The sequence below is a fragment of the Tribolium madens genome, unplaced genomic scaffold, assembly GCF_015345945.1.
Source record: "Tribolium madens isolate multiple individuals breed KSU strain unplaced genomic scaffold, Tmad_KSU_1.1 Scaffold_11;HRSCAF=98;Tcas5.2_LG3b, whole genome shotgun sequence".
Classification (NCBI taxonomy): Eukaryota; Metazoa; Arthropoda; class Insecta; order Coleoptera; family Tenebrionidae; genus Tribolium; species Tribolium madens.
In genome coordinates, this window is record NW_025400975.1 from 20,862 (window position 1) to 91,528 (window position 70,667).

The window sequence follows — 70,667 nt, forward strand, 5'->3', positions numbered from 1 at the left end:
ATCCAAGTTATCATCTTGTGTCACTCTGACATCAGTGCAGAGAACGATTATTAGTGCCATTCAGTTCTCGCGGAATGATAGAGAAATTAGAGAAGTCTTTTTGGTGTAAACCCAATACAAAATGTATGAAATAATGAAACATTAAAGGTAGGCAAACAGTTTTTTTTATAAATCATAAATTGCTTGTCAAAGCACCATCAGAGCAACATAAGATAACTTGGATTGCAAATGCAAATTGTAATTAAAATTAGATCAAAACGTAAATGAAATTTGTTTTTTGGGTTGCATCGCCAGATCGTCAGGCTCATTATCTTATCTGAATCGCCCTGTATAAATGTCCTACACAACTTTTTTTAATCCTACCATTTAAGGTCACTAATAGACTTTTTCAACTCGCTAGAACACCCTGTATAAGGTTATTCATAAATATAAAGCAATATTTGAAACTGAAAAATAACCTATAAAATGTTGTTAATTTATTTATTAATAATAACGCGTGTCCGATCTCTATTGATAAGAATTTTACAGCCCTCGGAATGTGGGTATAGAAATTTATTTTTTTGTAATATCTTTGTCACCATTTGACCAAATACAATATTATAAAATTTGGAATAGCTACTTGCGAGAACATACCCTTTAGGCTAGTAATTGCAAAAACCGGATACATCAACTCAATTTCCGGTTTTAGCAGTTGCAGGTCACATGTTTGCAGAATAAGCCCTAATGTTCTATATTTACTTTTTTAATTTCACCATTTAAAAATCACTAATCGACTTTACCAACTCGCTGGGACATTCAGTATGTTGAAGAATATAAAAAAGAATATAAAAAAAATCTAATCTTTAATTTAATTTGTACAAAAACACAAGTCATTAAACCACAAAAACAAAATAACTCAAAAATAATTTTGAATAGTTACTTAATGTAATATTGGATGTAGGTTATTAAAAAAGTAGCAAATTCTTGAATTTTTTGTTACGTCATTGTGGACGTTACGCACGATTACGAATATAAAGTTATAGATTTATAACGAAGTAGCACCGTTACACGTGAATAAATATTAAGAATTTATAAAAATAGACGTCATATTGTTAATTAGTTGAAAAATTTATTAGCCATTATTTCTATAAAGCATGAAGATCGTTCGTGATCAATTGTCCACTCACTCAAGGTCCGCAACTTTCGTCATACTTTCTTTCGCAGTGTCGCATGTTTGTTGCACCTTCCTATTGGATAAATGAATAAAGATTTACACAGTTAATAGCCGGTGACGTAAATCAGTCATCATAAGTCCATGAGGAACAAAAATATGTCTCGAATTATTTATTGACATATTAAAGTTTTACAAATTTGGATGTGCTTTAACATTCTAAGAGTTTGTTATCGTGAAGGATCGACCGTATCAGTAGAGGACATACGAATATATGAACGTCTAAAATATTTTAGGTCGAGGTTTATTGTAGGTTTTGTTGTTGCTTTTTTATTTATTTAAGTGTTTGCCGATCTTTTATGTACTACATCAGATAAGATCAATGGTCAATGATCAATAAGAAGAACTCCGTGCAGGGTACAAGTATCTATCGCAAAATTTGAAATGAATACTTAATAAAACACTTATATTTCATTTATCCCCCATCAACTAAATTTAACAGTACATAACAGCTTTTATATTTTTTAAATATGGTTGTATTCACAAACTATAGCTTTATTCTTTTTTTCTAAAGTTAAAAGCTATCACAACACTTTATAATTTATATCGTGATAAACTAGGTAAGTACTAGTAACTCATTTTAACATTTACTGTTGAAAAATGGAGTTTTAGGTATAAAATTTTTAAAATTATTGTTTTATTCAACAATAACAGATCTTTTTTCTCCTTACTTATTCTTATTATTTATTTCCGCAAGAAGTTTTTACTTTTCTTGAACAAATGTAATATCACAACAGAACAATTTACGAGTTCGTGAATACAATAAATGGTTGATAACGCTAATAATTGAGACATTGTTAATGATAAAAGACTTAGATTTTTTTTGATTTACCTCTACTCGTATTTGGGTGGAGATTCATGTGCATAGGAAACTTAAATTATTTAATACTTATAAAACAAGAGTTTTGTTCAAGTAAAAACATAATTCTTGTTATTTTCCCATTGTTTTCTGAAAACATCATTTTCATTTCTTAATTATGCAACTAAATAATTAAAAATAAAATAATTGAAAAAGTAGCTTGAATTTGTCGGCGTAACGGCTCTAAATGTTAATGGTTAATTAATTGCATTTATATTAATGTTAGTTAACTTTAAAATCAACTTTTTTAGAAATACCTCTTTTGGACTTTGTTTAATTTAACTACGAGCCCTTTAAATGTTTTTTTGTTCAAATTTGGAATCCCTAGTCTAAAGTTTCATTTATAAAATATTGTTCTATTGACACATATCACCACAATCTAACAGCGTTAATGCAAGACGTTAATTTTGGTAATTTTATTTTCTTATTGATATTCTTATTTGCCGAGTAAAAGACACATAAAATAAGACAATGCGGCAAGTAACTACAGGATGCGCCAGAACTCGCGCCTCAGACAAAAATGCTAGAAACAATGTTAAAAAAAATATATCTAAAAAAATTTCTAAGTTATAAGAGTTTAAATTTTGCACTTTATTTATTTTTGTTAGAAAAAGCTATTAAAGGGGAAACAAGAAAGCTGTATCCAAAATTGTAACTCTGTTTAATGTTATTTGTAACTTTTATTGTCAAAATTTTTGTATCTCTACTAAATAATTATAAAAAAACATGTATAAGATCATCAGTATCATAAAATAGATATAAAAAAATGTCAAATGTCAAAAAATAAATGTCAAAATTTTTTGACAGATAGAATTTTTTTAAACATTTTTTTCATGTCCCTGGTATCTTACTTTACTTGAAAATTTTCTCTAATAACATTAATTAAATGAATTTGCCTAAATCTAAAGGAGTTGTTCAAAGTGACTACCATGCAAAACTAAAAAAACTAGAGCCAAAATAGATAGGGTATTTTTTTACCCTAAACCCCATCAGTTTTGGACGGCCCTGATTAGAAATTTCGACATTTGATGTTTGCATTTGTTTAGGTGTATAAAGATTATCATCTGTACCAAATTTTGTAATTTTATCTTAAATGGTTTCTGAAATATTAGCAAAAACCTATTAGCCCCCTGTGAAAGGGTGTAGCTCCCATACCAAGCATTTTTCGATACATGTTTATAGAAAACTTTTGTCTTAGAATTGAATATCCTATCACATCTTTAAGTTTGTAACAATAAAAACGGAACATCCCTGTATGTATGTCCCTAAAAAACAATTGGATGTTTGAAGTCGTATTTACACAACTCAATTTTTACAAATTTACACAGGGAAGTGGCCATTATGAATTGACCGCGACTTTAGATGTATTTGTTATGTTTGCAAATAACAATAGTCACATTTAGCATTTTAATAAGTAATGAACAAATTTGTTTTATCTATTTTGTCTATTTATGCTGGATATACTCGTAGTATGTTGTATAGAAAAATCGTTTTGCTAAGACCTACTAAAAATTTTATGACACATTATAAAAGATTAACCAACAAAGGCTTGAATTTGTAACCTTCCATTAATGGCACGTTCTTTTTCAAGTGTTGCTGCACTCAACAGGACTAAACAAAGCCGTATTTAAAACCAAAGTTGTGGTAGAGTTTTACCAAGCTATTATAAAAAAAATAGCCTTATTATAGCTAAATCAAGGAAGCTTCTGACAGCAGTGATTAATGACTCATTAATCACTGCCGTGATTAATGGGTATCATTAATCACTGCTGTGATTAATGGGTATTTTTAAGATCGAGCAAACAGACGTATAAGGGGTACATTATACAATAGTCGTGGATAAAAACTATTAAAATATTTTAAGTATTTTTGACAAAAAGAAAATTAATAATCCGGTCCTATTAAAAATTGACCTGTTTTTCTGATTTTTCGGTCCGGATGTCAAAATATATGTCAAAATTGTTTGACATTTGACATTTTTTTATATCTATTTAATGATACTGATGATCTTGTATATGTTGTTTACAATTATTTAGTAAAGGGACAAAAATTTTGCCAATAAAAGCCACAAATAACATTGAACAGAGTTACAATTTAGTATACAGCTTTCTTGTTTCCTCTTTTAATAGCCTATAGCAAAAAAATTTGGAAAATTCTTTTTCCAACAGAAATAAATATAGTCAAAGTGCAAACTTTAAACCCTCATAACTTCGAAATTTTTATAGATAAAATTTTTTTAACATTTTTTCCATGTTCCTGGTATCTTACCTTATATGGCATTTTTCTCTGGGCGCGAATTCTGGCGCACCTGTATAATTGGTTAAAAAGTGTGACCACGATCGTAAAATAGACATAATTTGTAAGGTTATTGTGGGCTTTTCAAAATTGTTAAAAAAAAGTGCAGGAAACAAGTTAATAAGCGCCACATTTAAAGTACAATATGTTTAATAAACGTGGCAGGCAAGTGCTGTTTCATTTATTTAGTCCTCGAGGAGTTTTTTGTTTTGGTTTTACACTTGATGATGGGAAACATATTTTAACGTTTAAACAAATCTGCATCTTTTAGAATAACGTTCATGCTATCCAGTCAAACCTTAGCATCTATTAATTTTCACCTTACCGTCTTTTTATTAAATGATTGCTGTTATTGATCTTTATACAAAGTGCTACCTCGGCAAGACCTTTCAAAAAGACGTGTAAAAGAAGTGTTATTGAAGAAATGAAACCACAAATAAATAATGTTATAGTAAGTAACTTATCATCATTGTTTTAGGTAAGTTATTTTTCAGTTATCCAATTCTAACTAATAATGTAGCGATCAAGGTTGGTGTAAAATTTACAATAGAAGAATTTGTAAAGACAATCTTCCAAGATTTAAGAAAATGGCGTTTTTTACTTGGTCAGAACCCACTTCGTGTGCAGCAAGATTTTTTGAATAATAAAGAAAACAACAGTCACAATAAATACAATTTCAGAATCTATTTTTGTGGTAAGCGTGCACTTCGTAAACAGAGTAAATAAATGAATTTTTAAAAACTTTATATATTTGTATACTTATTTATTTATAGGACTGTAAAGACAAAATATACCAAATATATTTACTTTTTTGATTGCCAAAAACATTGAACGACAATCGAAACCAAAATATATTTTTTAATATTTAATTTAGGTAAAAATTCAAGATAAACAAAACGGAAAAAACAAGTTATTAACTAACACAACATACAGTATAAATCAAAGAAAACCATCTTAAAACACCGAAAAACTATGCACTAACGTCAAATTTTTTTAGAAACGTTGGAAATAGAGAAAAATTTGCTTTTGAAATTTGTGGTTAGCTGTCAACATGCTGCCAAGAGATGGGCAAAAAGTATCGATATTTTTCAAACATCGAATATTGGTCAAATACATCGATGTAAAAACATCGATTTAAAAATGTCTAAGTATTTTTTTTAAATATCGATGTTTTTACTTCGATACATCGAAATTGGTTTAGTTAATTATTTTAAATTATCTTTAATTTTTTTTTTAATTTTATAATTTCATTCATAAAATTTAAATTCGATGTATGGAGAATTCGATGTTTTTTTAACAAAATTAACGATGATGAAGTGATGTAGGTGGTTAACTTTTGTGTTTGTAGTTTGTATTTGTTTATGTTTTATGCAAGAATTGTAAAAAATATGTTTGTATTTGTATTTTTTTATGTTTCAAAAATTTATTATTAAAAAAATTAGTAAATGATTTTTTTTTCAATAAAAAACATCGATTTTTTTAAGTATCGATGTTTTGGGGCGATATAGGTATATTACATCGATGATTTCTTATTCGATCATCGATATCACAGAACATCGATATATATTTTTCGATGTTCCCATCTCTCATACTGTCAAACAGTGAATTAAAATTATCGCGTGAAGGCGTCACGGGTATAGTTGCCCTGCCTAACCACTCGCGATTAAGGAAAAACAATTCAATTCAACGATTTGTACGCATAAACACTAACATCTCATTTTAGAATGATTTAAGAAGTAATATACAATAATTCAACTTGCTTAGAAAAATAGTTTAATTTTTATAGAAGAATTTTTTGACATCTAGCTGCGATGCGACATACGTCTTTAACTTGTACCAACGCTTATTTGATTTTCCGGAAAACTTTGAGATAGCAATTTTAAATTTTGTATAATGGATTGAAAAATATTCCTGCCAAATTACAATCATTTATTTTAAAAAACAAAAGAATAACGAATTTCTTATCATCTTATCATTTTTAGCAGTTACTGAGAGAGTAAGTGATTGATTACGACGACGTGATATTAAAAAACGTAATAACATAGTGAAATCCAGTTCTACATAAATAGTTTTTGAGGGAGATGACAAGACGTTGTTTTAGGAAAAGCCAACATAAATCTACAACCACCAAGATATTTTTAGCAGGTGTTTGTTACTTTTTCTTAGTTTTGGGGGTGGTTAAATTTTTTTTAATATTAAAAATCAATTTTCAACTAACAGATTTACATAAATTGTCGTTTTTTCTTGATTTCGTCAAGATTTGATTTCATCAACGCCAATATAAATCTACGAATAAATATTTATTAAATTGCAAAAGAGTACTATTAATTTGTTGTATTTATTTATCGTCATATGGTATAATTAAATTTATAAATCTAAATAGCAAAGTAAAGTTTAGTGGTGACCAATAGGTATTTGTGTCGGATTACATGAATTTTCGATGACAATGGAACAACACCTACGGCCTTCGTTACATAAAAACAGTTTACAATTAAATTATCAGGAGCCAACGGACCATGAAAAATTTTAGCTCAAAAATGACAACACATTTCCAGAGAGGAAATGTAATCAACATGGCTAGAAAAAAATATGAGGAAAAGAAACGGTGACGATAAATAAAAAAGTTAATTCGTCTTTAGTCAACATTTTTTTTTTAAATTAACTTAATAAAGCACTGGTCACAGTTACATATCCCACCTGTTATTGGTTTATGCTGATAATTAGTTTCATTTATCAAAAGGAAATTTTTGGAGAAATAGAAAGATAAACAATCTTTGATCTAGGATTTCCATCAAGAGTAGGGATAAGTAAGTTATAAGCACGCTTTAGTTATATCTTTAAAGTCGGCTTGCAAAGGTATGTGTCGGGTCAGTAGTGTGTGCATTGCAAGCAAGATCATTAATTTGTTGTATAACTCAATATATACAGGTATGTTTATAAACACTCACATGTGGCATTTTTTTTTGCTTTCGTTTTTTGATTTAATTTAATTTTTTTTATTTTTTAATAATTATGTATTATTTATTCAATTAATTGTATTAACACTGATACAAAAATTAAATTCAGTCTAAATATATTTCAATTTATGGACTAAACAAAAAATTCATAAACAATTATAATTGAACATAAAATTTAATTGAAATTTTTTAACTGTTTTATGTAATACAATATCAAATGTAAGTTGTTCGTATTGAGATTAAAGCAAAGTGGAAAGTTTTTTCTTAGTTTGTTAATTTATGTAAACAATAAATTAAAATTTTTATATTTTACAATTTCAAGTTTAATCGTTTTTTTCGTCAACCTTCGCACCGTTTTTCTTAGCATCCAAAAACAATCTCGCAGTTCGATTATCGTGCAGTGTGTGGTGTTAAGACGGTGCTGTTAGTGTAAACATTAAAATTGTTCTTTCGGTCGGGCTTTTTCGAAAAATTCTGATAAATGAATGTAAGTAATCTCAGTTTTTTATCCTTTAAACTATTTAAGTCCCAGACAATTCAATAAACGTAAGTTTTTATTCTCTTCGTATTTAAAAATATTTGCTTATCTAAATCTTATTTATTAATTATTATAACTAATTAACGTCTTTGTGACAATGACAATTTCTTGTTTCTACTACTGACGTCAAAGTACTGTACTTGCATTTGGTGTTGCATTCTGTATAAGCCAATAATTGTTAATTTATTAATTAATGAAATAATTAATTGATTTATAACTATTTAGATTGGAAATAGCATTTATTTAATTAATTAATTTTGTCGGCGAAAAAATTTCCATTTTCTTTTTTGTTTTTTAGACGTTCTTTTGGTCCTCCTAATAATAATACTGCACTCTTGTGCATCTTATTATATTGTTCAAGTTAATAAATTAATTAACTTCCTGCAATTTGAACTGCAATTTTATTATTTAAATCGGGAGTGTTTTTAGACCGTTGACTTCTCAAATGCACAAATTAGATTAAGTTTCCCAACTAATAATAAAATTGGGACAAAATAAAAAACTATGAGAAGAAACGTAGACAACAACGGGCTAAATATATCTTATCTGCTGGTTCAAAATTTTATTTGTTTTTCCGTGTTTTGAAATTACTTTGAAATATCATTTGTTGGTATTTACTATTTAGTAATAGTTTTTTCGACTTTTCTAATTGTTCCGTGTTTTGAAATTGGTTAGAAATAGTTATCTATTCTACGCATTATCTCACCGAGTAGATTTTTAAACTACGAGTGTAAAGAGTGGTTTATCATCCACGATTTACACTCAAACGAAATGAATACAACATTTTATTCTTCGAATTAGACTCAATGAGGCTTAAACTTGCTTTAAATCTGTTAAAAATAATCTGACGTTTCATATTGAGAAATGCCAAACAGTTGTCAAAACTTCCTTACACGGGAAAAACCGTAAATTTTGACAGTATCGAAGAATAAAGTAGTTTTTTAGTAATAATAGTTTTTTTGTAATTTATTTTAAAAATAGAGAAATATATCTCAAAATGGTTAAAACAGTAGTGTTTGAATAACCATGAGGATGATCTTGAAATCTTTGAAGGTAATTTGCAAACGTAGTTAGTATTTATTATCAACTGATAAAGATATATTCTAGTAATGTGACACTGACATTTTCACCATATTTTAAAAAAGGAATTTATTGATTACATAATATTTAATACTATTTTACATAATACTATAACTTTTCAATGTTGATATACAGGTGTCGAAAAAAACGTTAAAATATTTCTTGGAAAGATTCCTTATCTCGAAATAAGAAAAAAAGTTTATATAGACCTATGTCCAGAAATACTTTCTGAGAGAGTTAGAGCTAAAATTCGTAATTATTGATAGGAATAAATTTATTGATTACAAAACTCATTGATTACAAAATAAATAGAGGATTATTCATAAATATGAAGCAATATTTGAACCTCAAAAGTAACTTATAAAATTATGTAAATTTAAATAATAACTCGTGTTTGATTTCTATTGATAAGAATTTTACAGCCCTCTGAATGTGGCTATAGAAATTTACTTTTTTTTTGTAATAACTTTGGAATCATTTGCCTAAATATAAAATTTGGAATAGGTACTTGCGAGAACATCTTTTAAACTAATAATCACGAAAACCGGATACATCTACTCAATTTCCGGTTTCAGCGGTTGCAGGTTACATTTTCTGTGTTTTTCCGTTTTTTTGGCCTCCTAGCACTATTTTTTTATTGCTTAAATCTAAAGAGTAATCAATTTCGATTAAAAAACGCATAACCTTTTATACCACTCAAATGGACCGTTTTAAAGATATTTTAATTTAAAGTGAGGACTACACAACGCTGAAACTGAAAAATATGAATTTTGAATAAGTGGTATCCACGGCAACTAATGACCAGCGTCACATAAATTCTTGCTAGGCATCTGTTAACTTTGACGATAAATTTTTGTGATTTTTTTTTATGAATTAAATGCTACGAGATCCATTTAGATTTATTCTAAGTTATGTTTGGAGTCTGAGGTAAACTCTTTTATTAAATATTTTCGATTAATCGTCTAATAATCGTCAAGTTGACAGATGCCTGACAGCAAAAGATGTTACCATGGTCATTTGTTGCCGTGGATATCACTCATTCAAAATTCATACTTTTTGCTTTCAGTGTTGTGTGGTTTTCACTTTAAATTAAAATATCTTTAAAACAGTTTATTTTCGTGGTATTAAAGGTTAAGCGTTTTTTATTCAACTCTATTGTTTTGACCAAAAAAAAATGAATGTTAAGAGGCCAAAAAAACGGAAAAACACAGAAAATTTGACTTGCAATTGCTGGAACCGTAAATTGAGTAGATGTATCCAGTTTTCGTAATTACTAGTTTAAAAGGTATGTTCTCGCAAGTAACCATTCCAAATTTTACAATATTTGGTCAAATGGTTCCGAAATTATTACAAAAAAAAAACAAATTGCCATACCCACATTCCGAGGGGTGTAAAATTCTTATCAGTAAACATAGGACACGAGTTATTATTTAAATTAACATCATTTTATAGCTCATTTTTGAGGTTCAAATATTGCTTCATATTAATGAATAATACGGAATATTTTTTTTTAATTATTTATTATTTTAGTTTTTGAATTTTAAGAGTTCTTAAAAAAAGATTGTAACATATTTCAAAATGTAATAGTATGGACCAAAATAAAGTCATAATAAATATGAACCCGTAAAGTAACGGTTTCAGAGATATCGAGAATTTATTTGCAATCTGTTGAAGCAATAAATAGAAGCTTTTAGTAAAAATTCTAAAAATTTTCACATTCGATACCTCCAAAACCGTTATTTTTCGGACCAATGTTTATTAAGACTTTTTTGTTTATTTTGGTTCATACTATTACCTGCTTAAATATTTTAAAACCTTTTTAACACTCTCTAGGTAGGACAAGTAATTAATTAATGATGACCTACTTTATAATTTGACAATAAGCAACAGTGATCATGATTTTATGACTTCATTGTGTTTTATAGTATTTTTTAGGAGTTTTTGGGACAATTATTTATTGAAATAAGAATTATAAGAATTATGTATTTTTACTAAATAATACAATTCACTAAATACAATAAAGTGTAAGATAAGAAAGCACAATCATTTGGCAGAAATAGTTATTTGTTTATCAGGGCCGCAAAATCTCGGCTAATGCATCGGCATGATAGAAATGTTGAAAAAATTTTATTTATAAGAATTTTGAAATTATGAGGGTTTAAATTTTACACTTTTACACTGTTCTGTCAGATAAATAATTTTACATGTTTTTTTCTGCACACTATTAGAAAAGAAGACAAAGAAGCTGCATCTTAAACTTGAACTATTTGTGGTTTTTATTGACCAAGACTTTTTTACTTTTATTAAATAATTATAAAAAAACAACAAACAATAAATAGTGATAAAAAAAATTCAAATGACAAAATTTTTGACATGTTCCATGTTCCTGGAATCTTATCTTACTTGACATTTTTCTCTGGGTTGCGAGTTTTGAAACACTCTTTGTATTCGGTACTATTTTTTATTTTTAACCACTTATTTTCGGGAAATGAATTAAATATAATACTCGGCTTTGCTTCATCCAGAAACAGCAACATTTGTGTACAAAAACTGTACTTTAGATAACTTTAACCAAAATGACTAAATTATGAAAAAAACTTAGGCAATTTTTAACAATTAAAGTACAAGGATTTTTTTTTAGCTTCGAGATTTTGCTATAAATTATTGTTAATATTAATGTTTATTTGTAGTATGGAAATGTCCAGCAATGCCCCTTCAAACAATGTCAAGCAGCCATGGTACGGGTCAAAGTCAAGTTGCGAAATGGACACAAAAGATAAAAGGTACATTTAGAATTGTCAATGCAAGATGTTATTAAGTATTAACGCCACCGATTTTAGAGTGTCAAATAGTTTAAATGGTGACCTGATTATTTAATTTGGTGACAAATATTCAGTTGTAGTAATTTGTGCTCATTGTTGACGATTTTTATCAAAATTTCAAATGACTTTCTATTTCTCTTTTGCAGCAATGAAAATGTATTTATGACTTTTCAGTCTAAAGATCCAATCATTTCCATTCCCATGCAAGAAAAACACCCCAAAAAAAAAATTCCAGGAAGCGGGGGTGGCCACGGACATGGTATTTCCGTTGAACATCCTACGTCGTAAGTACGAGGAGGTAATGACTTTCCGTTGATTACCTCTATTTTCCTTACATAATTCACTTGGGTTTTTTTATTAGCCTTGATAGCTCTGATACATTTTCTTCTTTTCTAAGGTATGGTGAGACCTTGATGCACCTTTTCAAAGGGAATGTCGGATCAGGGATTTTCGCCATGGGAGACGCGATCCGGAACGCCGGAATTCTCGTTGGACCCGGAATCGTTCTTTTGTTAGGGATCATTTGTGTTCATTGCCAACACTTATTGGTAAGCATTAAAATAAAATAAATGTTACATAACTGCACATAAAAGAACATACAATGACGGGACACTGAATTATTTGCCCATGGTTTAATTTAAGTGTCGAATAAGTTCCGTGTAACCTTGACTGATAAGTAATATCACACAACGTCAAACACTGGCGAAAATTACATTTGCAAAGTTTTTGTTTTTGAATCATCAGCAAACTTTGTTATTCATTTAATAAAAATTAAAAACTCTTCAAATAAAACACCTATGATTCTGAAATTAAGTTGGCAAATCTGATCTGATCTGAAATTTATAATTTATAAATTTGATCGACAAATTAACTAAGCCCGAATTATTTTGCGATCTATAACTATAATTAACGTTTAGTGTACAAAGGTAACAAAAAAATTGACGGTATAAAGTACTATTTTCTAGTCTAGATATTAGTATACAGGGTGATTCTTGTAAGGCCTACATTAGAAACTTTTCAACTTCCAGTGTAGCTACCATTTTGAAATTTTACACGCGACCAAAATCGACCATTCTTGATTCAACTAAATTATTTCCAAAAGGCTGAACATCCGACAGCGTTGCTAGCCCAAAGAAATTAAATTCACCAGATCTGAGCCGAAAAAGTTACCATACTTACATCTATTTTTATAAAATTACAAAATTATGTTTTCTAATACTGTCGAAGGTTTACGTTTTTACATAAATCTCGGAAATATGTACAAAAATGTGCTTAAACGCGCGAATAAGGCAAAAATAACTCAATTCTTGGTCTAATTCTATAGTTTTTTTGGCTTGTTTTTAATGAAGTTTTGAAAAATATTGCAAAAAGACTTGAAAAAGACAAAAATAATGTCTAGATTTTGTGTTTTTTTTAAGATTTAATACAAACTACGAGTAAATCGAGCAAAACAAGCTAAAATAATACCAATTTCAATGTATAATGTTAAATTTTTAGCTAGTTTTAACAAAATTTTTCGAAAATACTTTGTATCTATTTCAAAAACATATTTAAACACTTAAAAATAAAAAAAAAACACAATGTTTGTTCTAATTTAGTGAATTTTCGGATTCTTTTTAACAAAATTTTGCAAATTTTTTTTCTGGATTAGAAAACGTACTAAACGCTTCTAAAAAAGCAACAAAAATTTTGCAAAATGGTACGTACTAAAATGCTCCGAAAACGACCAAAAGAATGTAATTTTTGATCTACTTTGGTGATTTTTTTATTCTGTTAGATGAAATGTCATAAAAAAAACTAATAAAATCATTTTCTCAACTATAATTTTATTAATTAAAATTGGTGGCATTTCCTATTTTAATTTTGCTATTTTGATCAGCATGTAAAATTTGATAATATTGCATGATACGTCTTTGTATTTATTAAAAAAATCACAGCTCCTGAACTTTTTGTAATAACTGAATAATTTTGTTTATATTTGATACTCGAAGGTTTGAAGAATGCAAGGTAGTTTAAGATTGCTAACTGTCAAATTTCAAAACGAATATGATTTTTAGAACTTGATGATTGATAATCCCAAAACTGCTATGTAACTCGTTATTTTAATGGAATAACTATTTTCTTAAAGAAATCGATTTTTATGAGGACTTTTGATAATTCACTTGCATTTAACTTTTTAGTTTTAATATTAATTTAATTTCGTATGTTACACAGAGATAGAAAAAAACATTTTTGTACACTTTTAATTTAAAGGTTGTACATTATGCATAAACAAATCTACTTTNAAGACATTTATTTTTTGACATTAGACATTTTTTTATGTCTATTTAATGATACGGATGATCTTGTATATCTTATATATTGTTTTTTAATAATTATTTAGTAAAGAAAAAAAATTTTTGCCAATAAACGCCACAAATAACATTAAGCAACATTACAATTTAGGATGCAGCTTCCTTGTTTTGTCTTCTAATAGCCTGTAGCAAAAAAAATTAAAAAAATATTCTTCCAACAGAAATAAACAGAGTCAAAGTGCAAAATTTAAATTCTCATAACTTTGAAATTTTTATAGATAGAATTTTTTAACATTTTTTCCATGTTCCTGGTATCTTACCTTAGACGGCATTTTTCTCTGGGGCGCGAGTTCTGGCGCATCCTGTTTACATTTACCAAGTGTAGTTTAAAATTGAATTAATTTTTGTTTTTCTTTTTTTATATTTTTTGAAATTATTTTTAAGATGTTAAACAAAAAAGAAAAGTGCAAAGTAAGTTTCTTAACATGTGGTTATTAGAAATGTCACTCATAAAATAATTTGGGTAATCACACAATGTGGATTTACCAACCTACGTGTCATCAGCAGAAATACTTTAGTTATTAATGTTTGTCCATGTTCTTGCGATCTAATAACGGGATGTTAGCAATTTTGTTACAATTAATATTTAAAAGCAACCATTCTTGTAATCTTTAATGCTTGATTGATTTTTCCGCTTCAGCAAAACTTCAAAACTGAAGGTTTTATTATAAATAAACAATTTGTTAAAGTGAAACAATACTGAATTTATGAAAAATGTGAGGAGCATACAAATGAGTAATTTTTTGATCTTTTGATAAAATTAATGGCAATTTTATAATTGCCATAAAATCTCTTTGATACGAAAGTACTTCCTCGTACATACAAATTGACAATTATTTCAAAACACCTCTCTCAAAATAGGTAAACAATATAAATTTTTATAGTCTCTGAGGAAAGTTTCACTTTTTTGTCTCCTATGGCAGAAATCTATTGTTGCCACACGGGTGTGGTATGGCCACGAATAAAAATCCAGATAAAACTAGAACTCGTAATTACATGCGTTATTTTGCGAAAAATATCACCTACACGCAATCTTCGTGTTAATCAAATAATTATCTTAATAAATATTTCCTGGTGTGAATTTTTCTTCACTTTGCTTGTTTTAGCAATTTCATGTCTTTATAGCAAATTATGGTTGTGAACGGAATACTAATAAAGATATTGTATGGATCTCTAGGTCTTGCTTAATCAGAGTACTTGATCATGTTTTCCGCGTATTATACGTCATATCATATCATGATTGACAATTGATTTTTGTTCTCTTTTCATATTTTATTTGTGAAGTGAGCCAAGGCCATTCTCAAATAACAAAATAATGTTTTTTTATCAAAAACTTTTGTTTTCTTATTGTTATCATTTATTGTTTTCTTAACTTTCAATGATCTATTGAATTCTTCAATCAGTAATTAGTACAAGTTTTGTCACCTAGTAATACTTGTGATAATAGGTAAAAACTATTATTATTTTATCAAGACATTGTAAATTTTTTGCATGATTTTACACCAAAATTACACAATTGGATAATAAAGAGTTATTTACCTTGTACTTGAACAATTTTTTTTTTGATTTTGTATTATTTATTTACCTACTTGTTTTATAATAAATATGTATTTGATGTAACATTTGGAGAAGCTATTATGATTGCTAATTACTTTAAGGAAATATTTTATTTCTATGTTTATCGGTTACACAGGTATCTTTTGAAGAATGCATGAAAAACGTAGGTAAATTATTGTCAAGGTTTTTCCAGAATACTCAATTGAAGGGAAATGTTTAGTATAAAATTGTAGTAGTTAAGTACCGAAATAGTTAAGTGGACCGAATAGAGTTGTAGATAGAGAAAAAAATCCAACATTATACAGAGTGACTATAAATGATTGTGACAAAAGAAATATTAAAAGAATATTAAAAGAATAATATCAATAATTCTGGGTTGCCAATAAATTTAGTGTCACAATCATTTACTCTGTATAAATCATTAAAGGAACGTTTAAATTTGGTCAAAAATTATAATCATTTATTTTACTTTTATATTTTTTTTTACTTTTACTTAAAACATTGTTATATTATTTAAATCTTCGAATGCGAAATCAAGACGCAAATTTATATAAAACCTTTTTTTTTGAACACATGCCAAAATTTAATTTTTATTAACTTTGTGTTTTTTTTTTGAAACATTACGTTTTATTCTCAACTAAATAATGCCTGTTTAAAATCTAAAATTAAAATTAAATTTGTTGCAGTTTTAGTTACATGCACACACTTTTATTAATGAAGCTTTTATAAGATATTAATTACCTTATAGAGAATGCATATAAATGATTGTGCCAAGAAATTTATTGCTTACACTCAATTATCAGTTATTCTAGTTAAACCGAGTGACTGTAAACGACTGTGATTTTTGTCACAGTTTTGCTAGCAACAAACTTGAAATTTTAATTTGTCAACTACGAAATATAAGCGACACAGTTTTATACATTTTTGAGCCGTCACCTGAAATAATCTAATAATACAGACTAAAAGAATTAGAACCATTAATTCAGTTTGCCAATAGATTTTTTTTCATAATCATTTACTGTCACTAAGTAATTGGTATACGAATATTGCACTGTCCTAGTTACTGGTAAAAGACGAATTATTGCAACTTTTATTAATGAAGTTTTTATTATAAGGTATTAAATTTGTTTTTGTGGTTGCAACCAAATTACGTACACTTATCTATATATTAAAGTAAAAAAAAAACTGTAAAACTTTGTCATGCATTTTTGTTTTATTGTAAATAAAATATGTTACATGTTTTGTCTTTTTAACTATTTTTTTTATTACCTCTACCACAGAATATAAAAATGCATTTTTTGATAATGTTTTTATTTGCGTTGGTGACTAGAATGAATGTTTCAATTAGGTGCTTACAGATAAGATTAAGGAAGCTGAAGTATCGGAATATTACATTTTTTACTAATTAAACGCCTTCGAGTAGATAAATTAAATTCAAGGTTATTTTAAATAAGAATTGGGAACAATCTTTCATTCTTAGACACAATTTTTTTATCTGTATTATGCTCATTGTTCGTTGAAATTTTTAGTTAATTGTCAATATTTAATTATAATTAATAAAGCTTATGATTATTAATTTGTTTTTTCTTGTAATTTCAGTTATCAGCGGCCTTAAAAATGAAATCGATGAAAGAAGTTTCCGTCCCTCCAGATTTTGCCGAAACAGTGGAACTCTGTTTTGCCAGTGGTCCTCCACCAGTGCAAAAAATGTCAAAAATTATGAAAAGACTTGTAAATGTGTTTCTGTGTATAACCCAATTGGGTTTTTGTTGTGTCTATTTTGTTTTTATATCTGAAAACATTAAAAAGGTAATGGCACGTTTTTTTTTTTGCAAAAAATAATCTTAATTTATTTAGGTTTTGGATTACTATGGCTATGAGTTGGACGTCCATTTTCATATGGCAATAATCCTTCTGCCAATCCTTTGTACGTCTCTAATTCGTAACTTAAAATATCTTGCACCGTTTTCTACTGTTGCTAATGTCTTCATGTTGTTGGGGCTCATCATTACAATTTATTACACAACTCAAGATTTACCGGCGTTTTCAGAACGAAATTACTATGCGGAACTATCGCAATTACCGCTTTTCTTTGGGACTGCAGTGTTTGCCTTTGAAGGAATCGGACTTGTAAGTTGTAAAATTCTAGTTATTTTTTAAACGAAAATCACCAAGTCAACACTTTTTTAACCTTAGAATTTTTTTTAAAACAATTAATGTCTACAAACAGAATTCAGTGTTATTAACATTCACAGAAACACACTGCAAGTAAGTACAATGTTGTGGGCAACAATGCAATTAATAAAAAAGCATGAATTTACAGAATAAAAGCTATTTTGCAAAATACAAGCAGGAATTATAAAGATTGGCAATAAAATAAATTTTATGTAATTTGTCGAAATTAGCTTGAGGTTGATACATGTATGTTGTAATTTCTTCTTCAACTTTAGGTTTAAAATTCTTCAACTTGTTCAAAAATTTAATTGCGTATTTTTCATTCATGCTTATTTTGTATTCTCGTCAATTTCTTGCTGAAAATTAGAGTATCTTTAGCAAACCTTTATTACAAATTTTAACGGTACCTACTTTTAAAACTCAAATCTCTAATAAAAAGCATCCCAAAAACATACATTCTAATATTAGAATTTCAAAAACTGTGAATTTAGCTTCTATAACATCCTGATTTTAAATATAAATATACTTCTAAAATTCATTTTAAATAGATATGGGAATAATGAACACAAACACAATTTAAATCCGACATACCAAACTGTTAAACAGTATAATAGTGTTAAAATAAAAGTCTATAGTGTGTCGGGCTTAAACTGTGTTTGTGTTCATCTTTCCTATATCAAGAAGATCCAACAACAAGTAGTTTGAACAGAAATTTTTATTTTATTAAATTCTGTATTAAAGAATTTCTATAATGTATTTAAAAGTTTTGATTCTAGAATCTAGGAAATTTAAGTTAATTATTACAGGTTTAAACACGATTTTAGAAATAACTATGTAATTGATTTTTGACACTTTATTCTACCGGGTGAATAAAAAGTACGAAACCAATCGTTTTTGTATAAACTAATTACCTACTTTATGAAAAAAAATATTAGTGCAGTGTAAAGTACGTACTATAAAAATAAAATCGATTTTCAAGAATAAAATTTTCCGAAATTCTTTTTAGTTTTCGAGTTTAGCAACAAAAAAATTTAATTCCAATCTACTATGAGAATTTTTTTAATTAAAGATTATGAGCTAAAAATGTCTTCTAACTAGATAAAATGATTCTTTATCAAGTAGTTTTTTTAAATAAATTTTTAAAATTGCCTTCCAGCACATCACAAAGACAAAGATTTTCCCAACATAACTGATGCAGTTGTTTCATACATTTGGACGTAAGAGAACACGTTTATTTGTGCATATAATCAGCTTATAAAAGATTGTTCTCCTAAAAAACCGCGCGGACCCTTAGAGGCTGAACCCTTAGAGGCATAAACCACAACAAAAAATCTTTTCCATTGTAAACGTCATTTCTTATTGAACAGTATATTTAGTTTGAAGTATAGCTCAGTTACCGATTTTACTTTCAATTCAGTATGTTGCAAAATTATTTACTTGTATTCAAATTACAATACTTCTAGAAAGCGGAGGTGTTGCAGCACATTTTATTTTATTTTTAATACTTAATTCTCATGTCTGTCATAGAAATAGCCCAAAAACAAAACATTCTAGACTTTCAAAAACTTTACACTAAATTCGTTTTTAAGAACAGACGTTTCCATTTTTAGAATTCAGATATTTGTTTTCTAGCTTAAAATATGATGCTGTTCCTATTTTGCTTGTACATACACTTTTCACATCCAAATTTCCTAAAACCGTAACTGACAATTTCCTCTATTAAAATTACCAAATTAAGACTATTTGATATTTCTGTTTAAAAAAAACACACTAAATTTTTGATTTAAGGTCTTGCCGTTGCAAAACGAGATGAAGAAACCGTCTGATTTTAAAAAACCATTTGGAGTTTTAAATGTTGGGATGAGTGTAGTCACTATTCTCTACATTCTAATTGGTTCTCTCTCGTATCTAAAATACGGCGAATGCATAAAAGGTAGCGTTACTCTTAATTTACCAACGAGTGATGTGTAAGTTAAAAAAAATAATATAATTCAGAATATAACAATTTCATTTCAGATTAGCCCAGTCTGTGAAAATAATAATTTCACTGGGAATCCTTTTCACTTACGCTCTTCAGTTTTATATTGCTGTTGAGATCATGTATCCAAATGTCCAAAAACTGTTAGGACCTGTCAAGTATCCAGTTTTTGCCGAATTAACTTTTAGATCTGTTTTAGTTTTAATAACATGTAAGTGTTAAAAGTTTTTTAGTGTGATATTGACAGTCGAATTTTAGTTATCTTGGCGGAAGCCATACCATTTTTGAATCATTTTATTTCGCTAGTAGGAGCTGTTAGTAGTTCAACACTAGCGTTAATCTTTCCTCCAATTTTGGATCTTGTAACCAGCTACAGTTTCGGAGATTTGAAATGTACAACAGTTATAAAAAATGTGATAATTTTAATATTTGGAATCGTGGGATGCGCTACAGGAACTTACGAAAGTATAAATTCCATTGTGAAGGCTTTTAACAATGACGAGAACGAGAACCCAGACTGTGAGCAATAAGTGACGTTCTAATGGAATAGTGGTTGTATTTTAATTATTAATTTATTATGTATATACATGTGTATCATAATTCAGATAAACATTTTACCATATAAGTGATTCTTTGCGTTTTGTAATATTTGATTAGTGATAAATATTTTTATGAATGATATCTCTTTTTCTTTTACCTTCCGATTCCTTCACTCCTTGTCAAGAAAACACAACACATTAAATAGGTATAATAGTATATTATATCACAAGGTGGAGAAGAGATTTTTATAGTCGAGCTGTTGATTACCCAAGAGCAGCATCGAGGACAACAATAAACTTCTTTTTTTTGACCTAAGAAGTCAAAGAAGTAGGTATTTTAACGTTTTTTGGACATCTGCATATCTTACGGTTGTAGAAAAAAAATGTTGAACATTATTTTTATTTGATACCAAATGCTGTGGAAAAAGTAACAGAAAAACGTGTTCTTAATCATTAATTATTATGTATTTATTATAAACTGGCTGAAAATTTTCATAATTTTCTTTGTTAAGTTTAACATCAACGTTTTGAAACAAAACAGATGTATTGTAATAGCTTTTCATGGCGGTTGATGGAGGATAAAAAACTTTTTCATGAGGTTTCTTAACTCGTACTCCGTATTTATCAGATTTGTATTCGGGAAATTTATCGAAGCATCCATCATGACATCCTCCTTGCTGTAAGAGTAGTGTAATAATTATTGGTATTACAAGAGAGGAAAGTGTGTCTTTTCCACCCTACACTTTCCTCCAATGTAATGCATATAATTTTTCCTACGACCCACCTAAAAGAAACTACAAAACTGACAATTTCTCTTGATGTCTCAGTGTCACCAGTATGTTTTCTCATTTCCATTTTCTATGGAAGAGGTAACGAGAGGTAAAATTTTTCTTCTCTGGTTGTTTATACAGGTTGGATTGAGGAAAACCCCAAAGCGTTCAATTTAAGTTTTTTAAATGGGACACCCTGTATATCTTATTATTATTTAAATTTCTCAGTAAAGTCTTTCAACAAGCTCATCATTTATAATTTATCACTAACATTTGTTTTTAAACAATTTGAAAATTAAATTAAATAGAGGCTGTGTAAAGAATAGAATGTTTTTATTTATTTTGTCTAAAACCAGCAAACGATTGATAACAAAAAAACGCTTAACTTTGATTAAAAAAGTATTGTAATATTTTTATTCACAATCACTAATGTAATATGCCAATTACTAAGCTTTTAAAGATTGGCAAACACATCAATTTCAGAGCAGTAATATGATTTTTTTCCCTTAGACGGTAATATACAGGTTTGCTATTCAAATATCGATTTGTTTTCGTCCAAAGAAAGTTAATTGGAAAATCGACAAAAATGTCGATAAGATAACCCTTTTCGAGCACTACAAGCTCCATAAATCAGATTTTGATTTCTGTTACTCCTGCAGCCGGAAAAAAATGAAAAGCTAATTTTCCATGTTAATTTCCTATATCCAAGACTGCCTGGGACACCCGGTATAATACTTATTGTAATTTTGACAGATGAGGGAGGTAAAATGTTTACTTCCCTGGGGGTTAAACTTTTAACTCTCTGAGGGGTAATTGGACACTTTTTTTTCTGAAACTAAGGTGAAAAAAACAACATTCTGTTAGGGTCGTAGGAAAAAATCGTTTTGGTTTAATTTTTTGATTCGTATTAGGTACCAGTTTTCCCGGCCCAGTGGGTACAATATAACCAGGATGAAGACTTTTAAATTCTTTATCTTTTGGTCTAACATAAGTGGGTCCAGATTTGATGTTTGGTGGGTCAGCAAAGGGATTTTTGTCGAAGAATGGTTGAGGGTAATGAACATTGACCATAGCTCTTCCCAAATTTTTCCCATATTCTTTATATTTAGGTTTCAAACCGTACCTGTCAGGTCTGGAAATGTTTCATAGTTAAAATAGGTACACCAAAAATACAAATAATACTTGTGTTCTGGATAACGACTTAAACATATGTCTGCATATCCAGGACCTCCTAATTTTCCAGGATTTGACAATAAATTTCTTCCTTGAGATTTTCTTGGAGGTTTTGGTTTTAACTTATTACCAAAAGCTTCAATAATTCCACTAAATGTCCCATAGTAATCACCAGGACATGAATGATGTTTGAAACCAATTGGAGGTAAAAAAGGACGTTCTGAAACGTTTTTGAACTTTGGAGGGGCCCTTAAAAGCACACTGAAAAGAATTATTTTTGAGGTTTTCTAAATTACGGTTTTCTTCCTCTCCCTTTTATTGCCTCTTTAGAAAAAACTCTTTTAAATTCAAGATCAAAATATCCATGCTGTGTCCCATTTTTAGATTTCCGTCCTTCACAATACATGTTTCTTGGTTCTCCTAAACATTTAAAATTATAAACAAGTTTAAATTGTTGTTGAACTTAACTGTGAATTTTCTTTTTTGGGTACGTTTTTGCACTTAAATACACCATTTCACTGAACAATCCAATTCTTTCAATATCAGGTCTACCAAATTTGTGGCCAAGTTCCGGCGAATCTGATCTTCTTTTAGCCATTTTCTTGCTTATTAAAGTGCAAAAAAAATAAAAAATACAATTTTGAAAAGTCAGATTATTTTTGACAGAATTTTGACACTCACATTTTTTTTAATTAAAAACAAATGGATAATACCTTCAGAAATAGTTAGTCCATTTATTCAATCTTTGTTTAAATATATCAACATAAAAATGTGTTAGAACTCTGTATTAATAAATTAAAAAATGTACAAGTATTAATATATGAATCAGGAATATTCTTCTAGAAATTTCTCTACAATATCTTTAACACTTAAAATTGTCCCAGCTATTGATCCAGATACACCAACAATAATTATAAATAAATTTTTTATGATCTCAAAAATTGAAAGTTGGCCTTTAAATGCAATTAATTCTAATATGGGCGGTAATATCAGTGCCAAAAATGCTCCTGCCGATGCACCCACAAATGATATAAAAAGGCCCAAAAATGGAATCACGTTTGCCATAGTAACTGAAAAAAATATTACAAAATTGTTTTTATTCAACTGTTTTTGAAATATCGTCGGTGCGAAACCAAAACTTCGTGTCTCAAGTTTTTACGATTTTGAGACAGGTGGTTACTACTGTAGAAAATTCGATTCACCAGGCGCATCTCAAAACCTAAGCTCAAAACAGTTTTGAGATATGAGGTATTGAGATGCGCAGTCTTGTAACTTCTGAGGATTGGATTTTTCTGTAGTATAAATCATCTGACTGAAAATCGTAAAAAATTGAGATAGGAGGTTTTGGCTTCATAAAAGTCTAAAAAATTTATTTGATGCCAAAACGTCACATTAACGGCGAATTTGACTGTATATGAAAAAAAGGTAAACTTTATCATCCTTATTAATACGCGCCAAATTAGCCAATATTTTAAAGGTACGAGATTGCCATTAATGTGTGAAATAAGGATGATGCATTTCACACACTGTCAGAAATATCACAGTTAAATATTATTTAAGTATTTTAAATAATAATTAAATTAAATACATATATTATAGATAAATGTTGTTTATAGTACTATGTACGTGAAATTGTCGTTTCACACACTTAAAAACTATTTTAAAATAAAATTTTTACGACACATTGTTGATATGCGTTCTTTCATATAAGATAAAGAATAGACTATTTAATTTTACTTACATGTCACCAAAACTGGAATTGATCTGTATACAATCATTACAAGACGTGTATGTTTGAAAGGTCCATATTTTCGATAAAATAACGGAAAAGTGATTTCAAATGGTACATACATATGGAGAGTAAAAGTGAATAACACTGCTATGGCCATCATAGAATTGATAATGTCCGGCAATCTTAATAAAAAAAATATTTTTTTTAAACAAATGTGGTTACATACATCTTGTTTTCAGCAGTAATATTTAAAAAAACGCTACTTTCAACATCTTCTCCATACTTCCAATATGCGAGTATACCAACTAATATGTATAGAAATGCAACAAACGTCATTCCCACATTGAGTACACCAAAAGTACTCAGAAATTTTTCAGGTTCTTTCATTTCGTTTCGTAATGGAATGACCTGAAATCTAAATTAGAGAATTTATTATTTAAAAACAAAATAACACTAACAAATGTTATTCCTTCAAAAGCGTAAAGTGCAGTTCCAAAAAACAAGGGCAATCGATAAATAGGCTTCACTGCGTTTGTAGTCCAAGCACTTGGATCAAGATCTTGTACAGTAAAATAAACAATTATTACTACACCCGCCCACATTAAGAAATTTGCAATTATTGATAAAGGAAGTAACAATTTCAAATTTCCTAAAAACGTTGAAGCCCACATTGGAGGTAATATAATTGCCAGCACTATGTGTTTGTTTGAAGGATTGTTTATTTCCATTAAATTATTATTTTCAGCTATCTGCAATGTACCTTTATTGTTTAATTAATTGTTTTTTACGTTTACTTGAACTAAATGATCTGCAATGAATACGAAATAAACACAGCAAAATCCCAATTCAGTACAACAAAGAAAAATGTTTGTCATCCATGCTAAGCCTGTTGAATGTTTTTGCAAACATTTTATAGAACTGGTTTCAAATGTGTATTCAACAGTTTCAGCAAAAGTGGGTTTTACATCTTCTTCTTCTTGTTCGGCAACTTTTATAACAGTTTTGACCTTAAAATTGGGTTTTCAAAAGTTTTGCAAAAACTGAATCTTACTAGAATGTGTTGACAATTTAAATTTAATAGAGCTAAGAACGCAAGTAGGACAGGTCCTAGAATAAGTCCACTGTTTCTGAAACCTTCCCCCATAGCAAAAATCCCTGTGCCAACGTAACATTTAGCAAGATGCATCATTGTTGTTAAATAACTAAAAGAAAAAAATTAGGATTGCTTATGGTGTTATGGTTTATTTACCCCGTTAGTGGTTTTACTCCTGTAGCTTCGTGTGTGGGAACCGAACTAGCAAATCTAAAACAAAATAAATAAATGTGTCTTTGACGATATACTTTATTTTACCTGCGCCCTTCTGACGTGGAAGTGGTTTGAACAGATTCTTTAGCTTCCATTGTAATAAAAAGAAAAATAAATTTGGTAAAATATTTCAAAATATGAAATTAATTTATATGTCAAAAATGACAAATTTATAGCTTTTGACGGTTTGGTGTTTTAAAGCGACTGTGATTTAAAATTTTAATAAAAACACCTGATAAAATGCAACTTAGCTATTTTTCCAGCGAGTTTTGTACACTGTTTTGAAAATTTTTCGTTGGGACACTCTATATAATAAAGACCACATTAATCTACCGTTTAATCATTAGACAGTGTTGGGAAGAAGTAGTTTGCCCAAGTTAAGTCAATGTTTGCTTGCAATTGTTTTAAATTGTCAATGCCAAGTAAACAATCGAAATACTTGTAAAATTTAAATATACAGGGTGATTCATGACGAATAATGAGCCTGACCAACTTCTCGATGCAACCAACATTACATTTTTAAAGGTCAGGTAGATTTATAAGATTTTTGGTAATAAATATGAAATCATAGCAAGCACACTATAATTTGTTAGTTTTGACATTAAAATAATAAAAAACAAAAGTAATTGAAATACCAACACAATAATGTGTATGTATATTAAAAGACGAATTACGGAAAGTACTCATTCATTTTTTCCAAACTAACTGATCCTGTCAAAAGATGCTCTTTCTTTCGGGATGTCATTGGACCTCACACAGGCAGCAAGAGAACATTCTCCATAAGCTAAAATAATGTCAGTGTTCTCATCGTTCGAATATGTCCACATGGTGTTCTATAGTCTACATTTTGCTCAGTTTATAATAAATTTGTAGCGTTTGTCAAAAATGACAATGACGATACTGAATGATAATTGCATTGTGGTTTGAAGGCTGGGCGGCAGCTTTCCCGATAATTCATTTGTCACAGAATTTTGATTTCTTTCTTTTGTAGGACGAAGATCTTGTCAGCATCAGATGAAGTACCCCATAGAAGTATACCGTAGGTGGCTTTGTAGTGGAAGTTAGCAAAGTATGTCATCCCTGCAGCTTGGGGAGTTGAGATGTTCTTGATTCTTCTGATACTGAATAAAGCTGATGCTAGGTTTTTGCAGGTTTCCTGAATGTGGACCTTCGAGGAAGCTTTGCTATTCAGGTGAAATCCCAAGAATTTTACCGATGTGACGTTGTTGGGTTTTGAAGATATAAATAATTCCTGAGTCTTTCTTCATTGAGTTTCAGTTTATTGCTATAACGTGAATAACCTATAACGAAGTTGTATGGAGTGGGCGAAGCCATAGTTGATGATATATTTAAATAAATAATGTGAAATTTAAATCCCCAAGTTAATGTTGGGACACCCAACCACACTCACCGGCATAATTATCGCATCACTTAAATTTTATGGTTTAATGGCTAAAGGGTTCTGAAAATAATACTATAATTGATGATATAGGATTATCAAGTAACTTAGTCGACTATGAATTTAAAAAAAAATAGTGTAGACTCATTGTCTACTGATAAAATGTCAAATTACCAAAATCACCGCTAATTTTCGAGAAACAACAATAAAAAAACTGAGCTTCTTTCCAAGCTCGAGGAGGCAATAATGGTTGCCTCCGAATGTAAGAAAAGCGTGGAAAAACTTATCTAAGCTAAAGAACTGATCCGCAGGAAATTCGTTTTTTTTGTTTCTTTTGAGAATCATTAAATTGTAGTTTAATTGTTGAAGTTTTTTAAGTTTTTTAATTAGTTAATTCATTAATTTTTAATTCATTTATTTATTTTTAATCATTATTTCAATAAAAAATGATGATGATGCGATAATTTTGCCGGTGAGTGTATTATTTGGTCAAAAGGTTCCAAAGTTATTACAAAAAAATAAATTTCCATACTCACATTCCGAGGGCTATAAAATTCTTATCAGTAGAGATAGGACACTAGTTATTATTAAAATTAACATTATTTTATAGGTCATTTTTGAGGTTCAAATATTGCTTCATATTTATGAATAACCCTGTACTATGTAATTTAACAATTTCAGTTTTACTTTAAAATTTTTTTAATTACATTTATAACACGGAATTATGGAAATTTTATAATAAAATCAAGCAATAACAAAGTTGTAACAAATGTGAATAGTTGCAGCTGTCATTTTAAGTAAACTATCATTATTTTTATTAGAATTTGAAAGATATTTTAATATGGATATCCAAGAAACAACAAGGTCAGTTAGTAAATTTTGTCTTATTTAATTTCAACTGTTTTTCAGACCTTTTCTTGTAGTACGTGGTGCTAATGTAACAGGAGTAAAGAAACCAACAAAGTAATTTGTTAATTTTTGGGTTTTTGTAGCATTAAAATTGATGTTTTGTAGTTACGTAGAAACACTAATCCACGCGATAAAGGCATATGTTGGTTCAGGAATTTTTGCAATGGGAGCAGCCCTTATGAACAGTGGAATGCTTTTAGGCCCTGTGCTATTACTTATCATAGCTTTAATAAATTTGCACTGTCAACATTTACTTGTAAATAGTGTATTATTTCATTTAAATATGTTAATATGTCTATTGATTACTTATAGATTAAAGCTTGTGTTAAAATTGCAGAAAAGGAAACTGTTCCAGTGCTACCAAGTTTTGCAGAAACGGTACAATACACTTTTGAAGACAGCAATTCTGAGTGGTTGAAAAAACACTCAAAAGCTTTTGGAATAATAACGGATGTTTTTATAATTGCTGCAGAGTATGGATTTTGCGTTGTTTACTTCATATTTGTTTCTAAACATCTTGGCGAGGTAAAAAACAAAGAGTGTTCACAAAAAAACTGCAATAAAAATTTAAGAAAAACAAGCTTTATTTTTTTAGTATTCTAAATGATGTATGTAAAGTAATTAGAAATTTCTTTCAGATTGCTGAGGCTTACAATTGGAAGCAAGATTATCGCGTCATCCTTGCAATTATTCTATTTCCTATGTGGCTCTCGACTTTTTTAGGTAACCTAAAATTGTTAACTCCAGTTTCTTTAATTGCAAACATAATAATGTGGATTGGGATTGCGTTGGTTTTGTACTATTCTGTTGCAAACTTAGATATAACAACTACTAAGCGAAATTTAATATCACACCCTGAAAAACTTCCTCTATTTTTTGGAATGGTTTTATTTGCATTTGAGGGAATTACTTTTGTAATATTGAGTCTGTTTACAATAATTTTCTAAAGCTTACTTTTTAGATTATACCTCTACAAATGGAAATGAAAGAGCCACGTTTTTTTACTAGTCCTTGTGGAATTTTAAATGTAACAATGGTTGTAATAATAATACTTTACTCACTTGTTGGAATATTTGCTTATCTGATGTGGGGGGATAAAGTAAAAGGAAGTGCTTTTCTCAATTTACCACAAGACGAAGGGTATTTAATCATAATTGAATTCAATTCAAAATTATTTTTTTTACTTTTCTAGGTTGGCTATAGCTACTAAAATTTTAATATCAGTTGGTATAATGTTTACGTTTGCTTTACATATGTATATTCCTTTTGAAATTGCTTATCCACAATTTTATAAAAAATGGGGACCTTTTAACCATCCTATCTTGATTATGCATATTTACAGATCAGTAGCAGTCTTAATAACTTGTAAGGTGTTTGCTAATGAAATGTTAAATTTCTGTAAAACATATTTCAGATGGTTTAGCAAATATTAGTGCAAATTTAGCAACATTTATTTCGCTAATTGGAGCTTTAACTGGTGCTTTTTTAGCATTGTTTTTACCTGCTTTACTTGAACTTGTAATCTTGTATGGGTCATTAACATATTTCGTTATTGTGAAAGATGTAATTATTATTATCATCGCTGTTGGTGCGGCTATTACTGGCACAGTAATGTCTATTATGAGTATCATACAAGAGTATAAGAATAAGTGACTTCAAACTTCAATAACTTTTGTTAGAAAAAAAGAATAAACTTAGAAATTGAATATTTTTTTTCTTTTGGTTAGAATTTCCACTTTTTCAGTTATTATTAAACAAGTTGAATTCTATTGCTTTCGGTTCTTCTTTCTTCTTTTTCTTCTTACCACCTATAGGATCTTTTTCTTTATTTGCCGAAACTATGGCCCTTTGTATCCTCCTAGCTGACCGGTTTTGCAAAAATATCTACACATTTTTCTCACAAATCGTTTGTTTTTCTTTTTCCTTCTTTCGCATTAAAATACGATACCCTTCAGATCGGTCTTTAAACTTTTCTTGTAATTCACAAACTCACTTTTTTCTGGAAAGTTTTATAAAGCTCTTAATATTCTCTCCAATATCTTTAAATAAACTTTATATTTCTCGGTTTTGTCTCGTCCGAAAACAGCAACCATTCGTTCTCAAAAATTGTATTTAAGGTGTAAAAAACCCGTGCTTTGAAAATAATGCGTTTGTTAGACAATAAATCTTAGAAAAAAAATATTCGCAAACTTTGAGGTTTTTGTATATTAATTTGGAAATCAAAATTATGATAATTATTTTCATTTCGAGTAATCAAGTAGTCAGAAAATTTTGAAATTTGTCACTTTGAAAATGGTTATTAGTCTGAAAAATATTTCCTAAAATTTAAGATGGAATCTCAACAAGAAACAACAAGGTGAGTTAGTAAGAGAGTTTTTTAGGAAAAACATGATAATCCTTTTAGACCTTTCCTTGTGGTACGTGGTGGTAATATAACAGGAGTCAAAAAACCAACACAGTAAATTTATTTATTTCTTTGTTGTATTTTTAATAAAAAATCTATAGTTATTTGGAGACCCTAACACATGCAATAAAAGGAAACGTTGGTACAGGAATTTTTGCAATGGGTGCTGGTTTTATGAACAGTGGGATGCTTTTAGGCCCTTTGCTATTAATATTTATAGGAGTAGTAAATTTGCATTGCCAACATATACTTGCAAGATTGATATAAAAACCAAATTCTGTTTTTTGAACATTTTATTTTTAGATTAGAGCATGTATTGAAATTACAGATAAAGAAACGGTTCCTGTTTTACCAAGTTTTGCTGAAACGGTTCAATACACTTTTGAAGATTGTGATTCCAATTGGTTGAAAAAACATTCCAAAGCTTTTGGAATCACCACTGATGTGTTTTTAATTCTCGCAGAATATGGATTTTGCGTTGTCTACTTCATTTTTGTTTCAAAACATCTTGGCGAGGTAAAAATAAAGTGGTTTTGGTGAAAAAATCAAACCACTGTCTCTACCAACATGAAAGGACGTAGGTAATAAACAATTTTATTCACAATTGATGTAATGTTGCCATTTCTAACCGTTACCTACCTCTATTACTAACCTCGTTTTCTAGTCCCACTTTTTATCACAATTAAACGTATCTATTAGTAAATACACTCAATAAAAAATTAAAGATGCCGTTGTGAATAAAATTGTAACAAACCTCTGTCTCTGAATAGAAAAAAAAAAACACTTTGCACCTCGGTATGTAATATACTATTTTTTCTCAGATTGCTGAAAGTTACCATTGGAAACAAGATTACCGTGTGATTCTTGCTCTGATTTTGATACCCATGTGGCTGTCAACTTTTTTAGGAAATCTGAAACTGTTGACTCCAGTATCTCTAATAGCAAATATTATTATGTGGATTGGAATTATATTGATTTTGTATTATTCTATAGTACATTTGGATTTGAAAACTCAGCGAAATTTGGTATCTAACATTGATAAACTTCCACTCTGTTTTGGAATCATTTTATTTTCACTTAGTGGAATTACTTTTGTAAAAATTTTGTATTTTCTCTGGTAAAATTATCATCATTTTTTTATAGATTGTTCCTTTACGAATGGAAATGAGACATCCTGAATCCTTTAGCACTGCTTTTGGTGTTTTAAATGTGGCAATGGTGGTAGTAGTGGCTCTCTACTTGCTTGTTGGAATATTTGCTTATTGGATGTGGGGAGATGATGTAAAAGGAAGTGCTTTTCTGAACTTACCACAAGAAGAGGGGTATTTTACTTGTCATTCGCTTAAATTTTTGACTTTAAAATTAAGTTAGCAACATTGGAAAAAATGTAAGTTATTGTTTTATGTCTTCTAGTTCTACATTATTCAATGTTGCCAACTGTATTTAAAATATACGGACATTTTTGTATTAACATAACGTAAATGTTTTTTCACCACATTTTCAATTTTTATTATTTAAGCACACACAAGTGGTTAGTATAACTGGGCCAAATATAAATCGGTTTCTTTTGTTTATTCCTCGTACGCACAACACAAAAATTTTAGGCTTTTAGGAACCCCAAAAAATGTTTTTTTTTTATGGTAAATAAAGTTCATTAATACTATTTATATGTTTTTTCAGTATTCAAAAATAGACACAATTTATATTTTTTCATTCATCCAGCTTGTGCTGAAAATAGTAAACAAATAGCGTGTTGTCAAATCAAAATATGAATTAATCCAAGAACTGACCCCAGTTTTTTGTGTGTTAGGTATTTTACAGCGTTTGGTTTTATTAAGGCGCTCATCTTGGTTTCATGTTTCACTATTAAAATTTCACGCTGTACCTACCACACTTGTAATGTAAACAACTATTTTTTGTGGTGATATTTCGTACGAGATTCTCTTGGATCTACAAAAAATTAAAGTTTTTGATTCCGTAATCACTTTACGTCTTTCACAACAAAACAAGTGAAATCGCTTAAAACTTTTATAAAAATTGTGGAAAGGACTATTCATATTTCTTGGAATTGCAATTTGTATTTATGCCATTTTTTTTCAGATTAGCTATAGCTACAAAAATTTTAATTTGTTTTGGAGTGATGTTTACCTTTGCTTTGCACATGTACATTCCTTTTGAAATTGCTTATCCGCGATTTTATAAAAAGTGGGGACCTTTCAATCATCCAACTTTGATAATAAACGTATACAGATCAGTGGCTGTTCTCATAACTTGTAGGTATGATTTATTTTTTGAATTTGTTTTTTTTATATTTTTTCTTTTCAGATACTATCGCTAATATCAGTGCAAATTTGGCATCTTTTATTTCACTGATTGGAGCATTGACTGGATCTTTTTTAGCATTATTAGTACCAGCAATGCTTGATTTGGCAATGAAATGTGGATCATTGACGTGTTTTACTGTCTTTAAGGATGTGTTCATAATTATTTTGGCCTTTGCAGGAGCAATCACCGGCTCAGTATTATCAATTATGGATATTATTAAAGACTACACGAAAGAAAACGAGTGAAATAAAACTTCATTTATTCACATTAAAATTGAACAATATTGTGCACTCAGAGAGCAAAACTAGTTTATTGTTTGACAACTTTTAAATCCTTATTCAATCCGCTGTTATTTTAACTGATTTTCTAAATCTACAATTAGTACCAGTCATATATACATAAATATAACGTCTAAATTCACACATCTCAATTCTACAATCCCTAAAGAGATTGAGTTGAAATGTGATAATTACAACAATAAATAACAAAAAAAATCTTGAGTATATTATTAGATTAGAAATCTGAATATTGCGTTGAAGGTTTATCAAATGTAATTGGTTTGTAGTAACTTTGGGCTTGTCCCCAACCTCTTGGTGCCGTGTTGTAATTATTCAATGCGTTGAAGTTGATTCTTGGTGATGGTGAAATTGTTGAAGGTTCAGTAAAAACGTTTTGTGCACTGTAGGATGGAGTATGTAATTCCGGTAATGGACTGTTGGTTTCTTTAGGAACAAAGACTTGTGGAACCACATTTGGTTTGAAGCTTGGTGAAAGTGGTGGTTTTGGTTTCGATCTTGGAAGTGTGTTAGAGGCTAAAATAACAAAAGATAATAACTCGAGTTACATATGTATTTTTTTCACTACTAAAAAATCCATTTTTTAGTTTGTCGAGAGGTTGTGAAGTGGTTTTTCTTTAATAATTTTCATTATTGACCAAGAACAATAATGGGTTAGAGGTGCTTACATAACGATATTGGGGAGTATTACACTGTATTTCTGGATAATAAATCTACTAGTAGTGAAAAAAATAATGTATAAAACACGGTAGAGAAGGTTTTTTAACCTCATATTTTTTATTTAAAAAATCTCCTCTCTACCTTATGATATTATCACACAAAACATAAACACATTCAATTATACAATGAGGGGGAATTTGAGAAAAATCGACCAGACATAAGGGACACTTTGCTTGCCTTCCTCTATATTGTTTCTAACATTCTCCTCTTGAAAAGAAGACTGAAATTGGGACTTTTGGGACGTGTATTTACAAAAGGAGCTGTTTTCTGATTGTATCAAGCTTTTCGGTTGTTCTAAAGGATAATATTTTGTCTCAACTTTTGCATTTGCGACGTAATACAAATTATCAAATTCTTGTTCAGCATTTTTGAGAAACTGTTCTTGGTTTGAAAAGCGCTCGACCCCTTTGCTGAGTTTTTCTACCACTTTTGGTGATGGTGCCCGAATTTGCTTGTAACGTAAAACTGGCATCGTCGATTGTTCAAAATTTTTAATCAATGATTTAACTGGAATTTTTTGATAACTTTCATCGTCGTTTTCAGTTTCGTTTTTGGGGAAATTTTGTGGTTGAGGATGGTGCAAATTCGATTTTATTTCTGTCAACTGTTGTATAAATGTATTGCCATTAGTATCAGAAGAAGAATTCTTCATAAAATCACCCTCGGGGTAAATAAATTCTTCTTGAATTGTTTGATAATCCACATGGTATTCTCTTTCTTGCTGATAATAAATCTTTTCAACTTCGTCGTTTTTACTAGGACGGTAAGTTTCTACTTGAGAAACTTCACTGTTGATAAACTTTTCTTCTATGTTTTCAATTTTTTCAACCATTTTGTCTGCTTTCTTGGCAACCTCTTTTAATCTTTTATCCTTAATTGACTTTTGTCGGCCTGAAAAAGCTTTCTGAAACTCACTGTTTATGTCCAGTTGGCCAAATATTGGGCGGGCACCGATTATGGTTTCAGGAGGCTTTTTACGTTTTTTCTGTGCTTCACCTAAAAGCAAAGAATTTTCAGTATCTTTTGGAACAGAAACTGGTTCCTGCTTGTTTGCTGATTCGAAAGAAGTTTTTTCTACTAAAATATTTAAATTTTTTGTTACTTCGCTTTGCAACTCTGTTGTTTCAGTGGATATAACATTTTTACTTTCAAGTGTTTCAGTTATATTTTCTTCTTCCTTAATTTTCGTTTTTGAAATATCGTCTTCTTTTCTTTGAGCATTCATTTCACTTGGAACAATTTCTTCTGCATTAGTTTCATTTTTATTTTCAGGCTCATTTTGTGCTGTTGTCTCTCCTTCTCTGGTCCTTTTCATGTCTTGTAGAATTTTAGTGATTTCATTATCTTCCTGTTTCTGGATTTGTCGTGTCATTTCATACAGTTGTTGGTCAGCTTGATCGTACGCTGTTTGTATTTCTTTCAATTCTGTGAAACAACTTTTCTGACATTTGATACCTTCTGATTTTTCTTTATTTGTCGACAATGCCAACTTTTTCATCTGTTCTTCATATTTCGGATTTTTATCTTCTTTTTCAACCTCTTGCACAATAATGACTTTTTTTGGTGGCTCAAGTGAGTCTTTCCTCTCTGGTGGTTCGCTTTTAGGGACATAAACAGAAAAAGGGGAACAAGATCGACTTGCATTAAAATGCCCCTGACTTTCAAAAATTTCTGATTGGACAGTTCTAAAATTTTCAGGAGTTGGTGATATAAAACCGTGTTCTAGAAGTTTTTGCTCAGGAAGGGCATATCGAAATTCTGGTTTTAAAGCTGGTTTAGAGTATTTGGGTGGAGTTTCATTAAAGTTGTATTTTTTGTCCATAAAAATCGGTTCGTATTTTCTTAAAGGAATTGGTTTAATGAAAGATGCTTGATTTTTGGCCAAATATTTAGAAATATTAGGAATTGTGGGAAATGGTACAGGTACCACTTCATCTTGATCTTCATCTTTTATCTGTTCCATGTCCATGTTTTCAGAAATTTCACAATTTTTCTCAAATTCAGAGAGATTAGAAGACGTTTGAAGCGGCTGTGGACTAGTCCTTATTTTAACAACGTCTTGTTCTAGAATTTCTGGATTAAGGGTAACATCTGGTATTGCTGGAAATGGAGAAGTTGGGCGCAATGATGAAATTGGTTCCTTTTCATGAACTTTAGAAACATCTCCTTGCAATAATTCATGTTCTAATGACATATCAGGTATTTCAGGAAAGGGTGAAGCAGCTCTTTCTGCTTTTTTCAGTTTTAATAATTCTTCTTCAGGATCTGATTTTGGTTTTAAAAATGAAGGAGTTACTGAACGAGTTATTTTTTGATCAGAAGAAGTTTTTGATAAAAGTTCAGGAGTGGTTGATACATCTAGTATGTTAGGAAAGGGCGATTTTGGCCTCTCTTCCTTTCTTGATGATTTAATGATGTTAGTTATAGCAAGGTTGATGCTACCTGTGTCAAAGCAGAAGCATTAAGTGATTTGCAAAGCAAGTGTCATAAATTAAAAAGTTTTTCTTTCTTACCATATTGTTGTTGCTTTGGTGTGGTTGAAGAATTCCAAGCTTGTGGCATTGATGGTTTATACAAATCCACATTTCCCTTTTGTAAATTATCCACAATTCGGTTTATACTGCTACTGTTATAAGCTGGGTTGTGTGCAAAAACTTTTTCATTGGGGTTTGCCCCCGTCCATGATGATAAAGAATCGTTTTTGAGTGCAGCTTCATATGAATCTACGACAGGAGCGACGTAATTTCCTCGTGTTGGCCATGCTGGGGGTACATTTTCGAAAGCTGCCTCCACTGATCCAGTCTCTAAAGCTGCGTCCCAAGGAGACTTGACTAGTTTCAGACGAGGACGCGTGAATTTTTCCTACATTTCCAAAATATTTAAACCTTTAAAACATTCTTCGAGTAACATAAATAAAAACCTGTATTTCGTCCAGTTTTTCTTTGTGTTGTATCCTTTTTGCCGTTTCTGGTAGGTAACTTGGTGGAGGGAAGCTACTAATTGGAGGCAATGGTGACAATATGGGTGTTGGAGATGGTGCAATATCTGGTATGGATGATGGTCGTGTACCGTTTGTTTCACCCACAACCCACTTTTCTGAACGCTTACGTCGTTTGGCAAATAATTCAGCTCCTGTTCATTTTTAATAATTTTAATAAAATAGTAATGTAAATAAAGTTCGTACCTTTTCCTTTAGGTGAATTTAGATCTTTAACAATTTCAAGACACACGTCCGGTGATAATGCGGATTCGATTGTATAACCTTGTTTGCGTAAGGAATTTATGTCCTGGACTTGACCATGTGGGTTCATTACCAGTTTCAATGGGTCTTTTGTTTCTGAAGATTCTGAAGTGTATTCAGAACCTTCTGTTCTCAAACCTATAACAACATTCATAATAAATAACCATTAACTACTAAGAAATGGGAAAGTTATATCTACTGTTGTTTAAACTTTTTTAGATTTCTCTACAAAACATTTGTGAATCCGATGGGCATCTTTTTAAAACTTTATCGTGGGTTTTATTTTTTCTTTAAGATGTTTTTTATACAATGCGATCAAAACGGCTTTTTATCAAGTAGTTGAAGATGTATGTTGCATTCCATTCCATTCCATATGATTAGATGTGATAAAGTTATTTTACAAAAATTAAAATAAGTATTATTCAAAGCAAATTGATTTTATGAAACCACTTAAAACATTCTGAAATGAGAACATGTTCTAGATGTTATTCGTACAAGTCGTATATCAGGGTTTCCTATCACATTTACTGTAAATTATTTTGACATTTCTCGATTGTCTTATTGACATTTTACCTTCCGCTGCCAACAGATTTTTTTTTATAATTATTTAATAAAGGTACAAAAATTTTGAAAATAAAAGTCACAAATAACATAAAATGAGTTACAATTTAAGATACAGCTTCCTTGTTTCCTCTTCTAACAGCCTGTAGCAAAAAAACTTGGAAAATTATTTTTCGAACAGAAATAAATAGAGACGAAGTGCAAAATTAAAACTCTCATAACTTCAAAATTTTTATAGATAGAATTTTTTTAACATTTTTTCCATGTTCCTGGTATCTTACTTTACATGACATTTTTCTCTGGGGCGTGAGTTCTGGCGCACCCTGCATTACGGGTATACAATATTGTGTCTCAGAGATAAATAAATTATCAAACTCAGTTTATTCTATTTATTATAAAAATTCAAATATTAGCAATCCCAACTTTGTAGAAATTTTGGGAGGATTGCGGCACAGCCGCTCATCTCCTCCAGCTTTTATGGCAAAAGTTTTGTACCTTTACTAAATAATTATTAGAAAACATACAAAATAATCTGTATAAAAAATGTCTAATGTCAAAAAATAAAATATTTTTTTTTCTGACATGTAGGATTTTTTAAACATTTTTTCCATGTTCCTGGTATCTTATCTTACTTAAAATATTTCTCTGGGGTGCGAGTTCTGAAACACCTGTATAAAGTTTTATCTTGCTTGTTGCCCATTATTAAAAAAATAAATGATGTGAAAATTATGAAGTGAAATAGTTTATGGATATGCATTATCATGGGAAACTATACGAGAGTAACCCTAGGGCTTAGAACATTATATCTCTCTCCTAATACTCGTAAAAAAACAAGTAAGATTTAAGAATATCAATTATTTAAATTAAAACTGTTAATTTTTATAGTACGAAAAATTATATGTATTACACAGAAGAAAAGTGTTGTTTTCTCCCTAGATGGTTACTGCCCTTAACAAATCCACATGTGAGAGGAATAAATACACTTTCCTTTGTAGTAGTACAAATAACTATATAAATAAATATTATAAATTTCTAGGAACAAAAACAAAAAGCCAACAAAATTTGTGGTTATAGGTATAAGCTGTTACCAATATTTTCACCAAAATTTTGACTTGTCTGTACTAGCAATTATTTGAAGCCAGTCAATTGTAGCTTGAAAAAACCCTGATCTTCGATATCATCATTGTATTTATTTTTGGAATCTAAATTTAAACTGTATTTTTGTTCTCACATAATTGTCCCAATAACATTTTTATTTATATCCAGACAAACATTCTCGTGCAAATTATAAGCATATTTGTGGCAAGAACCATATGGTTCTTAATTTTCCACACTTATGACGTGTCATTGAAATAAACATTTAAAGACAGACAAACTTTACATCAAACGCACTAACCTTCAATGTGGACATTAAAATTTGTTTAAAATATAAACCACGTTCTAAATTGAAATCGAATCAATTCTTTAAATAACAATCAATGTGCGAGCAGCGACGCAATATTCCTGAATTTTCGTACAGATCTGTTTGTATAAACAGCCAAACATTATCTGAAGATATTTTGGTGGCAGGGTTACGCAATTAGCTGATGGATATGGCTAGTCGCCAAATTTGCTCGTTTTTTACTTCCGGACTATCACGATATGCCTTCTCGAGGTTTTACGAAGAAATTAGCTCTTTACACGCTTTCGGAACAAATTACCACAGCAAGGACAGATATAGAACCATGTCCTGTTTTCCTCCAATGCAGTTGTCAGATCTTTGAATTATAAAAATATCCAGATTTGAGGTCAAAACGCACGCTAATTTATAATCAATTTGTGAAGCCATTTATTTAGAGCGGCCTGAGAAATTAAATTAAACAGTGATTTAGCACTAATAGTATATTATAACACAAGTTAAAGAAGAGATTTTTATAGGTGAGCTGTTATTATCCGAGATGCGTAGCATCGAGGGATATAACAAATACCTTATATAATCACTACATAATATGACAATTCCTAGTCTTTTGGAGGTTGAAAAATTTGTCATTACATCCCATAATCGGGAAATAATTTATGAAGGATTATCAAGTTTACTTTGACACAAAAACAGATATTAAATTAATTAATATTTAAGAAAATGTGATTGTGAATAAAATAGTATGCTATGACACATTTTCCACCTCGCATGTAATCTACTATTACCTTCTCCTTCGTGGACCCATTTAACTGATCGTTTCTTGCGATTGACATACATGGATTGACCTTTGCTGCTTTGGTTGCTAATGTCACTAAGAGAACTTGATATTCTTTTAGCGAGTTGAACTTGCTCTTCAACTGTTGGATGTATGCCTTTAGCGTAGAAAGCGGACGATGCAAACATTTTTCCTTGAAAAAGAAGAAGAAACGAGTAGAAAATTAATCGATTTAGAAGGAGACTCAAAATAAATCTTAAAATATTGCACATCATTTGCTATGCGTCGGGACGATGGCAAATATTAACTGCATCTTGCATATGAAATTATTAATGACAGTAATGTTTAATGCAGTTCTATTATAGATTTAGGTTTATAGCAAGTCATAAATTTAGTTACTAAATGATCCAAAAAGACAAAAATACACATTAGTTGATAAATATTCACGCGGCGAAGAGATAACGATAAATAAAGACAACATTTCCAAGATTAAAAAAATTACATATTTCAAAATTTAATTAGTTCGACAATTTTTTTTTAAAGGTACATCACAGAAGTTACATCACAGAACTCAGAAAAAAATACTTTTCTTAAAAATATTAAATTTGACCCTTCTTGACATTAAAAAAAATCAAGTTAGCCTTGTATCCCCAAAACAAATGGAGATAGAAGTTTGATAAACATCTGAGGCGATGGAATCTAAATATTTTTAAGCATATACCAAATTTCAATGAGTTTTGGTGAACAGTTTTTATAATATTTAATTGTATCCATACTTTTTAGCGACCCTGTATAATTAAAAAATTATATAAATTGTTATAAATCTATGATACTGAATTAAAATCATTCTTTATTTGAATATTTGTTAACAAAAATCTGTTTTAAACTTTGAAATTAGCTAAAAAATGCTTGGAGCGCTTGAGACCTCCAAAATAAGCTATAAAAAATGTATTTTTCTAAACTATAAATTTTATCCATTGTGTTTCTTCAACATATTGAGTATTTTTTTAAGTTTTTAGTATACGATTGTTTATTTTAATGTTTTCTTTGATCTTCCATTATTCTTTTCCACCTTTGCTTTTTTTCGAATTGTAAAGTAGTCTTGTGTAGGTAATTGCATTATTTTGTCTTCTACGTGATAATTTTTTTTACTATTTTTCCGATTGCAGTGCTCAAAAATATGTATATTAGAAAGAAACTTAAAAAATACGACTGTAGCAGACTAAGGTAATCATGGGTTTTTGAGTTACGCGTTTTTTTTTAATGGCAACTTATATGAATTTTTTTGATAAAAATTAAATAAAATGTAGATAGATGTAATGTTCAAAATATAGCCTTTGTAAAAAAAAGGTTTTATAGTTAAGTTGAGATTAAAAAAAATTATTTTTAATAACGTAAAATTTTGTACGATGTTATCCGTTTGGTTCTATAGCTTCTAGTGAGCTGGTATATTATGAATTAAAGTTTTGAGGTTTGATTTCATTTTATTTTTGTTACAAACAAATTTAAATTATTTTGATGGAGTGAATGATGTCATCGTACCTAATTAAGAATTTGTTCAATTACGGATAATAAATAAACCCATAAATCACGACAATAAAACAGTTGTTGTTTTCAATGGTCGCTTTTAAAAATTTATGTTTTCAACATTTATTCACATCATTATTTATTTCAAAATAAATTTTTTGTTGTTTTTTTAACATACGACTAATAAACTCTGTTTTCGTAAATACAAAAATTAACGATAAAGAAAAAGAATCAATCTCATAGTCAATTTATCGTTTTATTTAATTTTCCAGGATAGAAGTAAAGTTAAAATAAAAATAAAATACAAAATATTTTAAAACAACAAAAGTTACAAATTGTATTTCTTCACACATTTACTGCCTAATATACTAAAAATTATCCACATTAAATATTTTGTATAATCTGAAGTTTATTACTTTTGCAAAATAAATCAGTTTCAAATTAAAACATTAAAAAAATCAAATGTTTGTTAGAAGAGTAAAATTTTACTTACTATTTTTGCAAGGTTGTATTTGTTCACCCTCAGCCGGTGTGAAAACTTTTTCCAAATTGATTGGTTTTGGTGGAGGCGCATTTTCATCCTACAATTAAAAAAAAAACATAAAACATGATTTAAAAAAATCCAAAAATCCTACTTCAAAATGAACATGTTTTTCCTTTCTTTTACAGTCATAATACTCTCTTTTCTTATACTCAAATTTTTCTTCACTTTTACTATCGCGAACAAAACATATTTGACCTCCAAGAAACATTTTAATTTATACATAAACACAAAAATATAACATCCCGTCGTCAATTGGCATTTATTCAAAGTAACAAACGAGTCATTTGAGTGAAACAAAATTTTTAAATAAAAAATTTCAAACGCGTCTGTCGATTTGGAATGCTTCATAAAACTGAACGAATCTGGAGTTATGAAACGAAGACGCAAGCTCAGATGATTGTTTAAAACTCACCAAGCCAACCTTGAAAACTCTCTGGGTGAGGTTTTTCAAAAATTCTTTCTTGTAGGGGTCTTTGGTGTCTGATGGTTTAAAACCACGTTGAGATTCGATCACATCTGTTATACTGTGCGATTTTTGCAACAGAAAATTTGATGTTGGTTTAGACCAAGAAGGAGTCGAGGGTGCAGATGATGGGACAAATCTGGTACTAGCACTTTTGGACAAATTGTAAGAAGTTTTTTTGCTCATGGAATACATCTCACTTTTTGAGTCCACAATTTTATTAAGCAACCGCATTTTTGAACTGTTTTTTTTTTAAATTAGTCAAAAACCTGGCAAAGGAGTTTGTAATAGAGTCATAATTGTTTTTAGAGGATTAAGTGGTTAAAAATAAAAAATCAACTGCAGAAATTTTGAAAATAAATTACCACATAATTTTCCGGTATTAGATTCAAAAATAATTCTGTGTTTGTTAGTTTAGCATAGGCAAAATGTTTTAGATGTGTAATAAATTTTGCATCTGCTTGTAAATAAAGTTTGGCCTAAATTTTGCAAAAACCTGTGATGGAAGCCTTTGCCAATTGAATTTTATTGCAGCACTTACACAACACCACTACCGTAATAAAAGAAACTAAATTTCAGTTGATAAGACGTTGTGCATGAAATTACAACAAAGTACACGTCTAGAAATAATCTGCTAGGAGAGAGAACGAATTTGGTAACTATCTGGACCACATCCAAAAATATCTGTTGTATTTATCAACGATCAACGTTATTTAATTTAAGTGCTTGTTAGAAAAAGAGGTTTAGAGGTTGACACTAGCTATAGACGAATGTGAGTTTGGCAAGTTTTGATGTCCATTAATAATAATTTAAAGTTTTTGTTCAAAGAAATTGTGCAAGATAATTTACAGCTTAAGAGCCAGAAACGCTATTTATTTTATTTCTTTGATTTTCAGTATTAAAATTTACATTTGTATCTTGAGAACTAAATACGACAATGCAACCAACATTACATTTTTTATTTTTAGTACTTTGAAACCGCGGGAAGAAGTATACAGGCTGGCCACATTTTTACAGTCAAAAATTAAATGTAATGTTTGTTTTCACTACTAGTTATAAAAGCTACTATTATTTAGTTTGTCGAGAGGTTGTAACAGTAGATTACATACTGAGGTGAGAGGTGCTTCATTACTAAAACAAAATTTCGCAACCTGAACAATAACATTAAGCGATCAAAATAATTTGTAATCGAGTTATCTTTGGATCCGAAAACGTATGTCTGCTTTTGAACTAATTGCATGTGAAACGTCAAATAAAATCATGTTTTTGATCATACCATTTTACCTTTCGACTTGTCATTTTATTTGACGTTTCACAGACATACGTTTTCGGATCCAAGAATGTGCCTTGATTACAAATTATCTTGATCTTTCGATATTATGTACATACCTATCAACTGACAAGGAAGTGACCACTTCCCAACCTAAACCAGATGTTTCTTATCAATTGTTAAATGAAGTTGAAATGTCATCCATTCCAACTTTCCACAAGCAAGGTAATTTCATTACTCTTTATGATTGCGAATAAAATTGTTTTGCTCTCCTAGTGGTTAATAATCATTTACGTTATTGACCAAAAAAGGCTATATGGATTAGAGTTGGGTAAATACCGATATTGTAGTGTATTACATTGATACAAATATTTTTAGAATATTATTACAGTCTAAATCAATTGATTTTCCGATGTAGATATTCAAAAGTAAGGCCGCTGTTTTCAAAATAAAGTTTGTTTGTCAACATGACATTTGAAATCACCAAAAGTAAGGCCGATTTTTCAAAAGTAAGGACGCTATCATCAATAGAAAGTCCGATTTGTTGTTTGCTTTTAAAAATTCAATAACTTAAAAAAATTAATATACAACGTATATTTACATTAATTTTTTGTTTAAAATTTCTACTTACTTGAAAATGTTGTCCACCGCTAAGTTCTTGCATAACCTGAAATCATCAATAAATTAAGAAATTTTGTCAATTATTTATAAAAACAAATCAGTATCATTATTGAATGTATTTAGGAATGAATGGATGTGTATACCTTTGAAAAATCAGCGTAATTGAAAGTGTTTTGAGGAGGCAAAGACAGGGGGCGTTGTTTTGGTAACACTGAAGGTAAGTGGGCAATCCAATTGTCTTTGTTGGATCGCTGTTCGCTCTACAACACTTACATGCGAAAAGAAGAAAACACAAAAAAAAACAAAAAAAGTAATATTAAAAATGTTTAAAATGTATTAACAATAAGAAAATTGGTTAATCATTTTATTTAGTGGTTCAAATATGTTTCTGCTTTAAAAAATTCAAAATGAATGTAAATTTTCAATAGGTAGCTAAAACATTGAACCACCATTGTCACCTCTAGTTAAAATTACATTGTACAATAAACATGGTGGGCCAAAATTAAAAATAATACAGGTATTAAAGTGTATATATAACAGGTTATAGTAGAGCTCAAAAAAATAAGTTAAAATACTCGTAACTCAACTTGCCTTATCCGAATTTCTTATAGTTTTTGAGATGCAGAGGGTTTTGTTCATCAAATATACAATTCAAATTGTAAAAAAATATGATCTATCTGTCTCTTCAAAATCTATTACATTGTTTAAAAAAAAAATTGTTAAAAAGTGTCCCATAAAAATGGTAACAATTTTGAATCCATTTTTTTGTTGAAAATACCGCCGAATTTTAATACTTCAAATGTAACTACCAGCAATGTAAGCTTTGGGATAAAGGTTTAAACTTTGTTTAAATTGCATTTTTTTGACACTTGCTCCAACGCCAAGTGCATTCTCTAATCCCAGAAACTATAAACATTCGGATAGGACAAATTTAATTATTTTGACTTCTTTTGAACTCTACTAGTACCTGTTAAAATATTTGCACATACTTGAAGATCACGTTGTATTTATTTTTTGCAAATCTGTGTAAAAATGTCTTGAGACAATTGTAGTTAAACTACTTACAGTCTATGAAAACTCTTTTAATTTGTCTTTTTTTTAAACTTTTTTACACGTGTGAACAAATTTTACAACTAAATTAACTTAATCAGTTTTTTTTTTATCTAACAAACATGAACAGTAATAAATACTTGCTTACGCGAGTAATGAATTTTGCTGAACGCGTCAATATTTGACAAATTGTTATAAGTTATGGAGAAGTTATGTTATACATAGGCTTTTAAATTAACATAACATGTATATATTTAAAGTTTTGACCAAAATGTTTGGTAAAATATCACAGGATTAAGTAAGGAAGGGGCTAATATTAAAAAAGATCTTTGATAAATTTTATAGCTATTAATAGTAATGTTAATGTGTTGTTAATGTTTCAATTTTTTATTTGATAAATTTTGACAAATCTTGCAAACAGTTTTTGTCAATAAAGGAAAACCGGTTAGGCCCAAAAACGTTTATTACTTGGCGAAGGTCTCTTCTTTATTTAACGTGATAATAAAATATTGTTAAAATTTAATACATTTTTTTAACTCGCAGTGAACATATTTACTGCAAATTTAGAGTTAAAATAACAAGAAATGTTCAAAAATTAATTTGTTGATTTAATGGATTTTATTAAAAAAATATTTACTTTTCAGAAAATTAGTGTGTAAGGCAATATCTTTTCTAGTAAGAAAGTTTTTATTTTTAATAGAACCAGAATTAGCACCTGAAGATTACATATTTATTAAAATTTAAAATCCTATGTTTTGATTAATTGATTATTTATGAAATGTGCATTATATAAAGTTGTAGTAAAAAATTCTCAATTTTTTATTATTATTCCCAAGTTTTAGCCCATCATGTGTGAGTAAATTTATTAAAAAAGCTCATTACATCACATTTATTAACAAAACAAACCTCTTTAACGTGTGACTGTGATTCCAGAACCTTTTCATGAGAATAAGTTGTATTATTACCATCAACATTTTTTTCTTCATAATACGACTCTTTCAATTCCTTATCTTTCTCAGCATAGTGATCTAAATCAGATATAATCTCTTTTAATGAATTTTTAATTTTCTCTTCTTTTATTTCTGAAGTAGGTTTTGATGTCCCGTTTGCAGGTATGTTCTCGCTAATTCTACAAGATTCTATTGGTGGAAGAGGTTCAAAGAGTTTCAAAGGTTCTAATGCTTCTACTGGAACATAATCAGGCGGAAATCCGTTATTGATCAAGTTATGTTCTTCTTGGTTCTTGACTCCGTTTTCTTTTTTATCATTTTGTTGAGATTGTAGAACCGTTTTCTCTATTTGACGTGTTAGTTCAAAAGATTTGGGAGGTTCGAACGGTTTTAAAGGTTCGAAGGGTTTCATAGGCTCGAAAGGTTTAACCGGTTCGAAAGATTTAATAGGTTCTAACGGTTTATAATAGTTGGTTTTTCTTGATTCTGATGTTGAACTTTCTTGGGACTGAATGTCTGATGATACTGAGGTTTCATGTTCTTGTTCCTGCGAGTTATAAGTTATTTTTTTTTTAATAAATCAAGGCTTCAGTCTGACAGTTTTTGATTTAGGTGTAGGTGGGATTATCTAACTGAAGCTTCAAAACGTTATGTTTTTGTTAAGTGTAATGATGGAAGCTATATAGAACTGAGCGCCTGAAAGCTCTTAAATAACATTTTGAAGCTCAGTGCCTGGAAATAAACGAACAAATGGGTTTAATATCACTTTATTGTAAAACGATTTTCATACAACATACAGCTAAAACAATCCTAGTGATACTGCCAACCAAAAAAAAGCGTCAGTTCTATATAACTTTCAGTTATCTAGGCAAAAATGTCTAATTTAGTGTCTTTTCCCTTGTATCACATGGTTGCTACAAGCTATGGACAGTGTAAGGTAATAAATGCCTCAAAAGTCAAAACCCTTTATCAAAAATATTTTCTACTGTAAAGTAGATCAAAAATTCTCGTTTCAAAAATTGTTACACAAAGAGAGATAACTAGAAAGTATTTTTTTATTAATAAAATTACCCGAAAGCAGTGGGTAATTTCGGTTGTGGTAAGTTTTAACCTTCAATAACATATTCTTCGGATTCTTCCGATGAAAAACTTTGGGAAGAAGAGAATGATGAAGTTGTTACCTTGCGGCTTTCGCTAACTGATTGAGACACGGATTGAGATTGCATCACATTGCAACTGCTTTGGATATTTTTCGAAGCATTTTCTTGGACGATGGATGTGTTCGCTGTGGCTTCATACTGAGCCGACTTTTCGGATATTTTCGTGTGTCCAAGATCTTTCGACACCTGTGGAAAAATAAAATCGTTAATTGATCGATAAAATTATAGTCCTTCTATTTTTTTATTTTAACAAAATTTTGACGATTATGAATTTTGTCCACCTGTTTGTTCTTTGAAAGCATTATAATCGAACATTGGAGACATACATTACCTAGTGTCTAAAGACAAAATTCAGTGCTAATAATAATTATTGATAGAAACAACAAAGTAAGTACAACATTCTAGACAAAAACGTGTTTCTTACTACAAAAATTTTAATAAAAAAAAAGTCTATACAGAAAAAAGTTATTTTCCAAAAGATACAGTCAGGTGATATGAAAATTGTCAATAAATTTTATGTAATTCATTGAAATGAGCTTAAGTTGATGCATGTTCTAAATTCTTCTTCAGCTTTAGTTTCAAAATTGTTATTTTTCATCTGATTCCTAAAAAAAATTATTTCTTTCTTTCTCATTCATGTTTATTTTGTTTTCTCATCAATTTCTTGCAAAAAATTAAAGAATGTCTAGCAAATCTTCATTACAAATCGTCTAAATTTTAACGCTGCCTTTTTAAACTCAAGTCTAATAAAAAAATTCCCAAAAACATATATTCTAATTTTAGAATTTCAGAAAATTTTTTTCAATTAAAGAATTGCTAAATTTAGAAGTTTTGATCCTAGAATCTAGAAGACTTATAGGTTGTAACACAGGAGCCAAAATTTTTTGTGTATGGACTTGATTTTCTACACTTGCTTCTTACGAATGTCATAGAAATAGCTCAAAAACAAGCATTCTAAAATTTCAAAAACACTAAAAATTGTTATTAAGAACAAATACTTTTATTTTAAGAATTTGTCCTCGTTTTTGTGTTTTTGTCTCCAAATTTTTTAAACGATTTTTTAATAACATTGATTTCAAATTAAATCAAAAACCAAAACTGCCAACTTCCCTTATTTTTTTGAGATTTTCTCAAAAAAAAGACTTGATAATAAGAGCACCTTAAAGTTATGTGTCATCTGGTAATTGTAAATCACAAGTGAAACAACTTAAACAGCAATAAATCTTAAATATACAAACTTGTAGTTGACACATTAACGCACCTTTTAATTGGCTTTTACTACCTGTGCCAAGGCAAGTGTTGCCTGCATTAATAAGGTGTTGGGATATGAAGGAAGGGAATTACCACGTGTTATGTAAATAGATCAAAATCTCTTAGGCGGCGGTTCCTACGTGTATGATTAATAATATTTTTTAATAGTTCTTATTTTATTGTATTTTGTTTAAAATATAATGATCTTTTAAATTACCCACTCAGAGGCATTTCTTAGAATTTGCTTAAGACGACCTCTTGGTCATAAATAAAAATAAATAAATCTACCCAAACACCAAACGTTTTAGAACTAATACTAATATTAAAAAAGATTAGAAAAGATTTGTATTAGATATTAATTTGTCTGGCCCCACACTTTCCCATAATCCCAGCTTCCAGTGATTATTCACTGATAGGTCGGATTCACGGATAGGTCTGAAAAAGAGCTGAAAATTATAAAAGATGGTCCAATGGTTTTAAAACTAAACTTCAAAAAAGTCTTTTGTATTTTACTCCTTTTTATTAGTATTAATTCTCACCTGGGGATGAGTACTTTGTGGTTGAAACACGTCGTGTATAACAAAACGTTTGGTGTTTGGGTAGATAGTGTGTGTAATTTTCGACACCGAGAGGTCCAGAAGAAAATAAAAATCAATAAATGTATTAGAGCTGATTTTTGTTTAATTATTTTTAGTTCTTTTGTTGCGAATTTCAAATTAATGTTTTTATTTATTTTAACGTGAATTATGACCACCCTATTTGCGTCGTCTGAGATCATTGTTAATTGTCAAAATTTATGCATTTTTTTACTTAATTACATAACACCCTGGGTTAACTGTGGACCTACCTCAGAGAGTGTCGTTTCCTCGCTGGTTTCTTGCTCTATTTGTTGATTGCCGGACCCAACAAGGGAAACCTGAGTGTCAGACATTTTATTGGTTGTGAAATTGCCACCTCTTTCGGAGTCAGGATTTCTGCAAATGGAGAAAGAAAGTTCGTTGACTTTGAATTTTATCCGAAATCATTTTTGGTTTTAATCCTAATTACGCTTCTAAAAATAGTTTTTTTCGGACGGTTTAACCACAGCAAAAAATACTCAGGATATATCTACAACTGTCCATCTGGCAAGTTTCCAGACTGGATCCAGCTTCGCCCATAAATAAAACTGGGTAGTGGTTTGTCTGATGGCAAATCACATACAATTGCCAAATATTCAAAAAATTTTCATTAAATTTTTTTAATACTCTTTCATAAATAAATTAAACAATTTAGATACATTACAGTTTTTACACTACAAATCATGCTTTATTTTATTCAAAATTATCAATTTGTTTAAGTGTACATACACAGAGATAGTTGACAAAGTTAATTTTTTTTTAAGTTTCAACTGTGGCTATATTTAACCTTTCATCACAACACTTTTGTTACTGCAAACATCGTTTACAAAAATAAAATCTGGTCTGACAGTTATACAAATTGTTGTTCAAAATACAGGTGCGCCAGAATTCGCGTCCCAGAGAAAAATGCCACATGAGGTAAGATACCAGAAACATGGAAAAAATGTTAAAAAAATTTTATCTATAAAAATTTCGAAGTTATGAGGGTTTAAAGTTTGCACTTTGACTCTATTTATTTCTGTTGGAAAAATAATTTTTAAGTTTTTTTGCTATAGGCTATTAAAAGAGGAAACAAGGAAGCTGTGTCCTAAATTGTGACTCTGTTCAATGTTATTTGTGGCTTTTATTGGCAAATTTTTTGTCACTTTACTAAATAATTGTAAGATCATCAGTATCATTAAATAGATATAAAAAAATGTCAAATCAAAATTACAGATAAAATTTCTTAAACATTTTTTTCATGTTCCTGGTATCTTACCTTACTTGAAAATTTTCTCTGGGGCGCGAGTTTTGGCGCACCCTGTATATTTAAGTGTGTGCATTTTATGAAAATACTCATAAATTATGGGCGACAAGAATAAATTGATTTAAATCAAGTAATCTTGTTTTATATAAATATTTGGATGCCTTTTATACTTGAAATGACGACACTTTTGTTCAAAAAATTAGATATAAAATTTTACTTTAAGAAAGATTTTTAGAGATTTTCACAATGTTTGAGAAAAAAGAAAAAATCAAAAATAACAACAATCAAAAGTAAAAAGTGGAAAAGAATAGAAGCAGTTTTTCACAGACAAAAATAATAATAATAATAAAGACCGAATTAAAGATTAAAGGAATAGGTATACATAAAATAAGATATATCAATAAATTCGGAGGAGAGTAGTAGTAACAGTAAAAAAAGAATGCAATAAAATAGAGACTGATTAAAAATGCGTTAAAATTACACAATTGACACCTGTCATTCTATTTTTGGAGACATTTATCAGTCCAATGTTTTCAAGACTTTTTTTGAAATAAGCAAATATTTAAGTAGACAAAAATTAAATTGAATTTCTATTCCTCTATTTTAATTACAAACTTAAGACTAAAAAATCGCATGGTTTTGTTTAAAATACTTTTACAAGAACAAGTTTTTTTAACCTTTCGTTTCCGTCTAGATTGAACAATTTGCTTATTTTGCCTTATTTTTCTAATTACAAATTTCTCTGCATTTTTATAAAGTTTGTATAATTGTTAAATAAAGTTTACAAAATACCTATAAATCCAAATTTAGAGGACCATAATTAACATTTCAAGTTTCATTAAGACGTAATGCTTTCGGGTCAAATATTTCTGTTATTTGCCAATGGATTTTTATAAAATTTAAAATGTAAACAACTTAGAAGGTCCAGTATTAATAAAATTACTTTAACATAAGAAAAATTATTTTTACACATAAAATGTTAATAACGTAATTTAGGAACTGTATTTATTGGGCTAACCAGTTCAGTAAAACAAAAGATGCTCGCAGGTACCACTATTGGCATCATATGGTTCTAAAGATTCTAAAGGTGTTCTAACTTAATTTACCGACCACAGGTTTTCAGGATTGTACAAAACGTTACTTGGAGACGTTTTAGAGTTAGGTAACTTTGATAAAATTCTTTTAAAAATTAGGTCAAAATTTTAACAACATAATCTACATATTTCTGCTTATTGAGACGAGTGATTTTATTAGTTTTATTTGTAAAGGTCTGATTTTTAGTGCTTCACAATATAATAGTAGTTTCGCTTAATTTTAAATTGAGAACATATTGTTAAAATTATATTTTTTATCTTGAGGTAATTTTATTAATACTAATTGAATCTCCATCTTCTAAGTTGTCTACATTTTAAATTTCATAAAAATCCGTTGGCAAATAACAGAGATATTAGACCCGAAAACACTATCAAATATGACGTCTCAATCTCGCAATATATCTATGCTTCGTTTATTACTCCTAAAGAAATAAGACCTTTTCCTAAAACTGGACAACGTTTAGAAAATAGAAAAAATACCAGGAAACGTAAAAGCACCCTACACAGACACTCTTGAGAAGGAAAAAAATCAGTCAACTAGCCCCGGTCTATCCTACATTATGTTACTAGGAGTAAAAGTGATAGTTGATATGGCGAAGCTGAACGTTTATTTTGCCGAACATAGTGAAAGAGGCAAAAAAGAAACAACATTGCAAATGTCAGCAATGTCATGGTAAAAGTGAAAAATTTTAAGCAAAAAAATAGAATTTTCACTCCATGGCTGAAAGGTAAAAGTTGTGACATTTGATAATAAAAGTGGACACTTTTGTGACATTTGCGGATAAAAGTTTTTTATTTTTTATTACTCAACATCTATTATTTAATTGTGTCTGTATTAGAATTTCTTGTCGTTTTATTGATCACTCCTAACTTTTGAGAGGTCAGGAAATTTGTCATGCATCCCTTGGTCAGGAAGTAATTTATTGTTTGTATAGCAACTTTTACAGAAAAAAAAAACGAAATCATACAGAAAGACTGAATCTGTTGGTAACAAATTTGAAAGTATTTTTGTTAATAATTTTAAACACTACAACCGGATACGGTTGCAAATACTTGACGTACAACCCCACAAGATTGTTGAATTGTTTTAATCAAAAGCGCACTCCAATGGCAAGCTTGTTAAAGCTCTAATTGTTAAATTAGAGTCAAGATTACCAACAGATTCATTTATTGTGGATCACTTTAGATTTTATTGTTTAAACAAATTGTAATTGGGAACCTCGGCGATAATGACATATTTTCCACTTACTTCGATTGTAATATACTATTACGATGCGTTATTTTAATGAATCGCTAAACATTTTACGATCTTCTCGTTATCTTAAAATATTTCAAGATGCGACTACGAAGTTAAATGAAGTTGTAATTTACACACTTAAATGATCAAACCTAGTGACAGGATTAGTTTACATTTGAAAGACATAAAAACAAATAGGACACGACGGACGAAATTGGAAAGAATGATCTCAACGTCATACAGGGTGAAAGAAACAGCAACAGATGAAACCGATATGATGTGCAAAAATAGCATTTACCTTGTCACCAAATCCCACAAGATACAAGCAAGTACAAAAACCATTGCAAATCTGTCATCGTTTCTGTAATAACAAAAATATTAATTATGAAGAAATGACCATTCATGTTTTATTTCCGTATTCAAAAATACCTCACAAATGGAGTAAATCTAAAACGAACGCTGACAGAAAGCCACAAACAAAATGAAATGAACGTGACGAAAATAGCTTCAGTTTTGTAATGTTTTGACTCGAACTCTTCACGGAGCTTAACACAAGGACGTGGACAAATTACAATCTATTCCATATTAGAAATGAGAGACAAACCTATTTTTAATTGCGAATTTAAGTAAATAACTCACTGATTTATGATCAAATGTGATCTAAAGAACTTACCCCTTAACGGCATTAACCCCGAGAAATAGTCTATAGAAAAATAATTTCAAATATTCAAACCATTGTCGCAACATTTTTTATTTTTCACCTAGAAAATGGGACACTTGAGAACGATAAGAACAAGATTTCTGTCAGAGTAAGAAAAACGATCAAAAAATCGTTTTTCTTACACATAACAAAGAAAGGAAAGAATCATCGCGCCCTGTTAAGTCATTGTTCAAGTTTTTACACACAACTACTTCAGGTGGCTGTCGCAACATCTCCGGGAGCGAACCAGGAGCCAAATCGGGACACCACAACAAGCGCATGTCACAAGACTTATAAAACATTCACGTTTTTTTCTTGTGATCAATTTTAGAGCATAAAAAATAGCACAGGAAGACAATTAAATAAAGTAAAAGGAGGTTTTTGTATTTCTTTGGCAAAAGCACTTTAAATTTTAAAAATAAATCCTCCAAAAGCAGAAATGGAAATCAATTGAACCCTGGAAATAATCACTTTTAGTTTAGATCAAAAATAAACCGAGTTTGTTCTCTAAGCAAAGTCAATTTACTTTTAGAATCATCTCAAAATATTTCTTGCATTTATTTGCGTCATTAGCGGTTCACATTAATTCTCTGTCACTTTACAAATTTAACAATAATATCTTAAGTATACTTCTTGAACAATAAATATGTCACTGAGTCGACGTCACAGGTAAACACTACCTGGTTGCCAAAAATTTTGCTAAAGGTTAATGTAATTGGAACAAAACCTAGATAACAGTTTCAAATTCCTTTGGAGCTTTTGAACATTTTGTAAATGTAACAGTTATTTTAAATAAGATGCTTTCTTGCAATAAGAGCGACATAAAATTTTTCATTGTCGGCAAATATCTGTATTTTTAGCAAAGAATTCTTTCGCCAACACATGTGGTTTTGAGAAGCATGGAGAAGTGCCAGATTAGCTGATTTGTAAGAACAATCCAGCATAACAGACACTGAATTAAACCTAAAAAATTTTGAATTAACATTTAATATTTTTTAATTTGTCGAGAGGTTGTGAAGCTGTTTTTTTTTGATAGTAGTCAAAAATCATTTTCATTATTATGGGTAAATACCGATATTGAAGGGTATTACATTGATACAAAAATATCTAGAATATCATTATTTAAAACTATTATCATCACAAATACTAATGAAAGTATTTCGAGATGAAAGTAATGCAAAATCAAATAAAAAAGACTTAAATTTCCTTAATAAAAACATAAGAATAACTTCACCTCTAATATTCTGTCTTTGTCAAAACTGTCAAATTAACAAATTGATTTATTTCGTGTTGAAATACTATCAGTAATAGGATAAATTTTAACACTTTTTTTCTCTTCTTTTTTTTTGTGTTGTTTACATTATTTTAACAAATATTTCATATTATGAAGTTAGAAAGTTCCTTAAATAGATGTAGAAGTAAAAAATGACATAACCTCATTTAAAATAAGAATAAAATAATACTTCCAACTTAAGTTAATAACTCAGGTAAATAATCAAATACTGTAAGTAATAATAAATTAACAAAAGTAATAGTTGTGAATTACGACATGTTAGATACGTCTGAGGCAACATGACCATTCAGTTAGGTTGTATTGTTCACTATTCTATTTCTGGGTAATAAATGTGCTAGTAGTGAAAAAAATGTTATATAAAACACGATAGCCAAGATGTTTATAGCCTCGCATTTATTATTTCGCATCTTGGGTAATAAACAGTTCGTGTATAAAAAATCTTTTCTCTACCTTGTGATATAATATACTATTACTTTCGTAAACCTCGAATTAGAATAATAGATGACTAAGAGCACAGTGTGAAATGTTTAGATTCACCAGAATGATAGTTTGTATGTTCGTCCCAATTAAAATAACATTTGGCGGGTAAAGAAGTTGGTGTTCTATTTCAGCCTACGAGGCTCCATGTACTCAGTACTTTGCCAACATCTACAACACGAGACAGGTTAAATAAATATTTCTACATTTAATGCAAATAATACAACAACAAAAATACGGTTATTTAAAATTTCACAAAAATATAAGAAATAATGTTAATCTCGAATATACATCTGTAAAAACGCCCATCTGTATACTTTTGCCATCAACATGTTTCATTGTATGATTTTAGTTCATCATGAGTTAAAATAAATCATATTATTCATGGATTTTTTCTGTAAATTGTGGCAAATACCAACTCCGAAATAACGATTTCTTTAATATTATGTTAAATATATTGAATAAGCAGTGGTTAGGCCATGAGACTTACATTGTTTAAAGGAGACAGTTGGAATTTTGTCGGTGGTGTAAGCAAAGTTTAAAGAGGCCGGCGGATGACTAATTTCGTGAAGGCGTCGGTGCTGACCGACGTCCAAACCGATCGGCGGCGATACCACCCGCAAACGACCGACAACCCAGTATTATTTTCAGAAATTTTCAAGCTTTTATTTATTAAAATACAAAATAATAAATAAAATACGAAATACGAAATTAAGCCACTATTCATTTTTATATTAATGAACAAGAAATTATTCATTAAAAATAAAAATTTATTTATGAATCATTAAGGAACTATGTGTACATGGTGATTACAAAAAGAAGTGATAGTACAGGTCTAAATATATAATACTATAATATAATATAATACTAGCGCCATAGCCATCGTCTCCCTGACAACATAACAACTGTTAAAAACATTTGATTTTTGTGTAAAAGAAGAATCTGTGTTACAACTGGACTCCACTGACAAATTTTAAGCCTGACTATCAAAAAATTGCTGCCGCTAATTGTTAAAACTAACAATCAACACTTTTGGCATCGATAAACCGAATTAATACTTACAAGAATGTCCAGAAGTTTGTGGACTTGGAAAACTAAAGGATTATCAAGTTCATTTTCATATAGATCCAAAAGTCATGCCAACAGCAGCACAAGCAATACATCGAATACCTTTTCATTTGAGTGAAAAAGTGGAACGAGAAGTTCGAACGATTAAAAAAACTTGATATTATAAAAAATACAAAGCCAATACAATCCAGAGAATTACACTTGTCTAAAAGTGTAGAGGAGATGGGAACAAAGGGAATGGTCCATTTCTACTAGTCAAAAATTAAAGCGCTTTAGAAGGACCTCACAAAAACCAAAAATGAATTCAAAATCAAGAATGAAGAACTAAAAAAATCAACGAGAGCATCAAACTGTCGCTGAAGAGAAAGACATTTTTGCAATTCAATGTTCAGAAAAATGTTAACGTCAAACAAGAAAAAGAAATTGTAGCTTACAACTCGAAGCCACGGCTGAAAGAACTTGAAAATGTCAGATTTAAAAAAAATGAGCCCAGACGAACGAGTCCAGCAGTTTGACAACATTTATAAGAACATTTATGAAAGTAGATTAAACCACAAGAGATACTTAACACCATATCCACAATTCGAACCAGGCGATCAAGTGTTAGTAAAATGTATGGTAAAAAGAAAATTGACATCAATTTTCAATTCAACACCTCACACAGTTGTGCGACAGATAGGATTTCAAGTAACTGTCCAGCATCCAGATGGTCATAAGTTTGTTCGACACATCTCACACCTGAAAAAAATTAACTCCAAGAAAAGGGGAGATGTTGTATCGAACTAAAGAAGTGATCATAGAGTGCAGTGAAAAAAATAAGTGAGAGAAAAACTTCAAACAATTTTGATGAGTTCTGTATAGTTAAGGTATGGTTACGGTTTAATAATGATATATAAAAATCAGAACGATCTGATAAAATTTCCGGATATTAATCTAATTGAGTAAAAGAAACATAAAAATTATAATTATGAACTTTATTCTCGAAAAAAAAATTTTTTTTTTTAATTGTATAAAAATGTGAGACACACGCACATTCGTGCATAATAGTTGTATAACACATCGACAGTATATTGGACCTGTGGGTTGCGGGCTTGAAAGATGACATACATATCAAAATTTTTAATTTAAAATAATTACCAGTACTCATAATACTTCTAAAGTGGGGTTTAGTCAGAACATGCTGTATATACAATCTTTCTTCTTTTTTCTCCGTCCCCCAGCTTCCCCCGAGATCCTAAAGAATTTTTGCCTCTCCTACTTCTCTTACCCGACCTCCCGGAATCGTCATTCAGCCTTTCATCACCGAGAAAGGCTGTCCTCTTTGTTTCCGCAGACGTTTCTCCATTCCTTTCCACTACAGGATCATGCTCGCTCGGGGGGCTCAAAACCACTTTTCTGACTGCCTCCATCAAGGAATATGTTTCCACATCAAAGTTCTACTGAGATAGAGAATCTTCGTCGTCTCTATCTCTTTCTCTTTCTTCATCTCTCTGGTTTTGAGAATATCATCGCACATCTTTACACAATTTACCAGTACTCGTTGTACTTCAGTGCAGTACTCGTCAAAATGCAACCAACAGTACAGTTAAATGTTTTTGCTGCATTACCTACCTCAGTACTTACGAGTATTAATATAACTGAATAAAGCATAAATAACAGTAGAAATTTTTATTGATACCTAAATATTATTGCTTTCAAAATCGTTTTTGTAACTGAGGTCCCAATAATCCACTGATTAGACTGTTTTATCAGCGAATAAAATCGACCTGTTGTATAAGAGTCAATGATTAAATTAATGAGTTACATAATGTAGAATAACACCAAGAAAAATTAGTTGGTTAAAGTAACGGATTCCAAAAACATAATAAAAAGAACTTTTGTTCTATTTGTTGGTTTGATCACGTTTGGCTTGCATATGCTATGCAACTAACAAAACACTTCATACCAATTTCACTAGGGATAGAGCTTATTCCATATATGGTGGCGAACTGACAATGACAAAAAAGACACTTGTAGTGCGCCCACTTAGTTAAGATAAAAAAATACATGGGCGTACTTTTTTTCTCAAAAAATTTTGAAGACATCACGATACACTTATACCGGTATGCTACGGAGTCAGCTTAATCTCGTTCAATTCGGCGCATGATGTCACGTGCGAAGCAACTACACAGGGCTGAGCCAAGCCTGTGTGCAATGACTGCAATGTATTGAATAAATTGGTTGTAAATCTTACTTCGGGTGATTCAGAAGTTGAAGAAATGTGTATTAAGAGTTGCCTACTTTCAATTTAATTTTTGCTTTATATCAAAAAATCAAGAACAGTTATCAAATTCGCATTATTATAAAGAAGTGTATTTTTTCATTACCTATAAAATGTTTTTTTTTATACAATACGGTATACTGATATCAAAGAATCTTAATAATTAAGATTTTCACATTTTATTCAACAAAAAATATCTATTAATTTATTTAAAGCGGGAATATTATATGGAAGTGTATTTACCTTTAAAGAAACACTACAAACATCAAGAGACTCTTCAAGTCTAAATTGGCGGCTAAAACAGTGAAATAAATGTCATATAATAGGTATACGCCAGCTCTCAGACGGTCTGGAGCCTTAATATACCCATTATTCTGTTGGTATTTCAATTACTTCTGTTTTTCATTATTTTAATGTCAAAATTGACAAATTGTAAGTGTGCTCGCTATGATTTCATATTTATTACAAAAAATCTTTGAAATCTACCTAACCTATGAAAATGTAATGTTGGTTGCATCGAGAATTTGGTCAGGCACATTATTTCTCGTGAATCACCTTGTATAAGAAAAATATTTTTAAATGGTGCACTTTAAGAAAATCTGCCGGATGTTGAAAACGGCATCTTAATACATCAAATAGTAGAAAAGTTATAGACACACCCCTGGGTCACCCTGTATAAACAATTATAAACGTTTATATACACACCCACACCCCTTTAGGTACTAATCCATATACCTAGATATCATTATTAATTATTTTTGTTTTTGATTATATGAGATTAAATTATCTATTTCATAATTTTTCACAATATACGAGTCTCTAAGCAAAGTATCTGATGAATTCAAATTATAAATATTTTGCATCAATTGCATCTACAGGTGCCCCAAAAAAAGCGTACTAACGGAGCACTACGTGGTAGTATAATTACCAGAGGAAGTAGAGAAAAATATTTAAAAATTCTATCTGTCAAAAGTTTTTTTTGACATTTAACCTTTTTTATGTCTATTTATTAATATTGTTACCAATAGTCTTGAATATGTTATTTCATATAATTATTCAGTAAAGGTACAATTAAAGCCACAAATAACGTTAAACATAGTTATAATTTAGTATATAGTTTCTTTGTTTCTTCTTCCAATAGCCTGTAGCAAAAAACATGTAATAATATTTTTCCAAGAGAATCAAGTAGTGTCAAATTGCAAAATTTTAACCCCTATAATTTCAAAATTCTTACAGATACAATTGTTTTAACATTTTTTCCATGTTCCTGATACCTGGGCTTGCTCTAGGGCGCGAGTTTTGAACCATCCCCTGTATAATTCATATAAACAAAATGAACGTAAAGTACTAATAATCGGCGGAAGTAACAATTGACACGTACAGTAAATATCTTCTACATGCATACTCTTTTTTAAATTTTTTCATCTGAGGATACAAATTTAGTGGGTACCAAAGCATACGCTAAATTAATACCGAAAATGTCGACAGAACGTGATAAGGATTTTCAGTTAATTAAGCAAATAATATTTTATCCACGTGATCTAAGAGTGCCAACCCAGAAGCAATATACATATTACAACGTTATAGTAAAATTTTGTCTGCACAAAACAATAGGTAGATACAGAAAGTATTAAAAGAGTAGGTAAATACAAACATTTGATCTACATTAAACGCTATTTTTAAACAATGATAAGATTACACTGATCTGATAGTGTTGGCTATAATGAGAAGAGCGAGGTCGATAGGGAATAGTGAATTAGATGAAATCTACTTTGTCAGATTACATGAGCGCTTGTTACACTGAGCCAACCTAACGCAACTTCACTGTTTTTATTTTAAGTACTTGACAACTTGTTCAATGACTCTATAAATAACCTCACTTTGTTCATTTTCGTCGAGTGTCTGTGTGATTGATTTTTTTGAGGATTTTCCTAACTATAAATTTTGCCAAATGTCTACCGACTTCCTCCCAGGTAAGCGAACTTTTCTCTAATTTTGTAAAATAAAATTACTTGAATGCAAAATTTTATTTAACATAATCAATTTTCAGCATTTTTTATTATTGTTATGTTCGGGTATGACAAATTTTCAAAATAAATTAGTTTTGCGGTTGAGAGCTAATTCAATTTTCACATAGTTTTAATCTATTTGATCATTTACCACAGCTGCTTGGTCACCTTGGCCACGAAGATTTTTCTTACATCATTATAATAATAACAAAAGTCGACATCCTAACATATACATAATTTTTCACTACTAGTTTGTCGAACGGTTGTGAAGTTGTTTTTCTCTCCCGGGATTCAATAATCATCTTCATTATTAACAGCAGTAATGTATTAGGAGGTGGGTAAATACCGATATTGGAGGATATTATATTGATACAAATACAAAAAGTCTTGAAACTTCCTCATTAAAAATACATCAAAATAATACCACCTCTAATTTTCTGTCTTTGTTAAAACTCTTAACTTATTTACTTATTAACTTATTTCATGTTGAAATACTATCTGTAGTAGGGCAGATTTAACCAAATTTTCCCTTTTCTTTGCAGTTGCTATTTGTTTTAACAAGTATTTCATATTATGAAGTTAGAAAATTTCTTTAATAGATGCATAAGTAAAAAAATGACATAACCTCATTTACGATAAAAATAAAATAATCAACTTGTCCAGTGAGTAAGGTTATATTCTTCACCGTACTATTTTTGGGTAATAAATGAGCTAGTAGTAAAAAAAATATTATATAAAACATGGTATAGAAGAGTTTTATATTTTCGCATTTATTATTTCCTACGCATCTGGGGTAATAAACAACTCTGCTATAAAATATCTTCTCTACCTTATGACATAGTATACTATTACTACTGGCATATACAGGGTGTGTCAGAAACTCGGGCCCCAGAGAAAAATTTCAACTAAGATAAGATACCAGAAACATGGAAAAATGTTTAAAAAATTCTGTCACAAAATTTTGACATTTGACATTTTTATATGCCACGAATAACCTAAAACAGAGTTACAATTTAGAATAAAGCTCCCTTGTTTCTTCTTCTAATAGCCTCTAGCAAAAAAACTTGGAAAATTATTTTTCCAACAGAAATTCAAAATTTAAACTCTCATAACTTCAAAATTTTTATAGATAATTTTTTTTAACATTTTTTCCATGTCCCTGGTAGTTCTGGCGCAGCCTATATATGTCAGTGACAGTGAGTTTACTAAATGGCTCCGATTACATTCACAAAATTCATTTAAGAGTGGGTGTCTGTGAAATTTCCATTCTTCTTTTCATGCAAAAGTTTGTAAAGAGTGGTACGGCGCACAATTATAGCAACAAAGGAAAAATGTTGTTATAAAAATATCGTATTTACGCAAAATGCAAATTACCGATTCATTGTTAAACAACACAAACAGATAACCTACAAGGCTTTGGCTGAGCAACAGGTCAAAGATTCTAATATTTCTATAACAAAGGGATGCCATATAATATCAATTTGGGAAAACGTTAAAGAACGCGTTGAACGCTGCGATATTGATATTTTTTACTCGATAAATATTTTTCATTCTTAAACTATTACTATCAACTAGTGCTACCGAAAAATTATTTTTAGACATAATTTTTTCTATTCCTGATACTTAGATACAAAGTTTAGTTGCAGTCATATACAATTAGCACGTGATGGAAACGATAAAAGCAATAAAACTTCAAATCTACTTTTTGAGGACGGCCTAAATGATTCCATGACGCACACATACATACATAGAAGCTATTTTATTTGTTTTATATAAAGCTTTTTATTTACATAACGAGGAGACAGTTATTTTGGGTCATTGAAAGGAAAACTTAATCTTAATTAGCAGGTGAACAAAAAGTATGGAGCCAAATGACAATTTTTTTTTGAAAAAACTGATGGGGTATGATAAAATGCTATAAAAATATGTCCTTTCTCAAAAATAGAATTTTTGTTTTCTTTTAGGTTCTGAAAATTTTTAATTTTTTTAAATGGCAACTCACTACAAAACCTTTTTTTTACTAAGGTTATGATCTAAAGATTACTATGTACATTTTATTCACTTTTTATAGAATTTTTTTCATATATTTATATTGCCATTAAAAAAATCGCATAACTAAAGCAAAAAAATTTCATTCTCAAAACACGATCACATTTTTATAGAACTTTAATTTTCATTAATTATTATTTTCTGGACGCAAATAATTAAAAAAACGTTTGATTTCATACTTTTGTTCACCTCGTATAGTTACCATCTTTTCAATTTTTTTTAATAAACTAAACTGTCACACCATTAAATAATAATAAGTTTAAAAAACGAGTCAAATATGAGATTTTTAATCACCTGAGTGAATAAAAGACATTATATCCTAGTAGAATATTATGCTTTATCTATTATTATAAAATATTTTTGATTTTTGGTATTGATAAAGTTGACATTTCAATTTAATCAATAAAAATGTCAAAGAGAAGAGTCGTGGAATATGACTTTATATTCCACTAGATTAATATGAACTAAATGATTTGACTGTGGATACGCATATAATTACATTATTATTTAACCGTCGTGAATAAAATTATTAATCATTTCTTTCTCGACTTCGTAGTTAGTTGCTTCTTGAGCTTTGACCTTTGAGTTGCTGCTAATATTTTGGGAGGATGTTCGAGCAAAACTTCATGTAACAGTTTTATAATCATGTGACACATCTTTTGTGAAAACACAACTTTGATTAGTAGCTAATAAACCTTCTGTTTTTTATACTTGTAAAACAATCTACATTTTTTATTGTGAAACTAAAGTAGGCATTTGTAATTGTAAAATTGTCATACTTTATTTTTAAAAATTATGAAGTTTATAAACACATACAGAGTGTGTCAGAACTCGCGCCCCAGAGAAAAATTGAAGTAAGGTAAGATATCAGAAACATTTAAAAATCAAAAAATGTTTAAAATATTCTATTTGTCAAAAATTTTTGACATATATTTTTTGACATTTGGTATTTTTATGTCTATTTAATGATACTGATGATCTTGTATACAGGGTGTCAATTTTAAAACTTGCAATCGGCAGAACTGAAAAAGTTATTGAGAATCGTGGTTCCTAGGGTGAATCAAAATGACATGGTAAGTGACGCACCTCCACCCACCCTTAAAGCCACAGCCACCCCAAATTGAAAATTTTAAATGGCACAACCTTACTTGTGATACATCGTTGGAAAGCTCATAACAAGCGCTTTTCAAAAATATCATACAACAGCCTATTTAGTAAAGGCGTTTTTCCAATTATTCAAAAACAAAGACTTTAAATTTTTATTTTTTTATTGTATTCAAGGGTGGGTGGAGGTGCGTCACTTACCATGTCATTTTGATTCTTCCTAAGAACTACCAAACGGGTTTTGAGAGATTCTCAATAACTTTTTCAGTTGAAAGATATTGACGATTGCAAGTTTTAAATTGACACAGTGTATGATTTTTTGTATACCCTCCCGAAGACAATTGTTTTAGGGACTAATTTAAGTCCCTAAAATGAGTCTTTTCCGGACTCAATAAAATAGTACGTAAAACGGTTATTTTAGGTACTCATGGGCCAATTTCAACAAAAAATAACTTTTATAATTATCTAGTAAAGGTACAAAAACATTTCCAATAAAAGCCACAAATAACATTAAACAGAGTTACAATTTAGGATACAGCTTCCTTCTTTCCTCTTTTATTATGTTTTTTTATTTTTAAATGGCAAGTCACTATAAAACCATTTTTAGCATTTATAACAGCACGATGTTATAAAAAATGTCGATTGGCATATTTATATTTGAGCATTCTACTAAGAATTTTTGGAGAGTTTTTTAGCTGGCATTTCTAAATACTTTCTCAATCTCTTCAAGTGTTTTCTCTACAGTCCGAATTCCTGAAAAGTGCCGACTGACATTTTTTTGATTTCCGTTTAAAAAAAAAGACTTTATTACTGAAGTCATGGACATACATACATTTCAGAACGCGAGCCCCAGAGAAGAATTCTAAGTAAGATAAGATACCAGGAACATAAAAAAAATGTTTAAAAAAACTCTATTAGTCAAAAAGTTTTGACATTTGATATTGATAAAAACAAAATTTTGATTTGATAAAAAACAGGTAAAATAATTTTTTCAACAGAAATAAGTAGAGTCAAAGGCGCTAGTTCTAAAACAGCCTGTATAAAATTATAAATTCTATGCTATTTATTTTCAAATAAACTGCTTTCGTTATTTTCAGCCTTGCAAAATTAAAAAAAGCGGAAACTATTTTTATTGGCATATGAATTGACGTTACAAATTATGGTGTATATCAATCACGAATGTAATTAGTATATTTAAATTTATTAGAGTTCAAAGGAATTTGAAAGATTTGCGTAATAGCAGTGAAAAATAATTTGGTTGTTTGAATACAAGCGCAACTTTGTTGAAAGTTGTCTGAATAGAAGTTTTTCATAAACTCAACAATGTTTTATATAACATGTAATAAGTTAGTGACTTACGGTCCTTGTTTACAAAAATATTGAAACTGAAACCTGTAAATTTCCACGTGTTTGTTTACTTTTCAGTGTGACGAAAATAATAATTGAAAGTTTTCCTAATGGTTGAGTTGCGACCGCCATCCTCGATGAAGCAAATAAATAACTTGATGGTGGAAAAATCGTACAGTTTGAATGTGTATCCCGCCTCAGTCAGCGAACTGTCAACGATGATTGGCCATGCGCGCAAAGAATCCTTTCCGGAGGAGGCCCGCGCCCTCTTCAAAAAGTCACACACGTGCGGCAGTTTATACGCCAAGTGCGGCTGCAACAATGACTCCTCGACGCCTCTCGTGCAGACCTACTCAACCCCTGAGCCACCCCCCAGCCCCTCCAAGAGGGGCTCCACGCCGGTCATAGCCACCATCTACCCGAGAGCCGACACCAAACGACTCTCCAACCCAGAAATCAACAACACCTCGAAGAAAACCGTCATCAAAGCTAACGTTTATTTAAACCATCCGGAGATTACTTTCCCCATTCCGGTGGCACTCCCGAAGGAAACTTGTGATAGATCAAATCTCGCCAAATCGCTCGACTTGGAGGAAATCAAAAAATCCAACCTCGACTACCACAAATATAACGCTTTAGCCTACGAAAGCAGTGCTAGTAAGGACGAAGAGGCGAAGAAGTTTCTCAGCGATTTTGGAATCTTCGGTCCTATGGGCAACGGCGTGGCTACGACCCTCCGGAGGAGCTCCAAGAACTCGATCGATGGCGATGTCATCCAACAGATTCGGAAGAATTCCCGGAGTCTTATTGACCGGCATTCCGGAGCACAAGAAGAAAACGATTATTTGAAAACGATTATCGCGAGATTAAAAAAAGAACTTTCGGAACTGGAAGTCAAGTATGGGACGCTGCAATCGGAACTTTACGAAACTAGAAGAGAGCTCACTTGCAAAGAAAGCGAAGTTCTAAAATTGCAAAGAGAAATTCATAAGCTCAAGGTGAGTTTAATATCAGTTGTATTGTTGTCACATTATTGTGTTGCCTTCAATTCAAAGAAAATGGAACCGCTTTCCATACTTCTCTACTACAATACTATCAAATGTATTATTTAAATGTCATGCTGTTGGCGTCATGCCTTTACAAAACACTATCTACATTTTACAATAGTATTTATAATTTTGACAGTTTCGATACACAGATAAAAGTAACGAATCAGATAAAGTGTGAATTTCAAATCAAGATGTGCTAAATTAAGAACGTACTTAACACGCTAGACTTGTATTAGTCAAAAGTCGTTGGCCCTTGATTTTGAGGAAAAGACTAGAAAATAGTTGCGTGTTAACATACCGAAAATTCACCCTTGAATAATGTAATAAAGTGGCTACGATTGTAATTCTATTAACATCGTAAAATTTTCTGCTTATAAAATTCTGTACCTACATGAAAACCTAAATTTTCTAAATGAAAAATCATTTCTAACATCGTTTCTAACATTTGATGGGCTCCTAATGTTGGTAAACACAAAAATGACTTCCCAAGTGATAGTCACTCATTATTTTTTCAATTGATTATTGTAACAAAGCAGTGAAATAAATGGTTGGCGACCTTCAAATGGTCTTTAGTATTGTCAAGCTGGTATTTCTTAACATTAAAAAAATTAATTTTGAGAAAAAAGTGAGGAAATTACTGTTTTCTTATAATGTATCATATTTCATATTTGTTAATTGAATTTTCAAGTTGCAAGAATTTTAACATTTTAACAATTTTTAATGCGATAATTTATTTTATGTTTAAATAGAGTATAAATAGTGTCTTTTAAAAACAAACAGCTTTAATTGTGTTAAAATTGTAAAAGTAAATATTAGAAGATGAAAAATTTAACAAAACTCGTTTTTTTTAATAAAAAAAATTCAAATTGTACATTTTTTTGCCTTTTACTGTAATTGACAAAATCATAAAATGATAAAATAAAAATTAAGTTTATGAGCGACCGTTAGAGAACGATAAATTTAATAAACCGAGATTTTTAACATGGAAAAAATATTTAAAAAATTCTGTGACACTTTTACTCCTAATTACACAATATACTATTACTTAAATTTTTATTCATTATTATATTATTTTCTGAGAGATTTAAAAATAAAATATCCTTGGTTTAATAACCAATGATAATAATAATTATTATTTAGAAACAAGCATAAACTTTATTAAATCTGCCCATATAAAGTAAAAATAAAATAAATGTAGAACAAAACACATCTTAAATTTAAATGTGCTCAGCGATTTTGTTAAGATTTTAAAAATTGGGGTCATTGCACGTTGTTTATGCACTATTATCAAATCAAATTCATTAGATCTAAATGATAAGTGATGTCACCAATTTAATACAGCTCTCGAGAATCATTCTCAGATTTGATTGATAATGATAATTTAGATGATCGAAAGCAATAAAAAGTATGTTTTTTTATAAAATCAATGTGATTGCCACTTAAGTATACCTTCATTCTGGAGATTTAGGAGATTAATAAATTATCACAATCCATACGATTAAAATTCATTTAATAATAGTTATTTCACTTCATAACAATTATTTATGTATTATGGCACTAAAGTCCACAACACTGTTATTAATGTTCGAAACCCAGAATACACAAAATTGTAGTATAATGATAATGATTTACTTTTGTGCGAACTTTGTTAGACTTTTTATTGAAAATTTTATGTAACTTTAGTAACGATTTTGGAAAAAAAAAGTGTTTAATACACAAGGAAAGACAAGTTAAACATTTCAAATAATTCTACATCTACTTCTGGCTTATAATTCACAAAAAAAATGTTCATGATCTTAAAGAGCAATAGTTAAAATTTTGTTATACTGTTAAAATATTTTTTTATCGTGTCATCATAGTAAACATTCCATTAATCTATCAATTTTTGATACCGACTTTGACATATTGTCCCTCGTGTCTACCCAATTATCTTGCAAATCTAAAATTTTTCCAACAGAGTTAACAAGAAAAGTTGATCATATGATAAAGCTTGAAATATAATTCGAATATTAGCGATTTAAACCATCTCGGACGCTGCGCAGGTGACTCAGCTAGCCTCGTCACCTAGCATCGTCCTCGATTAATTAATTATTCTCGTTATACTTATTAATAGCTATAAAAAACTCACGTTTCATTCAAGTTTAAAAGGACTTATTTTTCATGTACTATACCATATGATGGAAAAAAGGTCTCCTCTAGCGAAGCGAAGCTACGCGCATCTTGGCTTTAAAAATCTAGTCTCTCCTTTGTGATGTAATATACTATTTCCCAATATAAATTAGATAGAAAGAAACAAAGTCATAATGTTACAGAAGTCAAATTTTCTCCATCATCCCTCAATCTTTCAATATTTGATAACAATGGAAATTAAACCTAAAATCGCGACTAAAAATTACATATTGAAAATCAACTACCGATTCGTTACAAGAAAGATTTGTTAAGAACAAATTTCTTAGAAACATTATTTTCAGTGAAAATGTGTATAATTGAAAAGGTTAAGAAAATTACGGCTGGTTCATCGTTGCACAACAAATAACCTAAAGGTTTATACTATGTAAAATGGTGTGTGACGAAGAATTCAGAAAAAAAAATAAGTAAAAATGTTTTACTATAACATGTTTCTTGGAATTATCAAACGTACTGAAAATTTCTGTTAGCCACATTAATGTTGTAGAAACCGAAAAAGAAATGAAAATTTTATTCTCAGTTCCATTTTTTAACTTTCAAATTCATTCCAACTCAAACTTGTTTAAATTGATTTGGAATTTTGTGTGTGTTATTTTGACTTCCAAATTTCATGGCTTAATTATTATTATTGAAAAAAATAAATATTTTTTTAAATGGAAGATACTTAAAAATAAAAACCAGTTTTGCGTGTTTTGTCATTTTATTATCAAATAACTTAAACGCCCTTCTTGATCTTCCTTGATATTTCCTTGATTTGTTCACCGTATTTTTCACTCATTTTTTTCATGCTCTCACCATATCCCGAAATTTTAAACAAGTTATTGTGGAATCAAATCTAGAATGTTGATGATATACTCCAACAAAGCAGCTACCAAAAAAAAAAACCTAAAAATAACTAATAAGACCTGTCGCTTTTTAAAAAATACATACTATTGTCGCTTTCGTGAATTTTACTATCAAGTAAAGAAAAATTTACAGCGAGTACTTTGAATAATTTATTTATCTATTGATATTTTTATTCTTGACGGGAAAGTGACTAATTACTCCTTTATTACTACCCTCGTTACAAAAGAAATCTTGAAGTTAACAGAATAACACAGAATTGTCCCATTCGTAGCTGAAACATTCTGATTTTTTTTAAATGCAACTCCAACACTAAACATAATTCTGCCTTATTTGGTAAAAAAATGATCGATATTTCAGAGCGTCCTTCAGCAAACCACAACATTTATCCACGATGGAGATATTCTCACGAGCCTTCAGGAAAAGCACGCAATGGCAAACCGAGCTCCACAAAGTCAACAATCTCTCAACAACAGTTGTTGTTTGAAAAAACAAGGTGTATCAGCCGAATCAAGTGAATCTACCGGTCAAGCAAGCGACATTACCATTCCAAAACATGATAAAGATTTCAGGTAAGCACGCAATTTACTCCTCAATTACTCAAATCATGCAATTATAGATCAAAACAACTTATCAAAGACGCCATCATGGACAATAATTTTTTACAAAACTTAGATACATCACAAGTGAGAGAAATAGTCGATTGTATGTATCTCAAAGAGTATCCTCAAGGTTCCTATGTGATCAAAGAAGGAGAAGCAGGGGCGCATTTGTTTGTCTCAGCTGAGGGTGATTTTGAAGTTATGAAAGAAGATAAAGTCTTAGGGCACATGGGACCAGGGAAAGCTTTCGGAGAGTTGGCCATTTTATATAATTGCACAAGAACTGCTTCAATTAGGGGTAAATTTTTCCACTTTGAAGAAAATCTTAAAAATAATGTTTTGTCCAGTTGTTGTTGATTCAAAAGTCTGGGTCTTGGACCGAAAAGTGTTTCAACAAATCATGGTTCGAACCGGACTTCAGAGATTACAAGACAATATCAATTTCCTCAGATCTGTTCCTCTTCTTCAGAATCTCAGTAACGAAGTTTTGGCTAAAATTGCAGATGTTCTTGAAGTCGTATGTCATTTCAAAGTTGTTAAATCTTCTCTGATTCGAGATCCTTCTAGGAATTTTATCCTGCAGGTGTTTATATAATCAGACAAGGTGCCAACGGTGACACCTTCTTTATCATAAGCAGTGGAAGTGTTAAAGTCACACAACGCAAACAAGGTTCAATGGAAGATGAAGAAGAAATCCGAATTCTTCAACGTGGTGATTATTTCGGTGAACAAGCTTTACTAAAAGAAGACTGCAGGACTGCCAACATAATTGCGATGAACCCAGGAGTGGAATGTTTGACTCTTGACCGAGAATCTTTTAAACAACTAATTGGAGACTTAAGTGAAATCAAAGAAAAAGATTATGGTGATGAACAAAGAAGCAAAATCAGTTCAACTTGTACCGAAAAGCAAGAATACGATTTTATCAATTTAGATGATCTCGAAGTGATTGCAACACTTGGGATTGGAGGTTTTGGTCGTGTTGAATTGGTTCAGTATGTGCACAACCCATCGTTAACATTCGGTCTTAAGTGCCTCAAGAAGCAACATATTGTGGATACCCAACAACAGGATCATATCTTCAGTGAACGGAATATTATGATGAGTTGTCGAAGCAGTTTTATTTGCAGAATGTACAAAACGTTCAAGGATTCGAAATATGTTTATATGTTGTTGGAGGCTTGTTTGGGAGGAGAAGTTTGGACGATTTTAAGAGATCGAGGATGTTTTGATGAAGACACGACGAAATTTATCACTGGTTGCGTTTTGGAAGC

At 29.9% G+C, this 70,667-nt stretch overlaps 7 protein-coding genes across 20 annotated transcripts in view; 4 read left to right on the forward strand and 3 right to left on the reverse strand.

Annotated features, from left to right (window-relative positions):
* Positions 1–7,183: 7,183 nt before the first annotated feature.
* On the forward strand, positions 7,184–20,504 carry LOC123006779 (proton-coupled amino acid transporter 1-like). Its single transcript, XM_044401552.1, has 9 exons — positions 7,184–7,292; positions 11,630–11,722; positions 11,908–12,045; positions 12,159–12,309; positions 17,272–17,481; positions 17,530–17,802; positions 19,636–19,814; positions 19,864–20,036; positions 20,084–20,504. The coding sequence occupies exons 2-9, from the start codon at positions 11,631–11,633 to the stop codon at positions 20,353–20,355; spliced, it is 1,488 nt and encodes a 495-aa protein (XP_044257487.1). The 5' UTR covers positions 7,184–7,292; position 11,630; the 3' UTR covers positions 20,356–20,504.
* Positions 20,505–20,810: 306 nt separating this feature from the next.
* LOC123006289 (UPF0602 protein C4orf47 homolog) lies at positions 20,811–22,982 on the reverse strand. Its single transcript, XM_044400670.1, has 5 exons — positions 22,776–22,982; positions 22,604–22,727; positions 22,317–22,556; positions 22,050–22,266; positions 20,811–21,041 (listed from the first exon to the last, which is right to left on the reverse strand). Exons 1-5 carry the CDS (start codon positions 22,903–22,905, stop codon positions 20,811–20,813), a joined length of 942 nt encoding a protein of 313 aa, XP_044256605.1. The 5' UTR covers positions 22,906–22,982.
* Positions 22,983–23,077: 95 nt separating this feature from the next.
* Positions 23,078–25,525, reverse strand: LOC123006789 (proton-coupled amino acid transporter 1-like). 2 transcript variants are annotated; one of them, XM_044401563.1, is made up of 8 exons: positions 25,391–25,525; positions 25,289–25,342; positions 25,091–25,241; positions 24,834–25,046; positions 24,498–24,788; positions 24,266–24,447; positions 24,049–24,221; positions 23,078–23,377 (listed from the first exon to the last, which is right to left on the reverse strand). In XM_044401563.1, exons 1-8 carry the CDS (start codon positions 25,438–25,440, stop codon positions 23,133–23,135), a joined length of 1,359 nt encoding a protein of 452 aa, XP_044257498.1. In that variant the 5' UTR covers positions 25,441–25,525; the 3' UTR covers positions 23,078–23,132. The 2 variants fall into 2 exon arrangements, with proteins under 2 accessions (XP_044257498.1, XP_044257507.1); XM_044401572.1 differs by lacking the exon at positions 24,049–24,221.
* A 1,922-nt stretch (positions 25,526–27,447) lies between these two features.
* LOC123006807 (proton-coupled amino acid transporter-like protein CG1139) lies at positions 27,448–29,737 on the forward strand. 3 transcript variants are annotated; one of them, XM_044401598.1, is made up of 8 exons: positions 27,448–27,608; positions 27,654–27,707; positions 27,759–27,909; positions 27,966–28,178; positions 28,292–28,567; positions 28,615–28,793; positions 28,846–29,018; positions 29,068–29,737. In XM_044401598.1, exons 1-8 carry the CDS (start codon positions 27,586–27,588, stop codon positions 29,304–29,306), a joined length of 1,308 nt encoding a protein of 435 aa, XP_044257533.1. In that variant the 5' UTR covers positions 27,448–27,585; the 3' UTR covers positions 29,307–29,737. The 3 variants fall into 3 exon arrangements, with proteins under 3 accessions (XP_044257533.1, XP_044257542.1, XP_044257551.1); XM_044401607.1 differs by lacking the exon at positions 29,068–29,737 and having other exon boundaries at positions 28,857–28,944; XM_044401616.1 differs by lacking the exon at positions 29,068–29,737 and having other exon boundaries at positions 28,292–28,376; positions 28,857–28,944.
* A 159-nt stretch (positions 29,738–29,896) lies between these two features.
* LOC123006800 (proton-coupled amino acid transporter-like protein CG1139) lies at positions 29,897–32,881 on the forward strand. Its single transcript, XM_044401585.1, has 8 exons — positions 29,897–30,009; positions 30,058–30,111; positions 30,159–30,309; positions 30,361–30,573; positions 30,879–31,151; positions 31,201–31,379; positions 32,158–32,330; positions 32,383–32,881. Exons 1-8 carry the CDS (start codon positions 29,984–29,986, stop codon positions 32,625–32,627), a joined length of 1,314 nt encoding a protein of 437 aa, XP_044257520.1. The 5' UTR covers positions 29,897–29,983; the 3' UTR covers positions 32,628–32,881.
* LOC123006736 lies at positions 32,625–55,487 on the reverse strand. 10 transcript variants are annotated; one of them, XM_044401466.1, is made up of 15 exons: positions 53,311–53,336; positions 53,078–53,165; positions 52,703–52,765; positions 49,058–49,184; positions 46,981–47,145; positions 45,756–46,346; positions 43,943–44,059; positions 43,810–43,845; positions 41,395–41,482; positions 39,385–39,567; positions 36,583–36,777; positions 36,319–36,530; positions 35,912–36,260; positions 33,576–35,840; positions 32,625–33,194 (listed from the first exon to the last, which is right to left on the reverse strand). In XM_044401466.1, the coding sequence occupies exons 2-15, from the start codon at positions 53,149–53,151 to the stop codon at positions 32,896–32,898; spliced, it is 4,764 nt and encodes a 1,587-aa protein (XP_044257401.1). In that variant the 5' UTR covers positions 53,152–53,165; positions 53,311–53,336; the 3' UTR covers positions 32,625–32,895. The 10 variants fall into 10 exon arrangements, with proteins under 10 accessions (XP_044257401.1, XP_044257393.1, XP_044257411.1 ...); XM_044401458.1 differs by lacking the exon at positions 53,311–53,336 and adding an exon at positions 53,248–53,289 and having other exon boundaries at positions 53,078–53,180; XM_044401476.1 differs by lacking the exons at positions 52,703–52,765; positions 53,311–53,336 and adding an exon at positions 53,248–53,299.
* Positions 55,488–59,969: 4,482 nt separating this feature from the next.
* Positions 59,970–70,667, forward strand: part of LOC123007635 (cGMP-dependent protein kinase, isozyme 1) — an 11,498-nt gene continuing 800 nt past the window's right edge. Inside the window, exons 1-6 of one of the 2 annotated variants that reach the window (XM_044403034.1) lie at positions 59,970–60,176; positions 64,791–65,710; positions 69,152–69,363; positions 69,411–69,691; positions 69,741–69,910; positions 69,961–70,667. The exon at positions 69,961–70,667 is cut by the window's right edge and continues 252 nt beyond it. In XM_044403034.1, coding sequence (XP_044258969.1) covers positions 64,823–65,710; positions 69,152–69,363; positions 69,411–69,691; positions 69,741–69,910; positions 69,961–70,667 — 2,258 coding nt within the window. In that variant the 5' untranslated portion in view covers positions 59,970–60,176; positions 64,791–64,822. Of the gene's footprint in view, positions 60,177–60,463; positions 60,547–64,790; positions 65,711–69,151; positions 69,364–69,410; positions 69,692–69,740; positions 69,911–69,960 lie in introns of those variants that run through there. The other variant, XM_044403042.1, reaches the window with a different exon arrangement.

Excerpts from the sequence above, each read along its gene's own strand:
- LOC123006736 (XM_044401466.1), bottom strand. The coding sequence starts at position 53,151 with ATGTTGCGACAATGGTTTGAATATTTGAAATTATTTTTCTATAGACTA. Across the intron at positions 47,146-49,057 it reads AGGAAACGACACTCTCTGAG|GTGTCGAAAGATCTTGGACA; the intron begins GTAGGTCCACAG and ends ATTTTTCCACAG. Across the intron at positions 41,483-43,809 it reads GCGGTGGACAACATTTTCAA|GATGAAAATGCGCCTCCACC; the intron begins GTAAGTAGAAAT and ends TTTTAATTGTAG.
- LOC123006800 (XM_044401585.1), top strand. The coding sequence starts at position 29,984 with ATGGAATCTCAACAAGAAACAACAAG. Across the intron at positions 30,010-30,057 it reads TCTCAACAAGAAACAACAAG|ACCTTTCCTTGTGGTACGTG; the intron begins GTGAGTTAGTAA and ends TAATCCTTTTAG. Across the intron at positions 32,331-32,382 it reads AGTGGCTGTTCTCATAACTT|ATACTATCGCTAATATCAGT; the intron begins GTAGGTATGATT and ends TTTTCTTTTCAG.
- LOC123006789 (XM_044401563.1), bottom strand. The coding sequence starts at position 25,440 with ATGGAAGCTAAAGAATCTGTTCAAACCACTTCCACGTCAGAAGGGCGC. Across the intron at positions 25,242-25,288 it reads GGAGTAAAACCACTAACGGG|TTATTTAACAACAATGATGC; the intron begins GTAAATAAACCA and ends TTTTTCTTTTAG. Across the intron at positions 24,222-24,265 it reads ATTACTGCTGAAAACAAGAT|ATTGCCGGACATTATCAATT; the intron begins GTATGTAACCAC and ends TTTTTTATTAAG.
- LOC123006289 (XM_044400670.1), bottom strand. The coding sequence starts at position 22,905 with ATGGCTAAAAGAAGATCAGATTCGCCGGAACTTGGCCACAAATTTGGT. Across the intron at positions 22,728-22,775 it reads CCCAAAAAAGAAAATTCACA|GAGAACCAAGAAACATGTAT; the intron begins GTTAAGTTCAAC and ends TTAAATGTTTAG. Across the intron at positions 21,042-22,049 it reads CCACTGGGCCGGGAAAACTG|CAAGGAGGATGTCATGATGG; the intron begins GTACCTAATACG and ends CTACTCTTACAG.
- LOC123006779 (XM_044401552.1), top strand. The coding sequence starts at position 11,631 with ATGGAAATGTCCAGCAATGCCCCTTCAAACAATGTCAAGCAGCCATGG. Across the intron at positions 11,723-11,907 it reads ATGGACACAAAAGATAAAAG|CAATGAAAATGTATTTATGA; the intron begins GTACATTTAGAA and ends TCTCTTTTGCAG. Across the intron at positions 17,803-19,635 it reads CCTTTGAAGGAATCGGACTT|GTCTTGCCGTTGCAAAACGA; the intron begins GTAAGTTGTAAA and ends TTTTGATTTAAG.
- LOC123006807 (XM_044401598.1), top strand. The coding sequence starts at position 27,586 with ATGGATATCCAAGAAACAACAAG. Across the intron at positions 27,609-27,653 it reads GATATCCAAGAAACAACAAG|ACCTTTTCTTGTAGTACGTG; the intron begins GTCAGTTAGTAA and ends ACTGTTTTTCAG. Across the intron at positions 27,910-27,965 it reads TGCACTGTCAACATTTACTT|ATTAAAGCTTGTGTTAAAAT; the intron begins GTAAATAGTGTA and ends GATTACTTATAG.